Source organism: Loxodonta africana, chromosome 6 (genome assembly GCF_030014295.1).
Source record: "Loxodonta africana isolate mLoxAfr1 chromosome 6, mLoxAfr1.hap2, whole genome shotgun sequence".
In the NCBI taxonomy this organism is placed as follows: Eukaryota; Metazoa; Chordata; class Mammalia; order Proboscidea; family Elephantidae; genus Loxodonta; species Loxodonta africana.
The window spans coordinates 51657636-51729724 of record NC_087347.1 but is presented as its reverse complement, the minus strand read 5'-3'; the positions used below and the strand labels follow the sequence as shown (position 1 = coordinate 51729724).

Sequence of the window (72089 nt, the reverse complement as noted above, 5' to 3'; positions counted from 1 at the left end):
CAAATGACTAGGCTTGTAGCTACTAATTGAAGGGTTGGCAGTTCGAATCTACCCAGAGGCACCTCCGAAGAAAGTCCTGGTAATCTACTGCCAAAAGATCACAGCCACCTAAAACCCGACGGAGCACAGTTTTACTCTGACGCACATGGGGTCTCCACGAATCAGCTCGATGGGGGCAACTTTTTTTTTTTTTTTGTAGTTTCGTCTCAGTTAAAATGAGCTCTATATGTTGTAAATTTCAATAGCTACTATGATGTTGACCCTGTGTTTTGGAATTACTAGAAAAAAAAAAAAAAAGGAGATGATACGAGAAGAGAGGTAGTAGGAAAGAGAGAGGTGAAAAATACCAGTTGAAGCTCCTACCTTAACTCTTCCTAATGCTAGTTAAGTTATACAGGTGTTGATAACGGCTGTATGAGTCCTTGTTTAGTGTTTCTGAATAAAACGTAGCTCCAAATATCCAATAGGAGTATCTTTTACTCTACATTAAAATCTAAGAGTGAGTATGATTTTGTTGACATCACATAATAGAAAGAATGCATATTTGAAACTATAATTACAACACTGTATTTTACCCACTTTTAAATACTCAGTAATTTGAAGAGAGATGTTAACGGTTTCATCGAATTGGCTTTGGTTGATGGCAAATGAAAAAAAAGGCGAAAAAATCAAGTTACATTCACTGGGAGACTCTGCTATCCTAAAATATAGTAAGTTGGGGTTTGAAATAGACATACTTATGACACATTAAGAAAGGCTGCTGAAAATTAAGGATCCCTAAAGTGAATCTCACAATACTCTCTCTATCAACACTTTTTTTTTTTTTTAATAGACTTCATAAGAGCAGTTTTAGGTTTACAGACATCTTTTCTTCATTGGATCGCCTTTATTTGTTTGTCAAACATCAGTTGACTCTATTTGTGTGGGTCTATTTCTGGGCTCTCCATTTTGTTTTACTGATTTATTTTTCTACTCTTTCATCAATACCACACTGTCTTAAAGTTGAGTAGTGTCACTCATTCACCTTTGTTCTCCTCCAATATTGTGTTGATTGTTCTGGGCCTTTTGCCTTCCCTTATAAACTTTAGAATCAGTTTGGCAATATTCACAAAATAACTTTTTGGGGTTTTGATTAGGATTATTTTGAATCTATAGATCAAGTTGGGAAGAACTGTCATCTTAACAATGTTAAGTTTTCCTATCCATGAACATGTAATATCACTCCACTTATTTAAATCCTTGATATTTTTTCATTGGAATTTTGTCATTTTCCTCATATAGATACTATACATTTTATTAGATTTATACCTAAGTATTTCTTTCTTTCTTTTGAATCAATACTCATTTTAATCTTCATCACAATAGGGTTTTTGTAGAAATGTCTACTTTGCATGCCTTTTTTGAACATTAAGGCTAAAATAAAGGGATATTCACCGTAATCTGTAGTCTATTTGGTACCATGTAAAAAACATGAATTTTGAACTTCAGCAAGACTGAATTTTCATCTCTGCTACATAAATTGAAAAAAAAAAATTCATTAGCTATTTAACCTAGCTAGGTCCCAACTTAAGTGTTTGAAATAAATATCATAGAATTACCATGAATATCAACTGAGTTAACATATATAAATTACATATAATAGAGCCTATCACAGGGCAGACCTGTCAAACACAAATACTTTTTTCTTCTCTCCTCCATCTTCAATGCTTTTAACAAGATGACTATTATGTAGCAATATTTTTCCTGATATGTGTTTAAATTTAATTAGATACTCTTTATTGTATTTTCTATCCATGGATTAGATAAACAATAAAAATATCAATGTTGTCTATAAGGTAATTAAAAAATGGCCAGTAATTAAAAAATGATAGTTTCCTAATATGTCATCTTTAGAATCTCTTGAGAAAAGGTATGAATATAGTGTCATATGAATTTGTAAACGAGAAAAATTAATGAAAATGTATAGAATGAAGTCTCTCTTATTCAGTAATTGCTAACTGAAACCTGAATTCTCATATTTGGAATGACTTCTCTGCTTTTCTCTGTATCTGGAATAGCTACACTGGTGGTCACACTATTTCTCATTTTTTCAAAATATTCCTGTTTTTATAAAGAAGATCTCAATAATAAAATTATATAGAATAATTTAACTTTCCTTTTAGCTATTGCATTTTTTTTTTTGAGTGGAAGTAAAAGAAAGAAAAATATTCCAGTTTACCCAGGTACATGACATGTCTATGGGAAAGAATAAACCCATTACCTTTAACCCAGGGACATTAAAAAAAAAGAAAGAAAGAAAGAAACACAAAAAATGCAGCTTTAGGAAAAATCCTCCACATCCATCAGTCTCAAGTTGAATTGTCGAACTTGTTACAGATATGAAAAGCACTGCCAATATGCCAGCCACCTTAATACCATCCAAACTTCCTGCAGTCGCTGCATTTTCTTCTGTAAGAGATGTCAAGATTTCATCGAAAAGTCTTTTTATTTGGAAATTCTCCATACAGTTGTCTGGCTATTTTCACTCTCTGGTTTGCAACTTCTCCTATACCGGTTGTCATTTCTGTAACCTTTCCAACAGCAACTGTGCAGTCTTGGGACCAGAATGCAGAATATATCACTCAACAATCCTCCCACAAACCATCTGCTCCCAGAGACATCAACAACTGTTGGCATTGGAAGACTCTATACAAAATGAGAAATAAATTGTTCAAAATAATAAAGTAAAACTTTCTCAGGGATCTTAAGTGCAAGGAAAATAGGCAAATAATTATCTGATATACAAAGACTAGTATTATTTGAATCTAAAGAATTTATGTGTAGAAAATAAAATAAAACAAATTAAAAAAGGACCAAATCCTCCTCACTCTTCCATCCAGATATAGTCATACAAAGTTGCATATAAAATATTCAAATTAAGGTCTTAACTCTCTATAAAATAATGCAATATGCAAGATAACATCCCTATAAAATGTGAAAACATTCACAATATTGACTCTTTTAAACATGACTCTAAATATATATTTTGTTCTTTGCTCCTCAACTCTCCACTCCCAACCCTGAAGTTAACTTTATTCTTTGTCACAACTTCCTGAAAGTAATTTTAGTTAAAAGTAAATGAGCAAATAAACAACAACCAAAGAAAAGCAAAAACTCTCCCCCAAATTACAGCAGTAATGGCAAAATAGATTTTTTTTGCTTATTGTTTTAGTCTTCTTTGGCATTAAAAGGAAAAGATTAGCTTCCAGGCAAGTCCTAGAACTAGCAGCACAACTATGCACCAGGCCAAGTTCCAGAAAAAGTCTCTGTCCTTTTGTTATGAAACAACCTACTTCAACCATTGCACAAAAGCATAAATGGAACTTAATATCTTCTTGCCGCTTGATTTGGAAATCCTACTACCTTTGAGTAATGAATGATCACCAAAAATCCAGGGTTAATCCAACTCACTTTCATGAGTAACTGAATCATTTTGAAGAGATTTCATAAGAAATAAATACAAGGAAAGGACTAATTTTCACATCTCTTTATTATCAATTTAATTCCCTCATTAGATAAACTTTTATGAACTTTTTGAGTTGACAACATGATTTCTCATACATTTCAGATAAACCCCAAAATAAACTTATGAAATAATACTGTTGTCAGGTGCCATCTAGTTGGTTCCGACTCATAGCAACCCTATATACAACAGAACAAAACATTGCCCGGCCCTGCACCATCTTCACAGTCCCTGTTATGCTTGAGCCCATTGTTGCGGGAACTGTGTCAGTCCATCTCATTGAGGGTCTCCCTCCTTTTCACTGACTCTCTACTTTACCGAGTATGATGTCCTTCTCCAGGGACTGGTCCCTCCTGATAACATGTCCAAAGTGTGTAAGACAAAGGCCTCGCCTCTAAGGAGAGTTCTAGCTGTACTTCTTCCAGGACAGATTTGTTTGTTCTTTTTGGCAGTCCACGGCATATTCAGTTCTTCTCCAACACCATAATTCAAAGGCATCAATTTTTCTTCAGTCTACAGAAAATTTTTCTTCAGTCTACAGTCTATTAGGTGATTTAGAAGTATCAGGCGAATCATTCAAAATCTTGGGCCTTAAAGGAAGCAAAGGCAGAATTCAGAAGACATGCTTTACATTTCCAAAAACAGTTCAACTTCCACTCAGAAATTGTTGTGTGGCTTGATTTTTAAAAATAAAATGTGCCTTTATTTATTAATTTTATAAGATTACTTACCATTGTATCATCAGGGTACAAAAGTGACAAATGATTTAAATATTATATATATATATACATATATTTTAATATTGATATACAAAATGCCAAGATCTTCAAACTATAAGATCTTAAAATTCAGGAACTGTATTTAGTCCATAAAGATTACAGCTTAGGAAACCCTATGGGGCAATTCTACTCTGTCACTTGGGGTTGCTATAAGTCAAAAATTGTGTTGACGGCACCTAACAACAACAACATACAGGATAAAATAGCAAAATTATATTATGAAGTTTAATCCTTATTTAAAAACTGTTTCTAAAGATCCAAGTTGCCACACAATAATTTAATTCTGGAAAATAATTTTTAAAAATAATTAGCCATTATTTATAGCCAAAAATACCTTTCATATCCATTTTTTTTTTTTTAATGAATTCTTTTGTGCGTTTCATCTGGGTTTTCAGCCTGTTAAATTTCATGTCATTAATGCCTAATAGTTAATGTTTTGGTCTATTTAAGGCCTAAAGCTTAAAGGATTTGAATTTGATGATTAGCACGCCTGTAACAGTGCTTTGCCTTTCTTCGGATCTCAGGTCTGTGAACCAGAGTCAAAGCATGTTTTATCCTGTATGTATTATTCATCAGTTTCATACGCAGACAGAGTTTACACAGACTTGAAAGAACTTAATTTTTTTCTTTTTCTGAGGAAACATTCGTGCCCGATTGGACAAATTACCACAGCCAGTTAACTCTCAATTATGTGGGAAAACAATTTGTGTCATTCAAAACAGTGTGATTGTTGGTACGAATTATCTTTTTGTAAATGACGATTATGTCAAACTTTAGAGCTTCTGTCAGAGGGCTGAGTAATTATAAACCTCCCACACATCAGTAAACTTCTCTAAAATGATGTCAAACACTGGCCAGTCCATTTTGATATTTTAGACCATTGGTTCTTAACTACTGGGCAATTTTGTCCCCAGGTGATACACGGCAATGTTGGAAGACATTTTTGATTGTCACACTGGGGAGGCATGCTACTGGCATCTAGTGGATGGAGGCCAAGAATGCTGGTAAACACCCTACAATGCACAACAAAACTATCCAGCTCAAAATGCCAGTAGTGCTGGGGATGAGAAACCCTGGCTGAGACAGTATCATACATACAAATCTCTGTAACAACTGTAACAAAAAGCACATACACACAAACACACACACATAATGTTATATCTGGCTAGTCATGATCACAGAACCCTGGTGGCACAGTGGTTATGAGTTTTGCCGCTAACCAAAAGGTCAGCAGTTTGAATCCACTAGCCAGCCGCTCCCTGGAAACCCTATGGGGCAGTTCTACTCTGTCCTATAGGGTTGCTACAAGTTGGAATTGACGCCAGTAAAGAGTTTAATCATAATCTCAATCAAATTGTATTATATGTTAAAAAGCTGACTTAATTAGCTCAGGTTAATACCTCTCTACCTTTAAAATCTGATTGTTTTTAATTTAATCTGTCCTATTTATTTCAATAATACATGTGGTTCTAAATTTTAGGTTAGGTTTCTTCCTCTGTATTTTTCAGTGCATAGCCCGTTAGAGCGGAGAGGAGAGCAGATCCAAAAAGGCCTAGCTTTTGATTCAGATCATCTGAGTTTTAGGGAACTGCTCTACCACTGCTCTCTGCTTAAGCTGGTTTACATAGAAAGAGTGAGAGATACAGGTGAGTGGATGGATGGATGGATGCATGGATGGATGGATGGATGGATGGATGGATGGATGGATGGATGGATGGATGGACGGACAGATGGATGAAGTTCATAAGAGGTAGACTCTGCAACCAGACTCTTTAGGTACAAATACTGACTTCACTTCTCACTATCTGTGTGTTTTAATGACAAGTAACTAAATGTCCCTTGAGCAACTGTTTTTTCTAAATCTAAAATTAAGATTAATTTTCTAAATAGAAAATGAAGATATAATACAGTATTGCCTAATTCATTAGTATTGTCTTTAGGATTAAACACGCAAAGCCTTTAGAATGGTGCTTTACACAAATAAGAGTTCAAAAATGTTAACCTTACATATACATACTAATCCAGACATTTTCCCTCCAACAATAAAAACCAAAAAACCCATTGGCGTCAAATTGATTGCAACTCATAACGACTCTATAGGACAGAATAGAACTGCCCCATACAGTTTCCAAGGAGTGTCTGGTAGATTTCAACTGCTGACCTTTTGGTTAGCAGCCATAGCTCTTTACCTCTATGCCACCAAGGTTTCCCTCCAACAATGATGCTTTAAAAATACTGACAGGATTTTTTTTTTTTTTTTTACTTATAACTATTTCATATTTTCTGAAATGGTGGGAAGTCTGAAAATTACATGATAGTTTAAATAGCTTCAAATGATAAACAATCCTGCTGTTTATAAAATTAATCCAATTCTCAGTGCACTTTGGATCATAACTGGAAATAAATAGTAAAAATAAAATGAGTATATCCTGAGAAAATAGCTAGATTTACCAATTCTGCTTTTTCATTTATGTTTATTAAGGCCATTTGAAATGTAGGGTGAAAATAAAATATCTGCCTCATCAGAAAATAGCTGGATTGACCAATGCTGCTTTTTCATTTCTATCTATTAGTGTTTTCGTGTTACTGATCCGAATTGCCCAGGCTACAGTAATTTATTTTTCCAGGCTTATAAAGCGCTTTGGGTGGTTTTGATTGAAGTTACTCTTTTTTTCATCACCGTCATTGATCAAAGCTCTCCTACACTTTTCTTCTTCTCCACTGTGACTTAAAAATGTATCCTTGTCTTCAACTTCCTGCTTTAATCTTCTTATCCTAAAATGTCTTATCTCACCCTGTTTGTGCTTGCTTGCTCCAAAGAACTCTCACCTGAGGATTGACGCCTGTTATTCACTCCTAAATGATTAAATTCAGAAGGTACAAGACAGCTCGTTTTCAGAGAGGAAAACATCAAGAATTCTGCATTATGAAATATTAGATACTCAATTTTTAGCTCTTTAAAGAATATTAACATTTTAACTCAGCATCTTAAATTTATATAATAATATATCTATGTAAAAGTATGCCTGTTTAAAACATGTAATTGAATAAATCATGGTGCAAATAGTTCACTAAATCTTTCTGTTTGCCTTATTATCAAGTTTGATTTTTAATACGAAGAATACTAGGATTATGCAGCGAAGATTCAGAATTTTTCCCTTTTAAACTTAAATAACGTATCCTCCAATCATGCTGGCAAAATTAGTTCAAGTATAAAAATGTCAGTTATCTGGAGAATTGCCTTCTAATATTCTCAGCCCCTAAAATGGGAATAACACAAAAACCAAACCCGCTGCCATCAAGTTGATCCCGACTCATAGCGACCTTATGGAAGAGAGTAGAGTTGCCCCATAGGGTTTCCGAGGCTATAAATCTTTACATGCAGACTGCCACATCTTTCTCCCATGGAGCAGCTTGTAGGTTCAAACTGCCAACCTTCCAGTTAGCAGCCAAATACTTAACCGTTGCACTACGAGGTCTCAACTTCAAATAGAATGGTTGTGGGTAGAAGAGTCTGTGGTAGCCCAAAGAGAGAGTTTCAGCAGTGAGAAATGGAAAATCTATCCTACATGAATTAACAATCTCACAATTATTTTTTTTTGAGGTTGTATTAACCAGTTTTCAAAATAATACCTGAAATGAAATAGAATAGTATTTCTTAAATGCTTGGATTTGCAGGGAAATAACCATACATAAGGAAGATAATAAAGAAAATGAACAAGGGAATATGAGGCAAATTACTTTTTTGAAATATATCAATACCAAAACCATAAGTTTTTCAGAAAACTTTCTTATACAGAACTTTCTATATTCTATGCCAGGTATCTGAAGAGGTTTTACAATCCTTTCTTGAAATACCATTTGCTGTGCTTTGTGAAATAAGAAACTGGGCTTGATAATGTCTAATATTAGACAAGTTTGTATATTAATATATGATATAAATTGAGGTCTGCAAAAGGTGGAAAATATTTTGCTTCATTAGTGTGAACTCTTATAATTATTTTTAATAACCTTTTCTTGGCTGTTGGGCTATACAATTGCCCACCCACTTTTCTGCCTCTCAGTTTCATTGGGGGGAAACTGCTTTCCCACTTACAGCCCATGCTGCTGCAAAGCAGGGGGTGTTACGACTGTTTGAAGCCAAAAAAACAGATGTGTGCTGCAATATACTGTTTCTACAGGGTGTTATATGAGGTGTGTGCATTTTTGGTAGGAGAAAGACAAATTTTGAAAAAAAATCTTGGGACATGGTATGTCCCTTTGGGCTTTAAGGGATGTTTGGGGTAGAATTAGTGGAACAATATATGTCCTTCGGGACTCGGAGGGAGCAAAAAAAAAAAAAAAAAGTCCATACTATCTACGAGAAATTCAACAACACTCAATGATTCAGCATGCTTCCATTAACAAAAATGCATGGTACCAAAAAAAATTCAAAGCAAATAATAATTGGGTCTTAAAAGGGTTTTAATCACAATAGAGTAGATATGTATTGTTAACCTTTTTTTTTTTTTCTGACTGCTACAACTTTGATATCTGTCTTATACTCTCAAGCAATAGCTAACATAAGATCCGGAATTAATTTAAATGCTTTAAATATATGTCTGAAACAGACCAGCTTGGTACCTTTGCATTTGAAAAAAACTGGAGTCTGCAAATGGAACATCTTTTTTTCTTCATCACCCTTTTGCTGTCACTTCCGTGTAATTAGCTAAAGTGAACATGGGATGGGAAACAGAGATCAAGATTCTGCTTCCTTCTCCAGCGTTAACACCTGAATTGGACTTAGGTGAGTAAACAGCCTGTGGGAGCATTTGTTCCTCCCCTCTCCGATGCATACATTATTTGGAAAATAACACTATTCTTTCTCAAACCTAATATTTTGAGCATCTTTAAATGCTCTTTAAAAACTCCTTTGGGTTTTTGAGATAGTAAATAAACCAGAGCAGTATGAAATAAACAGAACTCAACCTGACCTAGCCTATGCTTGATTCATGAGTTTTTCAGTGGAGCATTTAATACATTTTGGTAATGTTTTAATTTGCATATTTTGTATGTAGACCAACCACCTCAAATTCGTGACAGGTTCAACTTGGTCAAAAATTCTGAGAAGATGCAGCAGAGGCTCGTAAAATATTTCTGGGAGTGCTTGAAAGATCAGTCAAAGCTTCAGATAGCTTTTGGGAAAATACCAGTTAGTTATGACTCTCATTGTTTTTTAGTTGCTTATCAGGTCAAACAAAATTTATAAATGAGAAAACTTTTGTACTGGAGGGCAAATTAAAAATTGAGTCTGTGATATATAAACCAGGTATGATTTTTTTTCCTGTATTTTCCTCAGCAGTATCAGCAATAAATGGCCAGTGACACATGCAGATAATGATTTCTGCTGTGTTATTGAATCGATAATGCAAAAGTTTTGCAATGTGTGGTTTCCAGATCCAATCACATGAATGTAAGGTATTGTAAGGTTTAAAACATTTAATCGATGATCATTTGACCTATTTTATGCTAAGGTCGTGAAAGGTTATGAGCTTTATGAGGCCAATATAGACCAAAATAAGAACAGTAACAAGTATCTCTGTGCTAGCCATGCTGGGAAATATCATTGCCCTCAAAAAATAGCCTTTGGTTAGCAGCCGTAGCACTTAACCACTATATACCAGGGTTTCCATTAAGCCCATAACATATATAAATGTATGTGTAAGAAACCTAGACTTTAAACAGTTTCTGGCTGCAGGAACTTAGTTTTGCTATTTCTTAGCAATTTTAATTGACAAGATCCACATAAGTCGACAAATTAGTCACCTTAAATAAATATTAATGACCTGAATTTTGCAGTTGGAAGTGATCAGCTATAAGACAGATGACCTGGAAGATAGGAGGAAGACTTGTATATAGAAGATGTTTACTGACATAATTTTCATATAAGGAGAAGGTTTGTATTTACATAAAAATAAAGTTTCTTGAAGTTGATAGAATATATTCATGGAAATGAAAAACACCTGGACATAATTTCCTTCTTAAGTTCAGTTCATTATAATCTGAATCAAGTAGAGTGTAGCAAAATATCTCCTTCCTGCGTGCCATAAGGAAACCCTGGTGGCATAGTGGTTAAGAGCTACATCTGCTAACCAAGAGGTCATCAGTTCAAATCCACCAGGCACTCCTTAGCAACTCAATGGGGCAGTTCTACTCTGTCCTATAGGATCGCTATGAGTCAGAATCAACTCCATGGCATTGGGTTTTGGCAACGAGCACGCCATAAATAAGAAAGATAAGCAAAATAGGATTGAGGTTTTGACACCTAAAATTATGACTACTACTAGGGTTTCAAAAAAAGTTTATTTGCTTGTTTATACTTTATCCAGATTCTATTGTTAGTTTGTTTGTGAGAGGGATGCTATGCAAAAAAGACTACTCTACCATTGTCAGAGGGTGAGCCCCCTCCATGAGGTATTTGCAGTTCTCTGTAATAGGTTACGAGCTGAACAGAGAACAGATGTGCCATTTTTAGGGCCACCAACAATTTAAAAAGGAGCCTGATGGCCCAGCGGTTAAGTGCTCGGCATGGGCTGTAAGTGGGAAAGCAGCTTCCCAATGAAACTGAGAGGCAGAAAAGTGTCTCCATTTTTTTCTCCAACTTCTTTTTCTTCAACTTATTTCTTATGGTTTTCATCTATGCTTCTAAACTGTTCAAAAAAAAACTGTGTTGCCATGAGTCAATTCCAACTCATAGTGACCCTGCAGGACAGAGTAGAACTGCCTCATAGGGCTTCTAAGGCTGCAAATCTTTACGGAAACAGACTTCCTCATCTTTTTCCCATGGAGCAGCTGGTGAATTTGAGCCACTGACCTTTTGGTTAGCAGTCGAGCACTTAACCGCTGGGCCATCAGGCTCCTTTTTAAATTGTTGGTGGCCCTAAAAATGGCACATCTGTTCTCTGTTCAGCTCGTAACCTATTACAGAGAACTGCAAATACCTCATGGAGGGGGCTCACCCTCTGACAATGGTAGAGTAGTCTTTTTTGCATAGCATCCCTCTCACAAACAAACTAACAATAGAATCTGGATAAAGTATAAACAAGCAAATAAACTTTTTTTGAAACCCTAGTAGTAGTCATAATTTTAGGTGTCAAAACCTCAATCCTATTTTGCTTATCTTTCTTATTTATGGCGTGCTCGTTGCCAAAACCCAATGCCATGGAGTTGATTCTGACTCATAGCGATCCTATAGGACAGAGTAGAACTGCCCCATTGAGTTGCTAAGGAGTGCCTGGTGGATTTGAACTGATGACCTCTTGGTTAGCAGATGTAGCTCTTAACTACTATGCCACCAGGGTTTCCTTATGGCACGCAGGAAGGAGATATTTTGCTACACTCTACTTGATTCAGATTATAATGAACTGAACTTAAGAAGGAAATTATGTCCAGGTGTTTTTCATTTCCATGAATATATTCTATCAACTTCAAGAAACTTTATTTTTATGTAAATACAAACCTTCTCCTTATATGAAAATTATGTCAGTAAACATCTTCTATATACAAGTCTTCCTCCTATCTTCCAGGTCATCTGTCTTATAGCTGATCACTTCCAACTGCAAAATTCAGGTCATTAATATTTATTTAAGGTGACTAATTTGTCGACTTATGTGGATCTTGTCAATTAAAATTGCTAAGAAATAGCAAAACTAAGTTCCTGCAGCCAGAAACTGTTTACTCTAAAGTCTAGGTTTCTTACACATACATTTATATATGTTATGGGCTTAATGGAAACCCTGGTGTATAGTGGTTAAGTGCTACGGCTGCTAACCAAAGGGTTGGCAGTTTGAATCCGCCTGGCGCTCCTTGGTAACTCTATGGGGGCAGTTCTATTCTGTTCTGTAGGGTCGCTATGAGCTGGAATCGACTCGAAGGCACTGGGTTTGGGTTTTTTTTTTTTTTTTTTTTTTATGGGCTTAATGCATTTTATTATACTGACCAACTTAATAGTAAATATAAGACTTGTAATGGAAATTTTGCTTACAGTTGTTATAATAAGAATTCAATTTCATGCATATAATAGTTATCTTCTGTTTTTTCAGTCAGTGTTTTATCTTCTGGGGTTCTTAAATTCTTGCTAGTATACTACTAAAAGTATTATTAGAATGAAGAAATAAAATACTAAAGCTTCTATTTATACTTATTTTTTTACCAATAATGAATAAATGAATTAAGCTTTACAAATATTTAATATATGGATTAACATTGAAGCCCTTAGTCAAAGTTCACATGCCAGATGAAATAGAGTCAAAATAAGCTGAAAAGGTTATAACTGATGAATGATTCATACGGACACAGATAGTAACCACATTTGGTGTTGATCAAAGTTTGGAAGAAGCTAGGCATTTAAAAGCAGTTTTAACTTTTAAAAAATTGAGTTTGTTTTCATTTTATTTCTTTATTTTGCCTCACTTAATCCACTTCTTCAGAGTTTAGAGTCCTAATTTCTGTATACCAACATAAAAATCTGCATTACCATTTCTGTTTCTGGAAATAGGGTGAAAACCAGAGAAATCTGCAGAGCATATGATTAGTGCTGAAGCACAATTAATTGGATGGCTAGTGGATTGGGACTTAGTCATTTCAGGAATTAAATCCTTGTGGAGCGCAGCTGCCAAAAAAGTCATATATTTCACAGATTAGACAATGTTTAATTAATAGATTAAAGTAAGCCAAGCAAATCATAAGCAGACTTATATTTTGACTGATCAAATATAATGTATGGCAGGAAACTTATTGTGCTTATTTAACATGGAGTCACTCAATTTCAGGCTAAAAAACATTTAGTGTTCTTTGCCATAAATCATTCCATTTAGGTCACCATCAATTTGAGTTTACATACACTATTTATTTAGCTCATAATATAATGCTTTTTAGAATACATAACAGAGGCCATTGTTATGCGCAAAAATATTCTATTATTTTCCTTGGAACATTTATTCAAAACTTCTTTATAAACAGAAAATACAGAAATTATATTTATAAATATTTGACAAAGAGCATGTACAATATTATGTTCCTCTCCTGTCCTAGCTAATAACTGATGCATTTTTTACCAGTAGTTTTATAGTTCCTTATATTTGCATTCTATTTATTAGGATGCATTGAGAAGACGTCAGGATAAGAATTGCACTTTAGAAAGAAACATGTATACATGTATGCTGTGTTGGCATCAACTCTTTATACTAGTCAGATCGTCCACAGTGAGTCTGTTCTATCACTGGCACTGCAGGATGGTGAATAAGCAAAATCTCCAAAAAGCCTTAGAAAGGGAGGGTTAGTGTTTAAAGCCATAGTGTCTACACCATAATGAATATTTCACCATCCTTCTTCCTCATCATCCTCCCCCCTCATCTTTAGCCAGCACTTCTACAGGTTTATGTTTCTTTCTAAAAATGTTACTAAATATGCATCATGATGGATGAGTTCCCAGGTACCTTGCACTTACCAGGACATGGTCGGTATAATAGCCTGCCTGATTTTTTTTTTTTTTTAATGAAGCATGGAAGCACCAAGGTATCCCTCCATGAATCCCCTGAGTTTCAGACATGCCCTTCCCTGTCTTGCCTAGCTTCTTATAATGATTATGGTCTACAATCACCATCCCACAACAGTAACTATTTATTTATTTATTGTCTGGTTGTCTATTGGTATGAAGAACCCAAAATGACCAGGTAAAAATTGTACCTTTAAGCTCATTGGAATTATACTGATGCCCTGATGGAAGTGCACCCTCGCTACAGACCAGGACTTCTAATCCTATACAGCCCAAAATTCTGGGAACAAGAATCACATATTCCCCAAGTAGGTCCTTGGCTAGACCATGAGAAGTCCCACTCCTACTCCCATTCCTTGTTTCCTGGACTCATGTAATCTACTGCTTAAGGAAATGTTGTTGCTAGGTGTCATCTAGTTGGTTTTGACTCACATCTACCCTATGTACAACAGAAGGAAACTCTGCCCAGTTCTGTGCCATTCTCACAATCGTTGTTATGCTTGAGCCCATTTTTGCAGACACTGTCTCAATTCATCTCATCGAGGGTCTTCCTCTATTTTGCTGACCCTCTACTTTACCAAGAATGATGCCCTTCTCCAGGGACTGGTCCCTGTCCTGAAAATATGTACAAAATATGTGAGATGAAGTCTTGCCATCCTTGCTTCTAAGGAGCATTCTGGCTATACTCCTTCCAAGACAGATTTGTTCATTCTTTTGACAGTCCACAGTATATTCAATATTCTTCGCCAACACCATAATTCAAAGGCATCAATTCTTCTTCAGTCTTCTTTATTTATTGTCTAGCTTTTGCATGCATATGAGGCGATTGAAAACACCCTGGATTGGGTCAGGCAAACCTTAGTCTTCAAGGTGACATCTTTGCTTTTTAACACTTTAAAAGGGTCCTTTTCAGTAGATTTGCTCAATGCAAGGTGTTGTTTGTTTTCATGACTGCTGCTTCCACGGGCATTAACTGTGAATCCAAGTAAAATGAAATCCTTGACAACTTCAATCTTTTCTGTGTTTATCATGGTGTTGCTTATTGGTCCAATTTGTCATAGTGTGGTCGCTTGGATATTGCTGTAATGCTGGAAGCTATGCCACTGGTATTTGAAATACCAGCAATGTCACTCATGGTGGACAGGTTTCAGAGCTTCCAGACTAAGACAGACTAGCAAGTAGGACCTGGCAGTCTACTTCTGAAAAAATTATCCAGTGAAAAATGTATGACTAGCAGCAAAATATTTTCTGATATAGTGACCCTCAGGTCGAAGGCACTCAAAATACAAGAGGGGAAGAGCTGCCTAATCAAAGTAGAGTCGACCTGAATGACATGGATGAAGTCAAGCTCAAGGAAATAGCCCTGTATATTAGCCATTGGTTCAAAGTACATTAACATGTCTGGAGTAACAGCATCCCAACATTGCTGATAGTATTTTTAAACTAGCACCTGCGCTATGATTCTAAGAAAATACTTCAGCGTTCCTTCAGGACAAAATCTACTAAATGATGCCATATATTGTAGAATCCATGGGTCCCATGATCATGTGCTCATTGTCAAACTTCCTTTGCTTTATTTAAATGCGTTCCCTGACCCAAGAAAATGCTATACAGGAACATATGTCAGTCAATCAGTAACTCAGATAATCCTTGAATAAAGATGCTTAAAAAGACACTGTGAACAGAGATAATAAATCTATATCCAGAATACAAATCTCAGGGATAATAAGTCACTCCTCTCTCCACGGTAACAGGGACTTATGCAAACTCCTTTCTTCTAAATGGATGTTTGGTCTCTGTGATGGTTAATTTTACACGTCAATATGGCTAGGCTATGGTTCTCAGTGGTTTGGCCAGATACTGGACACTTTGCTCTTCCATAATGTAATATAATGTAACATAATGTAATGTAATGCAATATAATGTAATAGAATATTGTTATTACGGTTAGGTGCTGTTATGGATTGAATTGTGTCCCCCAAAAATATGTGTATCAATGTGGCTAGGCCATGATTCCCAGTATTGAATGATTGTCCATTTTATCAGCCAATGTGATTTTCCTATGTGTTGTAAATCCTATCTCTATGATGTTAATGAGATGAAATTTGTGGCAGTTATGTTAATGAGTTGACTCAATCTACAGGATCTCTTTTGAGATATAAAAGAGGGAAGCGAGCAGAGAGACATGGGGACCTGATACTACCAAGAAAGTAGCACCAGGTGCAGAGTGTGTCCCTTGAATCCAAGGTTTCTGTGCCGAGAAGCTCCTAATCCAATGGAAGATTGATGAGAAGGACTTTCCTCCATAGCAAACAAAGAAAGTCTTCCCCTGGAGTTCATGCCCTGAATTTGGACTCTAGCTTACTACACTGTAAGAAAATAAATTTCTCTTTGTTAAAGCCATCCATTTGTGGTATTTTTGTTATAGTAGCACTAGATAACTAAGACAGGTGCTATCCAGTTGGTTCTGGCCTATAGTGACCCTATGTAAACAGAACAAAACACTTCCTGGTCCTGCACCATCTTCACAATCCTTGCTATACTTGAGGCCATTGTTACGGTCACTATGTCAATTAGTTTCATTGAGGGTCTCCCTCTATTTCACTGACCCTCTACTTTAGCAAGCATGATGTCCTTCTCCAGGGACTGATCTCTCCTAATAACCTGTCCAAAGTACATGAGACAAAATATCACCATCCTCCCTTCTATTGAGCATTCTGGCTGTACTTCTTCACGGACATATTTGTTCATTTTTCTGACAGGTAATGGAGTATTCAATATTATTCATGAACGCCACAAGTCAAAGTCATCAATTCTTCTTTGGTCTTCTTTATTCATTGTCCAGCTTTCCCATGCATATGAGGCAATTGAAAATACCACAACCAGGGTCAGACATACCTTAGTCCTCAAAGCAATATCTTTGCTTTTAGCACTTGAAAGAGGCATTTTGTAGCAGATTTGTCCAAAGCAATACATCCTTTAACTTCTTGACTATTGCTACCATGAGCTTTGATTGTGAATCCAAGTAAAATTAAATCCTTGACAACTTCAATCTTTTCTCTGCTTATCATGATGTTACTTATTAGTCCAGTTGTGAAGATTTTTGTTATCTTTAAGTTGAGATGTAATCCATAATGAAGGCTGTGGTCTTTGATCTTCATCAGTAAGTGCTTCAAGTCTTCTTTCAGCAAGCAGGGTTGTGTCATCTGCGTATCACAGGTTATTAATAAGTCTTCCTCAGTCCTGATGCAGTTTTCTTCATATAGTCCAGCTTCTCAGGTTATTTTTTCAGCATATGTTGTTGTTAGGTGCCATAGAGTCAGTTCCGATTCATAGCGACCCTATGCACAACAGAAGGAAACACTGCCCGGTCCTGCAGCATCCCCACAATCGTTGCTATGCTTAAGCTTATTGTTGCAGCCACTGTGTTAATCCACCTCATTGAGGGTCTTCCTCTTTTCCACTGACCCTGTACTTTTCCAAGCATGATGTCCCTCTCCAGGGACATGATGTCCCTCTCCAGGAAGAAGGACCCGGCAGTCTACTTCTGAAAAGCATTAGCCAGTGAAAACCTTTCAGCATATAGATTGAATAAATATGGTGAAAGGATATGGCCCTGACTCACACCTTTCTTGAGTATAAACCATGCAGTAACCCCTTGTTCTGTTCTGACAACTGCCTCTTGGTCTAAATACAGGTTCCTCACAAGCATAATTAAGTGTTCCAGAATTCCCATTCTTCCCAAAGTTCTCCATAATTTGTTATGATCCACACAGTCGAATGTTTTAGCATAGTCAGTAAAACACAGGTAAACATCTTTCTTATATCCTCTGCTTTCTGCCATGAACCATATGACATCAGCAAAGATATTCCTCTTTCCATGTCCTCTTCTTGATCCAGCTTGAATATCTGCAAGTTCACTGTAGATGTACTGCTGCAAATTCTTTTGAATTATCTTTAGCAAAATTTTACTTGCATGTTATAGTAATGATATTGTTTGACAATTTCCTCATTCTGTTGGATCACCTTTCTTTGGAATAGGTACAAATATGGATCCCTTCCAGTCAGTTGCCCAGGTAGCTGTCTTCTAAATTTCTTGGTGTAGATGAGTGAGCACCTCCAGCGCTGCATAAGCTTGTTGAAACAGATCAATTGGTATTCCGTAAATTCCTGGAGTCCTGTTTTCACCAATGCATTCAGTGCAGCTTGGAGTTCTTCCTTCAGTACCACTCCTTCTTCATCATATGCTACTCCCTGAAATGTTTGCATGTCAGCCAATTCTTTTTAGTACAGTGACTGCGTTTTCCTTTCATCTTCTTTTGACGCTCCCTGCGTCATTTAATATTTTCACAGTAGAGTCATTCACTATCGCAACTTGAGGCTTCAATTTTTATTTCAGTTCTTTCAGCTTGGGAAACGTGGAACATATCTTTCCTTTTGGTTTTCTAACTCCAGTTCTTTTCACATGTCATTATGATACTTTACTTTCTCTTCTCTATCCACACTTTGAAATCTTCTGTTCCATTCTTTTACTTCATCATTTCTTCCTTTAGGTTTAGCTACTCTGTGTTCAAAATAACTTTCTGACCACAAAAAGACAAACAACCCAATTATAAAATGGGCAAAGGATATGAACAGGCACTTCACTAAAGAAGACATTCAGGTGACTTACAGATACATGAGGAAATGCTCTTGATCATTAGCCATCAGAGAAATGCAAATCAAAACTATAATGGGATTCCATCTCACTCCAACAAGGTTGGCATTAATCCAAAAAACACAAAATAATCAATGCTGGAGAGGTTATGAAGAGACTAGAACACTTATACACTGCTGGTGGGAATGTAAAATGGTATAACGACTTTGGAAATCAATTTGGCACTTCCTTAAAAAGCTAGAAATAGAACTACCATATGATCCAGAATCCCACTCCTTGGAATATATCCTAGAGAAATAAGAGCCTTTATGAGAACAGATATATATGCACACCCATGTTCATGGCAGCACTGTTTACAACAGCAAAAAGTTGGAGGGAACCAAGGTGCCCATCAATGGATGAATGGATAAATAAACCGTGGTATATTCCACAATGGAATACTACACATCAATAAAGAACAATGTTGAATCCATGAAACATTTCATAACATGGAGAAATCTGGAAGACACTAGCTGAGTGAAATCGGTCAATTGCAAAAGGACAACTATTGTATAAGACCACTATTATAAGAACTGGAGAAACAGTTTAAGCAGAGAAGAAAATACTCTTTGACGGTTAAGAGAGGGGGGAGGGAAAGGAGAATTCACTAATTAGATAGTAGATAATTTCATTTTAGGTGAAGAGAAAGACAATACACAATACAGGAGAGGTCAACACCAATGGACTAAACCAAAAACAAAGAAGTTTCCTTAATAAACTGAACACTTCAAAGGCCACTGTAGCAGGGGCGGGGGCTTGCGGACCATGGTGTCAGAGGACATCTAAGTCAATTAGCATAATAAAATCTATTAAGAAAACATTCTGCATCCCACTTTGGAGAGTGGCGTCTGTGGTCTTAAATGCTAGCAAGCGGCCATCTAAGATGCATCAATTGGTCTCAACCCACCTGGAACAAGGAAGAATGAAGAACACCAAAGACACAAAATAATTATGAGCCTAAGAGACAAAAAGGACCACATAAACCAGAGACTGCATCAGCCTGAGACCAGAAGAGCTAGATGGTACCTGGCCACAACTGATGACTGCCCTGACAGGAAACTACAAAGAAACCCTGAGGGAGCAGGAGAGCAGTGGGATGCAGACCCCAAATTCTCATAAAAAGACCAGACTTATGGTCAGATTGGGACTGGAGGGACCCCGGAGGCCATGGACCCCAGACCTTCTGTTACCATAGGGCAGAAACCACTCCCAAAGCCAACTCTTCAGACAGGGATTAGACTGGAATAGGGGATGGAAAATGAGACTGGTGAAGAACAAGCTTCTTGGATCAAGTTGACAACATAAGACTATGTTGGCATCTCCTGTCTGGAGGGAAGATGAGAGGGCAGGGGTGGCCAGAAGCTACCCGAATGGACACAAGGAGAGAGAGTAGGGGGAAGTACTGTGCTATCTCATCAGAAGGAGAGCAATTAGGAGTGTATAGCAAGGCGTATGTAAATTTTTGTATGAGAGACTCATCTGATTTGTAAATTTTCACTGAAAGGACAGTAAAAATTAATTAAAAAGAAACAAAAATAAAAAACAAAATAACTTTCTGGGTCTCTTCTGACAACCATTTTGGTCTTTTCTTTCTTTCCTGCGTTCCTAATGATCTTTTGCTTTCTTCATGTATGATGTCCTTGGTGTCATTCCACAACTACAACTAGTCTTTGGTCATTAGTATTCAATGTGTCAAATCTATTCTTGAGATGATCTCTAAATTTGGGTGGAATATACTCAAGTTCATCCTTTGGCTCTAGTGGATTTGTTCTAATTTTCTTCAACTTCAACTTGAACTTGCTTAAGAGCAACTGACCGTCAGTTCCACAGTCAGCCTCTGGCCTTGTTCTAGCTGATGATATTGAGCTTTTGCATCATCCCTTTCAACAGATGTAGTCAATTTAGTTCCTGTGTATTCCATCTAGTGAGGTCCATGTGTATAGTCGCCCCTTGTGTTTTTGAAAAAAGGTATTTGCAATGAAGAAGTCATTGGTCTTGCAAAAGTCTATCATGCCATCTCTGGTGTCGTTTCTAACACCAAAGTCATATTTTCCAACTTTTTTGTTTCCAGCTTTCACATTCTAATATTCAATAATTATCTGTGCATCTTGATTGCATGTTTGATATGCAATCAAGAAGTTGGTAAAAATCATCAGTTGCATCACCCTTGACCTTGCGGGTGGTTGGTAAGTAAATCTGAATAATAGTCATATTAACTGGTCTTCCTCATGGGCGTATGAATATTATCCTATCACTGACATCAGGATTGATCTTGAAATGTTCTTTTCCGTGATGAACACGTCATTACTCTTCAATTTGCCATTCCCAGCTTAGTAGACCATATGATTGTCTGATTCAAAATATCAGTCCATTTCATCTCACTAATGCCTAGCATATCAGTGTTTATGCATTCCGTTTCATTTTTGATGATTTCCAATTTTCCTAGATTCCTACTTCGCACATTCCACATTCTAATTATTAATGGATGTTCGTAGCTGTTTCTTCTCATTATGAGTTATGCCAACTCAGCAAATGAAGACCAAAAGCTTTATTCCATTCAAATCATTAAGGTCAACTCTACTTTGAGGAGGTAGCTCTTCCCAAGTTGTATTCTGAGTGCCTTCCAAACCAAGGGGCTCATCTTCCCACACTATATCAGACAATGTTCCTCTGCTATTCATAAGGTTTCCACTGGTCAACTTCTTTCAGAGACAGACTGCCAGGTCCTTCTTCCTAGTCTGTCTTACCCTAGAAGCTCCACTGAAACCTGTCTACCAAGAGTGACCCTGATGGCATTTGAACTACTGATGGAAAAACTTCCAATATGACAGCAACACACAAGCCACCACAGTGCAACAAACTGACAGACACATACTTGACTGTGTGGATCATAATAAATTATGGATAACATTACAAAGAATGGAATTCTACACCACTACTCATAGGGACTCTATAGAACTGTAGGACTCAGAGTAGAACTGCCCCATAGGTTTTCCAAGCACAGCCTGGTGAATTCATTCAAACTGCTGACCTCAAGGTTAGCAGCTGAGCTCTTAACCACTGCACCACCAGGACCCCACTCAGTATGGATTACACCGTGAGAAAAAGAAAACAAAAATCCTCACAACTAGACCTGTAAACAACATCATGATAAACAGAGAAAATATTGACGTTTTCAAGGATTTCATTGTACTTGGATCTACAATCAACACCCATTGAAGGAGCAGTCAAAAAAATCAGACTAGGTATCGCATTGGGCAAAACTGCAAAAAACCTCTTCAAAGTGGTAAAAGCAAAGATGTCACTTTGAGGACTAAGGTTCATCTGACCCAAACCATGGTATTTTCAATTGTATGCATGTGAAAGTTGGACAGTGAATAAGGAAGACCAAAGAATTGATGTCTTTGAATTATAGTGTTGATGAAGAATACTGAATATACCATGGACTGCTAGAAGAATCAACAAATCTGTCTCAGAAGAAGTACAGCCAGAATGCACCTTAGAAAGGATGATGGCAAGACTTTGTCTCACATATTTTAGACATGTTCTCAGAAGGGACCAGTTCCTGGAGAAGGACATCATGCTTGGTAAAGTAGAAGGTCATTGAAAAAGAGAAAGACTTTCAGTGAGGTGAATTGACACAGTGGCTGCAACAATGCACTCAAACATAGCAATGATTGTGAGGATGGAGCAGGACAGGGCAGTGTTTTCTTCTGTTTTAGGCAGGGATGCTGTGAGTTGGAACCAACTCTTTGGCACCTAACAATAATAACAACAAAAGATGTTAAATGCATAAGTAAATAAATGACACAAACCAGCAAGTGAAGTTGAAAAATATGAAAATAAAAAGCTAAAATGTAAAAATTAGAACCAAAGAGAAAGTTTGGAGAGACAATCTAATGATGCAAAGCTGGAAAGTGGGAAGCTAAAGGTTTTAATGCGGTAAAGGAAAAGCTTGAGAAACAGAAAATATTTGAAAACAGATAAATCTCATAACAAGTTGATACTCTGAAATAAGCACTCTGAAATAAGCATATTTATCATTAAATCAGGAAAAGAGATAAAAGGAGACATGATAAATGGAGCCTTAGTGGCACCGTGGTTAAAGCACTTGGCTGCTAATTGAAAGGTTGGTGGTTGGAACCCACGAGCCACTCCATGGGAGAAAGACGTAGCACTCTGCTTCCATAAAGATTACAGCCTTAGAAAACCTATGGGGCAGTTCTACTCTGTTCTATAGGGTCACCATGAGTCAAAATCAAATTGATGGCAGTAATTTTTTTTTTTTTTTTTTTTGTGAGTAGATGGCAAAAAAAAAAAAATCTATGTAGAAACAAACCACATTTTCTAGTGACATTCATGTATGTAATACAATTACTCAAGACTGTGGCCCTGGCATATGAAACCCTTCATGGCTAGAAATCTCTGAACAGGGGGTTATTTTTACTTTTTTTTTCTTCCTTTTTTTTTTTTTTCCTTCTCTTCCTTTGTTTTATATCTGTTTCTCAAATACCTGGAAATGAGCTAAACTTTCCAAAAAGTCCTTTGTCCCTACACCTCAGATAAAATTGAAGGGTGGCAAGAGTGGTGGGTGACTGTGTCCAAAGAATTTATGCATTTCCCCATATTGTTCAAATAAAAAGCAGACTGAAAAAATAAAGAAAAAGAACTTTGATATATGCATGTATACTTAAAAGTTTAGGTCTGGCATTTCTTGAAAATAAGATTACATAAAGGAATTAGGTGGCTATATATAACGTTCAATCACAAATGCCATATGCCAACTTGGAGATAAGAATTAATTATAGAAACATTAAAAGAAGACAGACTTTTAGGTGAATGATATAATTATTCCAAAGGGAAATATATTAATACATATTCCATTCAATTGAAAATGGTTAAATAGAGACATGCTTTTCATTTTAAATAATCTGATTCACTGTTTTCAGAAACTTTTTTGGTCTTTACATTTACCCTGTACCACCTTCCACTTGTTTTAATAAACTTGTAGAAAGGCAAAAAGTTTACATAAAACAAGTTTCTCCTTCTCAGAGCTTCTTCATCAATACAGTTACTTTTCCTCAGCAAACACTTTCAAATCAGAATACCCCCAGAGGCAAAGCCCTAAAAAAGGCAAATGGGAATCAGGGTATCTCTTATGCATCTAAATACTTTAATAATTTATTAACTTAGAATGTTTTATCCTTTCCCTCCTAAAATAATACAGCATTTTTTTGGAGGAAAGGGAGAACCAAATCTTTTATATAACATAAAAATAATATTTGAAATAATTTCCAAGTAGCAGTTCAGTTTTACAGTGAATATTTGAAATGTTTAAATTATTCATTTGCGCAAATTTCAAAGATATATTAATATTATCATTTGACAAATTAAATTCTTCATGTCATTTTCAAGTATTCTTTTTATTAAAATATTATTTTCAGAAGAGAGTAGCAGGGGTCTGGGAATCATGGTTTTGGGGGTCATTTAGGTCAATTGGCATAACAAAGTTTATTAAGAAAATGTTCTGCATCCCACTTTGGTGAGTGGCATCTGGGGTCTTAAAAACTAGCAAGCGGCCATCTGAGATCCATCAATTGCTTCCAACCCTCCTGGACAAAAGGAGAATGAAGAACACCAAAAACAGAAGGAAAACACAAGCCCAAGAGACAAAAGGGCCACATAAACCAGAGACTCCATCAGCCTGAGACCAAAAGAACTAGGTGGTGCCTGGCTACCACCAATGACTTCCCTGACAGGGAACACAACAAAGAGTCCCTGAAGGAGCTGGAGAAAAGTGGGGTGCAGTACTCAAGTTCATGTAAAAAGACCAGACTTAATGGTCTGACTCAGACTAGAGGAACTGTGGAAGACATGGTCCCCAGGCTCTCTGCTAACCCAGAACTAAAACTATTCCCAAAGCCAACTTTTCAGACAAAGATTAGATTGGACTATAAAACATAAAATAATACTGGTGAAGAGAGTGCTTCTTAGTTCAAGTAGATATGTAAGACTAAATGGGCAGCTCCCTGTCTAGAGGCGAGATGAGAAGGCAGAAAGAGATAGGGGCTGGTTGAATGGGCACGGGAAATCCGGGGTGGAAAGGGAGAGTGTGTTGTCACATTATAGGGATTAAAACTGGGGTCACGTAATAATATGTGTATAAATTTTTGTATGAGAAACTAACTTGAGCTGTAAACTTTCATCTAAAGCACAGTAAAAAATAAAATAAAAATATTATTTTCAGTATTTGGAGTAGCACTTATGACTGAGGATAGCTTGTTTGAGAAATAAACAACATTAGGATCTTGAAAGTGAAAATACTTAGGATGTTTCTACATACAAGAAATTTCTTAGTTGTAGTTAAGCTAATTTGGCCATAAACAAAAGAAACACATGTAAAAATTCATTTTCAAAGTGAATGTACTTTGATATTAAACTCACTTAAAAGAACTATACATTTTTATAAACATCTTACACTTACTTCGCTATATACGTAGCGAATTTTTCCTTTCTAACTCAGACGTATTACAATCTTATGACAAAGAATTTGTTAAGTAACAAAGTTGTGTAACTTTAGAGTTATAAGGAATACTCTTGTGTTCATATAAATAAGTTGCCTTTTTTAATAGAAGAAAATAGAAGTTAAGTAGTTAGTCAAAGTCTACAAAACTAGTCAATAGCAGAACAAGAATCAAATATCTAGATGGGTTATCTCTCCCTGTGAAGGGTGAAAATTTCTAGTTCACGAATATATATTCTCCACTAAAATTTTTGAGTAGCCACAAAGAAATTCTATTTATGACTTACTTTTAGGAAAATATGGTGATATTTCTTCATGATCTGATAAAACAATACATTTAAAAGGAAAGAGAATTACTTTGCATCTCTTGTTGGCAGTGTCCTAGGTACTTCCAGTGGGAAGCAGTAAGAATTTCATTGATTACATTTTAATACAATGATTTAATTTATTAAGCACACAGGCACACACACACACAAGAACATATAATGTGTATAAACTACATTAGGATGTTAAGATCTGATTTGTATAAAAATCAACTATTATGGATTCATGGAAAAAACAGAAAATAAAAAGGATGAGTACTAAAATTGTTGAATATTGATTATAGAATAATGTATACTTTTAAGTTTCTTTCCCTTTTTCTTAAACTCAACTGTTTTCTAATTTTTCTACAGTAAATGTATAATTTGTCTAATAAAGCTTTTTATTTAAAAGTAAAAATTACAAAAATACAAAACCATATTTCTAAGTATGTGTAACTACTAATTTGTGAAAGCAAATTGAAATTATATGTCTTTTCAAAAGTAAAGCATGGCTGTTGTTGTGTGTTTTCAAGTCAATTCTTACTCATAGTGACCCTATAGGACAGGTAGAACTGCTCCGTTGGGTTTCCTAGGCTGCTACCTTTAAGGGAATAGATTGCCAGGTCTTTTCTCCTGCTGAATGACTAGAGGGATGGAACTATCAACCTTTTGTTTAGCTGTAAAGTGCTTATTAACTTTGCACAAGCAGGGCTCCTTAAAGCATGGAAACATATTATAATTAAAATAATATAAGAAAAATAGTAAAGAATTATTTAAAAATATCTAGTTTTCAACTCATTAGTGTTCAGTTTGCCAAACCCTAAACAATATCAAAGCACGGTAGTTCATTCTGAAATGCTTTGTTTCTTAGTCTTTTCATAATTCTTTGCTAGCTACTAGATGTTTAAAAATTGGAGTAGATTAAAAAAAAAAAAATCCTGCCATTTGGTAAGTGGAAAAAATTCATCACTTGATTGTAATTTCCATTTATTTAGGACCTTTCCAACTCCAGCTGCTTTTAAAATCAGTTTAAAAAATTCCTTGAATAGGAAAGTAGCTAGACTTGTGGAAATAAACAATGTTACATTTTTCTCTCTCAAAGTCTAGAGAAACCCTTCTTGCTACTGTTTTTTAGTTTTATTCTAAAAGAATCATTGTCCATTAATAAAGTGGCCTAAATCCAATTTAAAACCAAACTAAAACTAAAAACCTAACCCATTGCCATCGAGTTGATTATGGCATTTAGGAGGGAAAAAAAAATGTTAGTGGAAAAAACAATATCACCAAGAGTTGTCAGGAAAAAATGAAGGAGAGGACCTCATATGAAGGTTAAAGTTTATAACAAAATAGTATCTACACAAAGGGCACAAGGGGAGGGCAAGATATTACATGATTAATCATATAAAAAAAATCATATAGATAATATAAATCACCTCTTTTCTCCCTCAAATGTCTGCTCAGGTGAGCTTCTCATTTGTCATGATGCTCAAAGTAAAAAATAAAACAAGATGATAAAGTTTAGTCATAATTACTGGTTTTACTTGATTCCAGTGGTTATGCAGAATGAATTAACATTGCATTATGGAACAAACACAGAGTCAATCTGACTTTGGACAAGTTAATTAGCCTCTCTGAGCCACAGTTATGGGAACTGTAAAATGAGAGTGGACAAAAAAAAAAATCCGCTCTGAAGGCTTGTTATTGGAATACATGTTTTAGCCTTCCTCAATAGACGCTGCTCTCCATTTTGTCAGTCCTATTTAAAATTTTAGTCTCATAGTAGTTTTTACACCTTTAATAAATATGGTCCTTAATGTATGGTCTTCCTCTCTTTTCTCCCTAGATTCCTTGATGTGGGATAGGAGTTCGTACATTTTATTTCTTGGCTCTAGTTATCTGTATTACTCTTGACAGATCCATATCGGTTATTCAAACAGCCTTGCCAAATATACTGGAAAACAGGAATTTATTGAAAATTCCTTGACAATTATTGTTGCTGTTGTTGTTAGGTGCTGTTAAGTCCGTTCTGACTCATAGCAACCCTATGTCCAATAGAAGGAAACACGTCTGGTCCTGTGCCATCCTCACAATCATTGTTATGATGGAGCCCATTGTTGTAGCCACTGTGTCAAGCCATCTCGTTGCAGGTTGGCAATTATTAATTCAGTCAAATCCAATCCTCCTAACACTTTGATTCACATTTGAGCAATTCTGTCCTGCTTGGAGCAAAGGATTGCTCAGAGGAAGCGTGTGCTTAGGCTTCTGCATGAAACATATTCAGAGACCAAAACCGATGGTTGCCTTCTGAAAGCTACTGAAAGGTGACATTTACAATTGGGATTTTCTTTTCATTTTAATTTATAGCTTTTCTGCTTTGGGGTATTTGATCCTGAAGGAGAGACACGTGAATGGTCCCAAGCTCCTGCCTTGAGAATAAAGTGGAGGTGAGGAGGGGCGCTCAACAGTTCTGTAATCAACCTAGTTTAGAGAGAAGGGAGAGACGGTGTGATAAAAAAAAAGGCAGTGCCCTGAATGTCCGCATCTTAGCTCTTTGTAAGTGTGTTATTCATTAGCTGCACAGCAAGGATCAAACGAAAGACATTTAGAGATGCTTTTTAAAGAAAGGGGGCAATAAGGCCGTAAAACAAGGCAAATTAATGTGGGGAAAATATTATGCTAAATACTTTCTCAGGGTAGAAAAGCAAATTGAAATAAATGGATACAATAAAAAATATATATATAAGAAAATGTGATTTTATATAATTCCAAAATAAGGTTGTAAGCAGGCATGGTGTTTCCACTCTCATTATCATAAACCTACTATGGTCATAAAGTGAAACACAATAAGCCTTATTATTATTGTCCTTTTAGCAATGAATTTTACAATATTATGGGGTTTTTTGGGAGGGCAATCTTCCTAATTATATGGATGGGATGAATATTTATGCTTCTCTGCTATTATCCAGGTAGAAGGAAATACTAGAGCATTCCCTGCTTAGTTTCAAAGTTAGCTGTGAGCTTACTGCCTTTCTACCTCAAACCTATACAGAATATACTGATGTAGAAAAATAAGTACCTTCTCCTAAGGAACACAGAGATTTCTTAGGTAAGAAGGGAATTTAGATTAATGAGGCAATAAGAACTGGTTTAGAGTATAGAAAACAGTTCCCTGTGGGCATTATATGCCTCATTGTGTAGTTTATATATGGCTTTATTTTGAGGAAAAATATAATTTACCATAGAATCATTTTCTACACTACCTGTTATTGTCATCTATAGATCGCTGGTAGGCTGTCATTGTGTGTTTTTTTTACTCCAATAAATGAACTTAATATGAATATGATTCTTTCTTCCTCTGGTTTAGTCTTAAATCAAGAGAAACAAATACATACATAGTCAAGGAAAAAAAAATTACTAGATATATGAGCTTTTAAAATTCTAGTCCATCCTAAGCTTAAAATGTTACTCTAAATAAAAGTCAGAATTCTAGATAAGATTATGAACATTTAAGAAACAAAAGTTTTCCTAGAAAATAGCTGTATAACCATGCTTTCCCATTCTAAGATTTTTTTTGAAATTATTTTCTTCTTAAACTTAAATAAGTAATCCCTGGGTGTCACATATTCTTCTATTCATTGTCTACGTGGAAACTTCTATCCATCCTTTAAAACCCTCCTCAAACATTTATGCATTGTTTCTTCCATGAGACTTTAATTACCCTTCCAGAAAGCTGATCACCCTCTTCTCTGTTCATTTCTATGCCTTGCACAACACGGTATTACTACACTAATATATATTTTTCTAATTATTTTTTTCTTGACAATTTCCTACTCTACAGTGAGTTACAGCACAGCAGTGCATTTTTTATATTTATGACCTCAGAAGCAAGTAAAGAATTTGCTAGATAGCATGTACCCAATAACTGTTATTTTCACTGTTGAAAATAATAATGAATCAGATTGTTTATAAAGTAGTAATGAGATTCATTTTAATGTATAGTAGTAAACTGTCTTTAAAGAATTTGAAATATATAAACCAAAATATTCTAAGAAATAAATATCAGTATCATGAGAAATAACCTTATATGATCTCCAGAGGACTAGTTTGATATAAAATATTTATTTGCATATGTAAGCTCTCATTTCCTTTAAGCTTTTAATATGTACTCTTCTCCTTTTCAAAAAAATATTGGTGAATCCTTGAGATAGAGTTTATAGCTAATGGAGTTGTTGTTAGCTGTCGTTGCGATGATGCCAACTCATGGTGACCCCATGTGTACAGAGTAAAACAGTTCCATAGGGTTTTCAAGGCTGCGACCTTTCAGAAGCAGATCACCATGCCTGACTTCTGAGGTGCCCCTGGGTTGGTTCAAACTGCCAACCTTTCAGCCAGCAGTCCAACACTTAACCATCTGTGACACTCAGGGACTCACATCTAATGATGGAACCCAGATACGAGGCCACATCTGACTTTTCCAATATGGCAGGGTTCATATTCTTTAGGGCTATGTCTAGTCAACAGATACATTTTGATTGGTTCACGGAGAGTTTAAAAGTGTTTTGAATTAGTTGCTAGGACTTGAACATGGAAACATTTTTCATGCAAATCTGGATGTCTTACATCTCTTGAGTTATAACAAGATTTGGCTAGAGTAAATCCAATTTCCTGCATTCCAACAATTATCTGGAACTGTCACATTTAAATGGGTACATGTTCATTGGTTTCTCATAGCCCCTGCCTGCTTCATTTTCCCTCATTCCTAATCCTGTCTTGCCCTTGTTTTGTCTTTGAATTGCAACAACTTAAAGATTGCTTTGAGTCTTTTGATAACATAAGGCACTCTTATAAACATGAACAATTACTTACATTAAAAAAAAAAAAAAAAAAAAACCTGTTGATTCTGACTCAAAGCGAACCTATAGGATAGAATAGAACTGCCCCATAGGGTTTCCAAGGAACAGATGGTGAGTTCAAACTGCCGACATTTTGGTTGGTAGTCAAGTTCTTAACCACCACACCACCAGGCTCCAATTATATATGAAGGTTAAATTTTATAATTCAAGGTTAGTATGTCTTATACAACATCAGACTTTAAGGTTAAACTGTTAGTTCTGAAGAGATGACAGCTGACAAAATCAGAAAGAACATCATTTCCATAGGTGGTAGAATGACTATCATCTTGGACTTTGAAATATATAAATGGTTTCAAAGAAAAATTTCACTGCAGTATGAGAGAAGGCAGTGAAATAGATCTTTATAGATAAATTTCTCAGAAAGTCTCCAAAAAAAACTTGCAATGGCCCTAAATCTTCAAAAATGGCTGCTTGAAAATATCTCTAACAATTGCTCCTGAAAAGTTCATACAGTCCCATGCCTACTGGAGGTAGTCCCTTGCTTTCTGATTTGTCATAATAAAAATAAATTAATATAGGTTTAGAACTTTATACTGAACATTCTGTTGCTCTAACATATGAAAGATGACTCTGTAAGGCAGATTATCTAATCGCCCAAAAAAGAAATTAAAAAAAAAAAAATCACTGGTTTTAGATTGGAATTTCAGAAGAGTAGTGGGCCTACATGGACTCAAAAGTCTAAATAATTTCATCTAGTATGATTAACTTAAACCAAAAGCTTATTAAAGACAATGTTGTCATATTTAAAAGATGAGCATTTGCAAAACATTTACAACACTAAATATTGGTGAAGATGTGGAGGAACAGGAAATTTCTTCATTGCTGGTGGGAATGCAAAATTGTATATCCACTTTGGAAGACATCTGGCAGTTTCTTACAAAGCTAAACATAGGCTTATCATATGATCCAGCAATCACGTGTCTAAGTATTTATACAAATGAGATGAAAACAAACGTCTACACAAAAACCTGCACAAATGTTTATACCAGCTTTATTCATAAATGCCAAAACTTGGAAGCAATTATGATGTCTTTCAATAGGTGAATGGATAAACAAACTGTGGTGCAGTCATACAATGAAGTATTATTCAGTGATAAAAAGAAATGAGATCTCAAGCCAAAAAAACACATGAAGGAAGCTTAAATGATATTGCTAAGTCAAAGAAGCCAGTCTGAAAAAAATTACAAGGTAATATACTGTATAATTTCAATTACATGACATTTTGGAAAAGACGAAACTACACAGACAGTTACAATGTCAGTGATTTCCAAGAGTTCAGAGGGGTAGGATGAATAAATGGAATACAGGGCATTTTTAGATCAGGAAATAATTCTTTATTATACTGTAATGTTGGACACATGATAGGGTGCATTTGTCAAAACACATAGGACTGTACAACGCAAATTGTGACTCTCATTGTAAACTATGGACTTCAGATAATAATAATGTATCAAAATATTGGTTCATCAGTAGTAACAAATGTACCACACTAATGCAATGAAAGACCTATAGATCACAACAATCCTATTATGGGGATGCAGCAGGACCTGGCAAAATTTTGTTTCATTATATATGGGGTCACCATGAGCCGGGAGTCAATTCCACATCAGCTGACAACACCAGCAATAATAGGAGAGAGAGTATGCAGGTAGGAGAGGAGTATACAGTAACTCTCTGTACTTTCTACACAATTTTTCCCTAACCCTAAAACCACTTTGAAAAAATACAGTCTGCTTAAGAATAGAATAAAACAATTTTTGTTCTTTGGAAGACATTGTTAAGAGAATAAAAAGTCTGGAACCAACTGGGGAAAAAACATTTGCAATACGTGTATCCCCAAAAGAAATTGGATCCAGAATATATTTAAGAACACCTATAACTCAATAATAAGAAGATAAAAAATCTAATTTAAAAAATGAAGACTATATTTGAACCCATCACACGTCTGTCAGTTTGTCGTACTACAGGGACTTGTGTGTTGCTGTGATACTGAGAGCTATGTCACCGGCATTCAAATACCAGCAGGGTCACCCATGGTAGAAAAGTCTCAGCAGAGCTTCCAGATTAAGACAGACTAGAAAGAAGGACCTGGAAGTCTACTTCTGAAAAAAAGTTGGCAGTGAAAGCCTTATGAATAGTAGCAGAACCTTGTCTGATATAGGGCTGGAAGATGAGCCCTTTATGTTGGAAGGCACTCAAAATATGGCTGAGTAAGAGCTCCCTCCTCAAAGCAGAGTTGACCTAAATGACATAGATGCAGTCAAGCTTTCTGGACCTATGTTTGCTGATATGGCACAACTCAAAATGAGAAGAAACAGCTGCAAATATCTATTAATAATAGGAATGTAGAATGTGAGAAGTATGAATCTAGGAAAATTGGATATCCTCAAAAATGAAATGGAGGATATAAACATTGATATTCCAGGCATTAGTGAGCTGAAATGGACTGATACTGACCATTTTGAATCAAACAACATATGGACTACTATGTTGGGAATGACAAATTGAAGAGGAATGGTGTTGCATTCGTCGTCAAAAAGAACATTTCAAGATCTGTCCTGAAGTACAATGCTGTCAGTGATAGGATAATATACATACACTTATGAGAAAGACCAATTAATACAAATATTATTCAAATTTACACGCCAAACACTAAGGCCCAGAATGAAGAAATCAAAGATTTTTACCAACTCCTGCAGCCTGAAATTGATCAAGCATGCAATCAAGGTGCACTGACAATTACTGGTGATTGGAATGTGAAAGTTAGAAACAAAGAAGAAGGATTAGTAGTTGGAAAACATGGGGTCTTGGTGACAGAAATGATGTCAAAGATCGCATGATAGAATTTTGCAAGACCAATGACTTCTTCATGGCAGATACCTTTTTTCTACATAAATTGTGACTATACATGTGGACCTACCCAACGGAATACACAGGAAAAAAAAAATAGACCACATCTGTGGAAAGAGACAATGAAAAAGCTCAATATCATCAGTCAGAACAAGGCCAGGGGTTGATTGTGGAACAGACCATCAATTCTCTTATGCAAGTTCAATTTGAAGCTGAAGAAAATTAGAACAAGTCCAGGAGAGACAAAGCATGGCCTTGAGTATATCCCACCTGAATTTAGAGACCATCTGAAGAATAGATTTGACACATTGAACACTAATGACCAAAGGCCAGAGAAGTTGTGGAATGATATCAAGGACATTATACTTGAAGAAAGCAAGAGGTCATTAAAAAGGCAGGAAAGAAAGAAAAAAACAAAAACGGATATCATAAGAGACTCTGAAACTTGCTTTTGAAAGTCAAGTAGCTAAAGCAAACATAAGAAATCATGAAGTAAAAGAGCTGAACAGAAGATTTCAAAGGGTGGCTTGAGAAGACAAAGTATGAAAACGACATGTACAAAGACATGAAGTTAGAAAGCCAAAATGGAAGAACATGCTCGCCATTTCTCAAGCTGAAAGAACTGAAGAAAAAAATTGAAGCCTCAAGAAGCAATAGTGAAGGATACTATGAGCAAAATATTGAAAGACTCAGGAAGCATCAAAAGAAAACGGAAAGAATAACAGTCACTGTACCAAAAAGAACCTGGTGATGTTCAATCAGTTCAGGAAGTAGCATATGATCAAGAACCAATGGTACTGAAGGAAAAAGTCCAAGCTGCACTGAAAGCATTGACGAAAAGCAAGGTTCCAGGAATTGAAACAACCAGATGCTGTTTCAACAACCAGATGCAGTGCTGGAAGTGCTCGTTTGTCTATGCCAAGAAATTTGGAAGACAGCTTACCTGGCCAACCAACTGAAAGAGATCCATATTTATGCCTATTCCAAAGAAAGGTGATCCAACCAAAAACATAAATAATCAAATAATATTATTAATATCACACACAAGTAAAATTTTTTGAAGATCATTCAAAAGCAGTTGCAGTAGCACATCAACAGGAAACTGCCAGAAACACAAGCCGGATTCAGAAGAGGACCTGGAACAAGGGATATCACTGCTGATGTCAGATGAATCCTGGCTGAAAGCACAGAAGACCAGAAAGTTGTTCACCTGGGTTTTACTGACTATGCAAAGGCATTCAACTATGAGGATCATAACAAACTATGGATACCATTGTGACGAATGGGAATTCCAGAACACTTAATTGTGCTTATGAGGAACCTGTACACAGATTAAGACGTAGTTGTTGGAACAGAACAAGGGAATACTGCGTGATTTAAACTTAGGAAAGGTGTGCATGAGAGTTGAACCCTTTCACTATACCTATTCAAAATGTATGCTGAGCAAATAATCCAAGAAACTGGACTATATGAAGCAGAACAGGATGTCAGGATTGGAGGAAGATTCAACAACCTGCATTATGCTGATGACACAACCTTGCATGCTGAAAGTGAAGAGGACTTGAAGCACATACTGATGAAGATCAAAGACCACAGCCTTTAGTATGGATTACACCTCAACATGAGAAAACAAAAATCTTCACATCTGGACCAATAAGCAACATCATGATAAATGGATAAAAGATTGAAGTTGTCAAGCATTTCATTTTACTTGAATCCGCAATGAATGCCCATGGAAGCAGCAGTCAAAAAATCAAAGGACACATCATTTTGGGCAAATCTGCTGCAAATGACCTCATTAAAGTGTTAAAAAGCAAAGATACCACTTTAAGAACCAAGGTACGCCTGACCCAAGCTGTGGTGTTTTCAATTGCCTTATATGCATATGAAAGCTGGGCAATGGTTAAGGAAGACCAAAGAAGAATTGACACCTTTGAACTGTGGTGTTGCTGAAGAATATTGAATATACCATGAACTGCCAAAAGAACAAACAAATCTGCCTTGGAAGAAGTACAGCCAGAATCTTCTTAGACGCAAGGATGGACACGTTGTCAGGAGGGGTCAGTCCGTGGAGAAGGATATCATGCTTGCTAAAGTAGAGAGTCAATGAAAAAGAGGAAGACACAGTGTCTAGAATAATGGGCTCAAGCTTAACAAGGACCATGTGGATGGCACAGGACTGGACAGTGTTTTATTCTTTTGTACACAGGGTCGCTATGAGTAGGAACTGGCTCAAGGACACCTAATAACAAACAACAACAGCCACATATTTGAACAGACACTTCAAATACATATGGCAAATAAGAACATAAAAAATATATAAAAAGATGTTCAATATCATTAATCATTAGAGAAATGCAAATTAAAAACATCAGCTATCTATCGGGATGGCTAAAATTAAAAGACTGCCCATACTAAGTGTAGGCAAGAATATGGAGGAACCAGAACTTTCACATGGTGCTGATAAAAGTACAGCTTCTTTGGGAAAGAGGCAGTTTCTTATAAAAACACACACATACTGCATGATCCAGCTATTCCGTTCCTAGACATTTACCGTAGAAAAATGGAAGTACATATCTGTAGAAAGACATGTATGTGATTTCCTAAAGCAGTCCTATTTGTTATAGGCAAAAAAAATGGAAGTAAATCAAATGTCCACCAATAGGTAAATGAATAAACAAAATATGATATATCCATGCAATAGAATATTAAAAAAAAAAAAAAAAGAATATTACTCAGAAATAAAGAGGAAAATATTACTGACTCACAAACCAACGTGGATGAATATCACAATCATTAAGGGGAATAAAAGAAGTCAGACCCCTCTCCAAGAAAGAATTCATATTGTATGATTCCATTTATACAAAATTGTGAAAAATGCAAACTTCTCTATAATGACTTTAAGCTCATTTGTGGTTCCTTGGGACGTGTATGGGAGGGAAGGATGGAATATAAGTGTGCACAAGGAAAATTTGGGGTAATAGAAATATTCATTATGTGATTGTGGCTATTATGAATAATTATGCCAATATGCATCAAATTGTATGCTTTAAATGTGTGTACAATTTAAAATAGGCCACTTATACCTCAATAATGCTGTACAAAAAAAGAGTTGAGCATTAGAAGTAAATTATGATTCTATTATTTCCATGTAAAAATCAGATTTTCTTATTTGATTCTTTTATCATATTTAAATGTAACAAAACCTGTTCAAAATTAACATGAACTTATTTCAGGGTATCTAGGGCTCTCTCTGAGAGGAGGTAAAAACATTTTTTTATGCAGAGAGGGAGTATAGGGAGGTGATTAGTTTTAGTGTGGAGAATAAATAACTCGGTTTGAATTATGAATCTGCCATTTACAAATGGTGTGACCTTGGGTTGGTTATTTAACCTTTCTACACTTCAGCTTCTTTATCTGTAAAGTGAGCATAATAGTACTGTCAAACTCCTTGAACATAAAGATTAGATGAGCTAATGCATGCAAAATACTGTGGTTAATATAGGCACATGAAGTACTAAATAATTTTTAGCTGGCATTATTTTTTCAAAAGAGTTTAATAAGCTTAGATGATTCCAAATAGAATGATAGTTACCATAGATGATGCCCATAAAATCTCTCTGCATTTTCATTGCATTTTGAATTTTTAATAAGTTCACTTCTGGGTAATGTGTAAATAATCTACAAAATGCAGCAGAGTAGGTATTTAATCAAAACGTAAGTAAAATTGCTAATGATTTATTTGTTCTAATTGTCTATTTCTCAGATAATATATTTACTTTATAATAAATAGCTTTATTCAAATATATCCAAAATTATAGAGAATACTTTAAAGTCTTAATTCCTGGAATTAAAAGCTGAGTAAAATCTCTTACTCATCTCATCCAGATACAGAACACTGACGGGGTCAGAAGTCGGGTAATAGACTTAGGGAGGAGAAAGGTGGATAAAATTACATTTTTCAGATTATTCCCTTCTGATATAGAGGTAAATTGTAAAAGGATGCTATGGACACCCTATGTAATACACATGCTACCTAATATAATAAATGCCAATGTATTAATAATAAGATAGGTCTTTATAAGAATCTGGATAAGAACATTTAATAAACTTTTTTGATTATTTGATTTACTATCTCATGTAAATAGATGTTACAGTTTATACATATTAGTATGATTTCAAAGTATCTCAGGATAAATGTTATGGACAGATAATTAATTTTGTTGATGTTATTCTCCCTTGTAATTTTGTTTATATCTTGATATTACAGGAATATTTAAATTTCATGATAGTGATTACACTTACAAATAGTTGAATCCTGAATATTTTTAGTAAAATAAAAATCTTTGACTGATCTTCTTTCTGCAAGTAAAATGACGTCTATTGGTTATTTCTGCCCTGATGATTACCAAAAATAAATTTGAAATAACTATTACTGACCCAGCATGATGAAGACGACTAAAAAAACTGCATTACAGTGTATATTACAGTATGCAGGAAAAGATGGGACAGTTAGTTGTGATCAAGTAGGGTTTTCTAGAGAATGAGCTTATTTCAGTAGCCTATAAAAGCAATCCACTGAATACAATAAATAGGCTAAATCCTATGAAAATCTTGGAACCTGTTATTCCTTTCCAGAAAATGACAGACACATTTTACAGAAAAATTGGTACTGAAAATAAGTAATCAGAGATATCTTCCTATAATACGGCTTAATTATTGTTTTTGTTCAAAAAGCGTTTTGGGTATGCATGTGTGAGTGTGAGTATGTACGTGTGTGTGTATCTAGTACAAGCCAAACACAATTCTAAGATGTTGGATATTCAGTGGTAAATTACATACAATCCCTGCTCTCAAGGAGCATACACTGAATGAGGCAGGTAAATACTGTGTCAAGCTCAGCCCAGTGTAATAAATCCTGGATGAATGCTTTGAGAAGAGTCACTGTGGAGTGCCATGTAACAGCAGCAGAGGGAACACACCCAGTCTCAGAATGTCAGAAAAGTGGCTCAGAGTTAGCCAGGTGTTGAAAAAGACAAAAAGTTTAGCTACAGGGAACAGGATACATCACGGTCAGAGAGTTTAAAGGATGGTAGTGGCAAAAGAACAAATAGTAGAGTTAGGGAGGAGAAATGTGGACAGATTTGAGGGATATTTGTTCTTTGAATAATGACTTACAAGAATGAGCATAGGTTGAAGAAAGATGTCCAGCTTTCTTATTCACGCATCCATGGGGATAAGAATAACAATGACAGAGATAAGAAATACTGGTGTTTGAATTTCACGGTCTCATGGAATCCAGACTTTTTGGAGCCACGGAGGCTGGCTGAACCCCTGAAACTCTAGCCCTAAGATAATCTTTAAACCTCAAACAAACAAACAAAAAAAAAAAAAACAGGAAATAACAAATGTTGGAGAGGCTACAGGGAGATTGGAACACTTAAGCACTGCTAGTGGGAATGCAAAATGATACAACCATTTTGGAAAATGATATGGCATTTCCTTAGAAAACTAGAAATAGAAATACCATATAACCCAGCAATCCCACTCCTAGGAATATATCCTAGAGAAATAAGAGTCATCACATGAATAGACATGAATCTGCCAACCATCTTCCAACATGGATGAATCCGGAGGGCATTATGTGGAGTGAAATAAGTCAATCGCAAAAGGACACATATTACTGTAAAATCTGTGAAAAGGTTTACACATAAAAGAAACAATCTTTGCTGGTTACAAGGGAGAGGAGGGGTGGGGATTGGAAAACACTAAATAGACAATAGATAAGTGGTAACTTTGGTGCAGGGTAAGACAGTGCACAATTCTTGGGAAGCCAGCACAACTTGTACAAGGCAAGGTCATGTAAGCTCCATAGATACATCCAAATTCCCTGAGGGACCAAATTGTTGGGTTAAGGGCTGTGGAGCCCATGGTCTCAGGGAACATCTAGCTGAATTGGCATAACATAATTTATAAAGAAAATGTTCTACATTCTACTTTGGTGAATATCCTCTGGGGTCTTAAAAGCCTGTGTGCGGACATCTAAGATACTTCACTGGTCCGAAGATACAAGGCAAAGATTAGTCCAAAGGACTAATGGACCACAACTACTATGGCATCCACCAGACTGAGTCTGTTACAATGAGATGGTACCCGGCTACCACCACTGACTGCTCTGACAGGGATCACAATAGACAGTCCCTGACAGAACTAGAGAAAAATATAGAACAAAACTCTAACTCACACATACACAAAAAAGACCAGACTTACTGGCCTGACAGAGACTGAATAAACCCCAAGAGTATGAGTGTGTGTGTATATATATATATATATATATATATACATATATATACACTCTGAAGTTTTCTTAAAACCAAATGATAGTTTAGCTTAATTAGTAAAGAATGTCTGCCTTGAGCATTGTGGTCTTTTAAGATCCATCTATATGGGGTCAAGCTGACAACAGCAACTCGAAAGATTACATACCAAACTTAGGAAGCAGTAAGCTTATGTTAGTGGGGGAGGGACAACTCAAAAATAGGTGAGAATGGTTGCACAATTCAAAGAATGTAATCAATGTCCCTGAATTGTACCTGTAGAAATTTTTGAATCCATGTATGTTCTGCTGTATATATTTTTAGCAACAAAAAGGCCAAAAAAAAATATATATATTATTTTTAAAAAAAGAAACACTGGTGTTTTAGTAGGTTTGTGAAGGTCATGTCTGACACAACTGAAGGATGACAACAGTAAGTACAGGTTGACAGGTTGAGTGAATAAAGACACCCTCTATGGTAATCACATTTCCTTCTGTACTTAGTGTATTACTGAGCTGCTTTGGGCCTCTGATCATGCTGTCAAATAACAAACATCTCTAACTTAAGGTACTTTACAACTCTAAGATTCTCTGAGATAGAAAGTATACTTCTAAGATGGCATGGCAGAGTAATAGAAAGAGTTTTGAAATATTTGTCTGAAAACCTCAATTCTAGTCGGAAATCTAACATAGATTATTAATGTTAAAAGAAGCCCTTGTGGCACAGTGATTAAGCGGTAGCCTGCTAACTCAAATGTCAATGGTTCGAACCCACCAGTCTCTCATAGGAGAAAAATGTGGCAGTCTGCTTCTGTAAAGATTACAGCCTTGGAAACCCAATGGACCAAGTTAGTAAATTGCTGTATGCCTCAATTTACTCATCTGTAAAATGTAGGAATTGAGTTTGATAGTATTTAAAAATCTCACCAAGACTAAAGATACTTGATAACATGTATGTTTAAAAAAAAAAAAAAAATTTTTTTTTTTCAATGAACTCAAGGCAGTGGTTGCCTTTTTTATTGGAAATGTTCCTAAGTTATCATTTATATGTTAAACTGTTTTTCACTCCTTTTACTCAGTGTAGACAAACAGATGCTTGATAAAATTCAAAGGAACGAAGGACTGGACCATATGTGAATTTTAATATCACCTTCTTCAACAGCTCTTTAATGTGTGTTCAATGAGTTTTTACTTGAAGTTATTATGGGGAAATCATAAAATATAGATTAATGGTTGCATTTGTATGCTTTTGATGTGTTGTTTAATGAGGTATGTTCTGTTTTATATCTTACATCAAAGGGACATCTGCTAGAAACCTTCTTATCATACACATCAAGTGATTTTTGCACTAATAAGCATAATCATCTGAATAATAGTATATGGTATCTCTTTTTTATACCAATGAACTTACCTTATAAATTTTTGGCTCCTACTTTTTTTCATTTGAATAAAAAATGTATTCTGGGCTTTTTTTTTTTCTTATTTTGAATTTTAAATTACATTTTTTTTAGTTGGACAGGCTCTCCATGAAATAAACTTAAGTGATCTATAAGATTAGAAAAACAGTTACAGGACACAAACATTTAACATCTCTGCAGGTCACAGAATATAGTTCAGGAAATTACCATAATGGTGTTACCTGCATCATTAATATAGTTTCTATAGGCGTTATCAGTCACTTTGGGTTTAGGATGCAATTTCCAGTCACTGTAAAGAAATGAAGTGTTTATCATATTCTAAACTTAAAATAAGACATCAATTAAAGCTAAATAACAGGCTAAACACAACAGCACTGTATAGATTACCAGATTCCCTGAAGTTGAACTTCTCTGTTACCACCATAGTATCCTTCGACCTATACACGTATCATTTAAAATTATATTTCCTTTCATTAGAATATAATAACACGTGTGAACATTTTCTGTATCCATAAAATAAGTCACTGTGTCATAGTCATAGCATTTAAAACTGCATTCTGAGCACTGTTAATATAGAATACAGAAGGTAGGCATTCATAGATGTAAAATCATAAAATAAAATTAAATAGAAGAAAAATGACCAACATGACACAATTTGCCATATTATTATTATTTTTTATATATGCATAGGTTTTAATAGAAACCAATGAGAAACATGGTTGTGTGACTTCTTAATTTCTATTAGTAAGCATGATAGAATGTAGTTACTAACAAACATATTAGAAAATACTGACATTTATGTACAAAATTTGAGTAATTTCTCAAGGTGGGTGAACTGCTCACTAGCATGGCAATTATCACATTGTCTCTGTCATTCCACATGCAAAAATCCAACCAGAAGTATTTAATGAGTTTTTCACTTGAAAATGACAATAAGATATCATTTGGTTTTAGTATGTGAGATAAAGGGTTGTATTTAAAGAATGAAATATACAAAAAGTGCTTCTAAAAATATTTTATTTTTAAACCTATTTTGAAATGTTATGTTAATTGGCGTTTTTAAAACTACACTATACAATAAATTAATGAAAGTATTAAACAGGAGGTTTTCCAGAAAATGGCAATCAAATTAGTAACTGTAGTGGTATGAAAAAATAAAATAAAAAGTAACTGTGTCCCATAAGAGCTTCACTTCCTTCAACTTGTTTTTTGACCTTATTTCTGACCTTATTCAAACCATAGTCTTTTTGGAACTCATTTTCCTTTTCCTTAATATGAAAGAAATTGAGTGAAAAGAATTCTAAGTTCATTCCATTTTTAAATAACATATTTCACTGTTCATTCACAGGCACAACATTTTTAAAAACACATTTGTGATGCTTAATTTTCTGTGTTAACTTGGCTAAGCTACGGTGCCCAGTTGTTTGGTAAAACACTAGTCTAATTGCTATTATAAAGTAATTATATATAATTAAGTCAGTTGGCTTCAAGTAAAGTGGATTACCTTCTATAATGTGAGTGGAGCACAGTCAATCTCTAGAGTGTGTTCTGCCTCCAGACTATAAACACACATTTTCCAGAACACTCTTACCCTTTACTATTTACTCTTTACTCTTCTTGTCTACAGACCTACGTATTTTGGAACACAAGAGACAGTAATCTTCAGCCTGACATCTGTCCTAAGAATTTTGGACTTGCCAGTCCACCGCATTCAAGTAAGCCAATTCCTTGAAGGATATCAATCTCCTTCATACACAGGGGACATATAGGACATATACATATATAGGAGCCCGGGTGGTGCAGTGGTTAAGAGTTAGGCTGCTAACCAAAAGGTCAGCAGTTTGAATCCACCAGTCCTTCCTTGGAAATCCTACAGGGCAGTTCTACAGGGCAGTTCTACTTTGTCCTATAGGGTCACTATAAGTCAAAATTGACTTAACGGCAATGGGTACAGGTAGTACAGTATATACAGATGTGTGTGTTTGTGTATACACACATCCATATAGATACATAGGTATAGATATAGATGATATAGACATAGATACACAAATAGGAAACCCTGGTGTTGTAGTGGTTAAAAGCTATGGCTGCTAACCAAAAGGTCAGCAGTACGAATCCACAAGGTGCTTCTTGGAAACCCTAAGGGCAGTTCTACTGTATCTTATAGAGTCACTTTGAGTTGGAATCTACTCGATGGCAACAGGGTTTTTTGTTTGTACACACACACACACATATATATATATATATATATATATATATATATATATATATATATATAGCTCCCAGTGGCTCTGGTTCTCCAGAGAATGCTAACAGAAAGTTCAAATACTATAATAGCAATTTTGAAGATATAAGCTAAAATATTAAAGAAATAAGTTTTAAAAAGTTTAAAATACATTAATTCACAGGTACAGCAATCTTAATGTATCAATTCAAAACTTTTCCTGTGTTTTCAAGTTTTTACATAGCCTGTTCTGTACTAGTAACACTTCTAGATAAAATTACGTGCTATTACAAATTTATTTATTGCTTTTAATTACAACACAAATGTATTCTTCACCTTTAATCTATAAGTGCTGTTAGGTTATGAGAGAGTTCTATCAATTGCCTGTTATGCCCCGCATTATTTTAACTTTGTTGATCATTTCTGTATCTGAGCATTTCAGATAAATTACTAAATCTCAGCTGACATTTGAATTAAAATGTCTCCATGTCTCATTCCTACATATTTTTGGAAAAGGTTTTGAGAATCCAGGGGATAACAGTTTAATCTTACTTCTGTTTGACCTTGGCTACCTCAGTTCAGAAGAATACACAACATGTCATCGATCTCAATTCCTAAATTCTATGCCCTTTATCTTATTTCTTATATAATAGATTGGTTTTTATACTTAGAGATTTGAAAAATGACTTGAATGGAAGAGAAAAATTGGGTCTTAAGACTAAGGTTGGGACAAAAATTTTACTTTTAAGCAAAATGAAAATGTCCTCCTAAATCTAAAGGAGAAACTTGCTAAATTCATATACTGAAGGTATTTTTGCTAAAGCAGAAGGTAAAAATAAATAAATAAAAAGTAACAAAACAACTTTTTTTTTTTTTTAGTAATGGAGAATTAAAATTGAAATAGGCCACTAAGTCAGGAATCAAATAACATCAGCGTAGAGCTGGATTGAGGCCAATGATACCCAAATTTATCAATAGGTGTATGTCTATTCTCATGTTTTAAAGGCACTTTCACTTTCAGATGTTGAATAAAATGCTCATTTTAAAAATCACCTGTAATCTTGTAATCCCTGTGAAATATTCTTGGTAAAATTAATCAGACTTGAATCAAAACAACCATCACACCTAACTATAGAAAATGCATGGATAGAGGGAAATCTTTTTTAAAAATTAAGTGTATACAGTTGGAAAAATTGATAATTTGATAAACCATATAGGATGGTTTATCCAGTTTGTCAATAAAAAGAAAAAAAATGGAAGAAGGAAAGGCAACCATTAGGTTAAGACACAATTAAAGGACAAATCAAAAAATGCAATGTGTGAATCTTATTTGGATCCTGATTCAAATAAACCAAGCAAAAAAAAAAAAAACACATCAATGAGGGGAAATTGAACATTCACTAGATACTTAATAATATCACAAAATTATCTTGATTTTTTTAGGGGGGAAAATCTGCAAGCCTGATCTATTTCATTGGTCACTAATTCAGGACGTCTCATCTAATGGTGCATTGGCAGAGTATACAAAGAAAAACTTTTGTTGAATTTGTTCTTTTTTTTTAATTCACTAATATTTTAATACATAGAATAAAAGTAAAAAGAAATCATAAGTACATAATTTTAAAAAAAAATTATATGATGTCCAAGAGGCATGACAAAGTGTTTCAGAACATGTTAATTTATTCAAATTTGTATGCTACATCAAAATAATTTCTATTTGTTCTCAGACCTTGTTCTTTATGGTGAAAGTCAAAGGTTTAAATTTATACACTCATCTCTCTTTTTGGATTCCAACATAGTCCTAACTGAAATTTGACATATATGCCTATTAGATGAATTTATTCTTTTTCCATGCTTCATTAACAATGCACTTTACTATACTACAATGATAATGCTCACAATAAAAGTCTCTTATGCAATGTGGATTACATTGAAACATGATTGATTATCTCAAATGTAATATAGAATTCTTATTATAAAATTTCATATGCTGAAGTTGAGTCTGCGTCTAGAATTTAAATATGTATTGAAGGAAGTAAAAATTTTCAGTACAGAAAAAGAACAAAATTTTGAGGAACTACAGTACTCTTTTACTTGACTATGTGTCAATTAGGGATAGCTATGTCATTTTAGGACTTTTAGTTAAAACATTTATTTTTAGGAATTATTTATTGTTATAGATTATAAATGATGTATGTTTGTAAATTTTTCAAGAGCACACATTTTTCTACATTATTAGATGTCACTCTACCAGGGTTTCTTAACTAACACACGCTTTATAAAATTACCATCTTTTGGAAAGTTATATGGTGGCTATGAATGCAAATGTACCTTATTATTTCTTGTAAATGAGTCCAAAATTTCAGAATCTAAAAATTGAAAAAAAAAAATCTAAAAAGCCTAGAAATGTAAAAGACTCCTCCCTGTGGAAGTCACAGATTATTTTTCCTCTATTTGTGAGGGGAAGAATGTAATTTTCTTAGTTAACTCTTTGAAAGGTCAGGCTTTTAAAAACACCTTTCACAAGGTAGTAGTTCAGTTGTGGACTGTAAATTGATAGATTGGGGACTTCCAACCAACTACTCCTACCCTAAAGAATTTGAATATCTGGAGAGATACCAGGAATGCTCATTTCAACAGACTCCCGTAGGTGAGTCTGATGTATAAGGGTCACCCACCAGAAAATTTGGCTTTAAGTTTCCTTTTTGCATCAGAATCACCTGGGAACTTTTGCAAAATGCAGGTGACTATTCCCAACTCCATGAATTTAAATTCTCCATTTCAGTGGGGATGTGGTTCATATTTTTAGAGCCCCATAAACATATTAATGTGTAGTCATGTTTGAGAACCACTGCTCTGATGTAGGACTTCTCAAACTTTAACATGCAGACAAACCACTCAAGGATCTTGAAAAACTGTAGATTCTGATTCATTAGGTCTGAAGTGGAGCCTGAGATTATGCATTTCTAACAAGCTCCCAGGTAATATTCATGATACTGGTCCATACACCACACTTTGAGTAGCAACGAAGTATATTGTCCTTTAATGGTGAATTATGTTTGCCATAGCCAGATATATCACAAATGAGGTAGTTAAGAAAAGGTTGAAACTAGTGACTGTTTTTGGAACAAGTGTTGAAAACACATATCTAGTCAGATGGTATTTTAACAAAATCCAGTTTAGCTGCCAAAGATAGTACCTGATGCTTATGATGAAAAGTGAATTATACTCCAGGAATATACTCATCACTAAGGGTCAAGCAAATGGTAAATGCACTGTAGTGGGAAGAAATGATGAGGTTAATTTTGTAATTATTAAGTTTGCAATGATAGCAAATAAATAATATTTGAATTCATTTTTAAAAGCATAAGAAAGCTTTTTATCACTTTTTTTTTAAGACTGGAAAGTCCATTTTAATGTTATGCATTTAAGAGAGAAACTAGGTATTAAAGAAATTAACACTGAACAGTTGGAAAATATTGACTTAGTAGCAGGGAGGCTGTTATCCTTGCTATTACCCTGAACATTTCAATTTCAGAAAGTTGTATGACTTTCGAATCTCCTCCACGTAAGACATTCTGCCTGACATACGGATTTATTCCTGGCTTTCCATCAGTTTCTAATTAATAGCACCACTGTGTGCTACATGATGTGAGAACTGAAAATCTCTAAACAGTACCACAGGAACACCACATTGCACTTCTACTTGAAAAAACACCTGATCAGTTACCCAGCTGTTTTCTCCAGATGTTGTCTGTAAACTCAAAGGTCATTGTTGAACTAAAACTGAGATTAATTTGACTTAAAGGTATTGCTCACTACAAACCTGAGTACAACTACGAAAATCAAGTTTTTAAATATCCCCAAGTTTACACAATGAAACCTGTAGAATTTATCAAATGCACATGCTTCTAAAAGTACTTTTCCCCACTTTTTAAAAAACTAAATACAAATCTATCTTTTTTCATATATGTTATAAATAAACTGAAATGACACATTTTGTTTTTAAGAAAAAGCCTGGTCTTTCCATTGGATTAACTCTCCAAAAGTATAGGAACATATTATTAGCACAAAGTAATGACAGAATTCAGTTTAATGTGAAAACATCAACAAATGGTGAATGCTTTTGTAATGAGAAATAAAATACACTGTCAGTGCAATCTCTTCTTAATGCTGATCTGGGGAGCAAAATGGTAAGACTCACCCTAAACAACCTTGCTTGCTGAAAGTGAAGAGGACTTGAAACACTTACTGATGAAGAACAAAGACTGCAGCCTTTAGTATGGATTACACCTCAACACAAAAACAAAAATCCTCACAACTGGATCAATAAGCAACATCATGATAAACAGAGAAAAGATAGATTGAAGTTGTCAAGGATTTCATTTTACTTGGATCCACAATCAACACCCATGGAACCAGCAGTCAGGAAATCTTTTTTTTTTTTTTTTTTATTGCATTAGGCAAATCTGCTGCAAAAGACCTTTTTTAGGTGTTGAAGGGCCGATATGTCACTTTGAGAACTAAGGTGAGCCTGACTCAAGCCATGGTATTTTCGATCGTCTCACATGTATGCAAGAGCTGGACAATGAATAAGGAAGACCGAAGAAGAATTGATGCCTTTGAATTACAGTATTGGCAAAGAATATTGAATATACCACGGACCACCAGAAGAACAAACAAACATGCCTTGGAAGAAGTACAGCCAGAATGCTCCTTAGAAGAGTGGATGGTGAGACTTCATCTCACATACTTTGGACGTTGTCAGGAACGACCAGTCCCTGGAGAAGGACATCATACTTAGTAAAGTAGAAGGTCACTGAAAAAGAGAAAGACCTTCAAGGAGATGGACTGACACTGTGGCTGCAACAATAAGCTCAAACATAACAATTGTGAGGATGGCATAGGACAGGGAACCAAGCAGTGTTCCGTTATGTTGTACACAGGATCACTTTGAATTGGAACTGACTCAACAGCACCTAATAACAACAACAACCGCCTAAAAATAGTTTATGTTGGGGTGTGTGTGTGTGTATTTTTTACTGTATAGTGTTTTTGTATAATAACACAACTTTATTACATTGACTGAGACCATGTTGTAATGAGATGTTATTAGAGTCACATAGACATTAAAATTTGTCCTTTATAAAGCATGTTATGGCATTTAATTATAAATATGCTTTTTCATGATAAAATCAGAATGCAAGCACTAGTCCTGCAATAACTCTGCAATTGAACATCTAAAAGCAGATCAAATATGTCTGCGATCTTATAATTTTTGTTTTCTATAGGTTCAATATTTTAAATTGAGATTAAATACTTGGACTACTACTTGGGCTGACTTTCTAAACCTGGAAACATTATTTATTTTCATTAACCGTATATTTCAATTATTTCCTTACTGAAATACAACCAAATCAAGATATCAAGAAAGACTATAGCAAAAACATTTTTTCATGAACATTTATTTATCCTATGTGTATATGGCATTAAAAAAACAAACCAGTTGCTGTCAAGTCAATTTCGACTCATAGAAATCCTATAGGACAGAGTAGAACTGTCCCATAGAGTATCTAAGAAGCAGCTAGTGGATTCGGAGTGCCAACCTTTTGGTTAGCAGCCATAGCTCTTAACCACTGTGCCACCAGGGCTCCTTATATGACATTGGGTATATACTATTCTCTAAACAGTGGCCCTCCATATATCTGCAATGTGATATATTTATAACAATACGTATTTTGTGATGCATGTTCCCTATGAGCAGAGCTTATCTGGGATCAAAAAATACTTGTCCCTTGCCTTCAAAAATTACCAAAAAAGTGAAAAGGCAAGCTACTTACTGGGAGAATTTCTTCAGAAACCATATATCTGACTAGAATTTAATAACCAACATATATATAAAACTTTAACAACTTAACACCAAAAAAAAAAAAAATCATAAAATGGGCAAAGTACATGAATAGACATTTCACCAAAGGGAACATTCAAATAGCCACCAAACACATGAAAAGATGTTCAGCATCATTAGCCATCAGAGAGGTACAAATCAGAAAAAAATGAGACACAATTGTACTCCCATTAGGATGGCTAAGATTAAAAAAAAACAGAAAATAACTAATATTGGTGAGGATGTGGGGGAATTGGAACCTTTATCCATTGCTAGTGGGAATGAAAAATGTTACAGCCATTGTGGAAAACTATGTGGTGACAATTCCTCAAAAAAATAAAAACAGAGTTACTGTATGACCAAGCAATTCTCCTCCTAGGTACATACTCAAAAGACTTAAAAGCGGAGACTCAAAAAGAAACTTGTATACCAATGTTCATTGCATCAGTATTCACAATAGCCAAAAGGTGGAAACAACGTAAATGCCCATCAACAGATGAATGGATAAACAAAATGTGGTACACACATACAGCAGAATACCACTTAGCCAGTAGAAGAAATGAAGTCTTGATACATGCTACAGTATGGATGGATCTTGAAGACATTATGGTAAGCGAAATAAGCAAATCACAAAAGGATAAATATTTTATGACCTTACTTACATAAAAAGATTTTAAAAAAGGCAAATGTGCAGAGACCAAACTTTATTAGTGGTTACCAGTAGAGGGAAGGAGGGAGAAAATAGGGGTTAACAATGATAGAAAAATTGCATTCATTAAGGGTAGGGTTGCACAGCTGGTTATGTAAATTCTGTCAATAAATTGTACACCTGTAAAAAGTCAAATTGGCAAAAGATATGTGATAGATATATTTACAACAATGCCAAAAAAAAAAAAAAAAAAAAGAGTAGCTGCTGAAGTCATCTTAAAACCAAACAATAGCTTAACTAGTAAAACAGGCCTGCCTTGAACATTATGCTCTTTTAAGAACTATCTATATAGATTAAATTGACAGTAACAACCAGAAAGATTAGATAGGAAACTTAGGGGGCAGATAGTTTATGTTAATAAGAGACGAACAACTCAGAAAAGGAGAGTGAGAATGTTTGCACACCTTGAAGAATGTAATCAATGTCACTAAATTGTACATGTACAAAGTGTTGAATTGATGTATATTCCCAACAACAAAATAGAAGCAAACTTTAGGCAAAATGATAATAATCAGCCCCAAATGGCTGAGGATACCATCAAAAGCTATACAGGAATGAAATGTATAAATAGCAATTTCCTAAAGATTGCTTTCTGAGATAAATGTGTGACTCCTTGGCTGCTAATTAAAAGCTTGGACATTCGAGTCTACCCAGAGGCATCTGGAAGAAAGGCCTCATGATCTACTTCCTAAAAACTCAGCCATTGAAAACCCTGTGAAGCAGTCATCCAAGGTACAACAATGGATGTCGATTCACAGGGAGCAATAAAGGAAGAAGGAGAATCTATAATAGGAGGAGGAAATGGGATGTATGGCTAATTGCCTCCATGAACAACTGCCTGCCTTGTCACAGAACCAGAAGAACTGATGGTGCCCAGCTACCATTACTGAACATTTTAATAAAACATCTGTAGAAGAATCCTGATTGAAAGCGGGAAAAAGAAGAACAGAATTTCACATTCTCATGGTCTCCAGACTTTCTGGAGCCATGGAGCATGGGGGAATTCCTGGAACTATTGCCCTGAAATAATCTTTAAAATTTAAACCAAAAAGATCCCCTGAACTCTTCCTAAAACCAAACAATATATACTATTAGCTTAACTAGTAAACGGTACCTACATTTAGCATCATGTTCTTTAGGTTTCTATCCATATGGGGTCAAATTGACAACAAAAACTCAAAAGATTAGGTATGAAACAGGGGGTAGTGAGTTTATATTAAGGAAGGAACAACTTGGAAAAGGAGGGTGAGAATGGTTGCATAACTCGAAGAACGTAACCAGTGTCACTGAATTGTACATATAGAAATTGTTGAATTGGTATATATTGTACGGTATATATTCTCAACAACAACAAAAAATAAAATAAATTATAAAAAAGGAAAGAAAGAAAACCCTATAGAGCACAGTTCTACTCTGACACACTTGTAGTCACCATAAGTCAGAGGCAACTTGACGGTAACTGGTTGGGTGGATTGGTTCAGCCTGCTCAGACAGAACGTTTTCTTCAGCCTACGTAATAGAAGAAATGCCTCATGATTTTCAAAATACCACATTCATTACTACTTTCAGGTACATATATTCAGAGGGCAACATTGGTGCGAATACTGTGCCAACTTCACGTGGGGTCTCATTGCTCAGGGAGTGAAACGTGCAGATTTTGGTTTGAATGTTCATAAGCAGTGTCCCAGGATGGTCCCAAATGACTGTAAGCCAAACTTGAAACATGCCAAAAGGTGTCCAGCTATGACCTTAAAATGTTCATAAAAGCACATATCATTAAGCTGCCCATGGTGGTAAACATGTGCATCAGGGAAATTGAATCCAGAGGTCTTAATTCTTGAAGGACTATACCAAGTATCAGGATTTAGTGACCTAATTAAAGGTGTCAAGATGGCTTTTGATGGGAAAATTGTGAATCCCGATGGGCAACTGGAAACCCTTCGTGAACACTGAAATTGATGCCATCTGCTCACTGTGAAACTCTCTGCTATCTTATGTATACCTAAAAGGACTGGCCCTTCATGAAAAGGAGCATCTCATGAATGCAGAAAACCTTGGAATTGTTTTTGGTCCAACCCCTATGAGATCTCCAAAACTAGACACAATGGCTACATTGAATGATATATGATACTAGAGACTGGTGGTGGAGCTGCTATCAAAAACGAAGACATTTTATTTTAAATTTTTATTTGAGGGAAAAAAAGAAATATTTTACAGAGGAAGGAATGCTTTATACTAACTTAATTGGCTCTTTTAGCTAAATTATTTCCTGGTTAGAGGTTTGGGCATACAGCCAGATTAAAATGATGGAACTTTTTGTTGTTTTTGTAGTGCCACTCAGCTGTCTCTTTAAAACAGTGAACACATGCTTGCCAGTTCTAGTAATCCTTGTTGTTTATCATGTTAAGAAAAACTCAAGCTATTGCATGATTAGCCCCTTATTTGGCAAGGGAACCCCATGCAAACAAAACAAAAAATCTGCACAGCCTCTTCATCCTGGGTAGTCTGTGGTTGTAATTTTGTGATTCAACATATTTGACAGAGTAAACCTGTTGTGACTTAACAAAAAAAAAAAAAAATACTATTGTGTATTAAATGATTTGGATGGAATGAATGATATTTTGTTCCCAGCTTGAGAATAATAACAATAACAAAATAGTACTAGAACTGACAACAACAACAACAAAAAACCTTTATTGAGTCTCTGCTATCGTCCAGGCACTGTGTTAAGTACAATAAATTTGTTATTTAACTATTGTCTTAGTTATCTAGTGCTGCTATAACAGGAATACCACTAGTGGATGGCTTTAACAAAAAGAAATATATTTTCTCGCAGTCTAGTAGGCTAGAAGTCCAAATTCAGGGTGTCAGCTCCAGCGGAAGCCTTTCTCTCTCTGTTGGCTCTGAAGGAAGGTCTTTGTCAGCAATCTTCCCCTATACTAGGAGCTTCTCTGCTTCTACAAAGGACACACTATGCTCCCAGTGCTTCTTTCTTGGTTGTATGAGGTCCTCCTGTTTCTCTGCTTGCTTATCTCTTGTAAGATAAAAGGAGATACAGGCCACAGGCCAGGGAAACTCTGGATCAGGGATGTGACCTGTGTGTGTTACATTCCACCCTAACCATCTTTAACATAATCTAATCTTGCCTCATTAATCCCAGGCAGAGATTAGGATTTACAGCACGTAGGAGAATTACATCAATCATAAAATAGAGGACAACCACACAATACTGGGAATCATGGCCTACCCAAGTTGATACTTATTTTGGGGGGACACAATTTAATCCATTTCAACTATCATAACCCTATGAGATGGATAATCTTGTCATTGTCACTTTATGTATGAGGGGACATGACAAGTGGCTCACCACAAATAAATGGAACAGCCAGGTCTCAAATCTTAATCTGATTTCAAAGCCTACCATCTTAACCAATCGATATTTGGCAACCAGAAAGCAGTACAATTTAAGACACAGAAAATAGATAAATTTAGCTGAATATAATTACTCTGAGTGAGATAATTCTCTAGTCAAAAGAAATGATCTTAAGAGAAAAATGATGGCTAAAAATCATGTTGAATGGAATCTACGGAATCACAGGGCTGGCAAGTAATTTTTTTTTTTTAATTAATATAGCAGGCAGTTTGTAACCACTATCATCTCCTCTAAAAACAAAATATTTAGAAAAGATGTTATATCCTAACACAGGATAAAAATCTCTCTGTATCAGAAATAGAATACAGAACTTACATATTTGAGCAGTGACTTACAAAGTAAGGCTACAAGGCCCCAAAACAAGCAGTAGGGACCAGCAAAGCATTAGGATACTGCTTACATTCTCATCAATGAACATAGAAAAACTACTGACTGCTGACATAGGGTTTTCTTGGTGGGGAGCATTAATTGTGAACCTGAGAACTAGATTGATGCCTCCATGATGCTAAAGGGATTATAAGTGTAATATCTTCATGAAGTGAATGTCTTTGCTGCTAATATAAGGCCTGCCTCTGACACCTGGATCTTTCTGGCTGAGATAATCATGGAACTACAGAACAGAAGAAGGGGCAGTAAAAGGATGAGAGAAAATAAAAACTTCCTTAAGAGATGAGCTCTCAAGCCCCATTCATTCTGTATATAAAGATACCTAACAGCAGTTAATTCATTCAATAAACCTGAAAAATGGAAGAATTTACACCCAAGGATATAGAAATAATAGAGCAATCTAACAATGTTTTAAAAGCACAGCTAAAATCATCAAAGAAGTAGAGTAGATAAGTGTATACAAAAACAAAATCCATAAGACAAATGAGAAGTCTCAATAACCAAGGATCAAGTACAGGTGAATATGACAAGGAACCAATGGGAAATCTAGAAAATGAAAAACATAATCCTTATAAAAATTATAGTAATATTTTATTTTATTTACAAAATAAAATAAAAATCCCTTCTGAATAAATAAGGATAAAGAGTAGTTTGGCCAAATGCAAAGACTGAATTAAAGATTAGATATTAGAGCATACAGCCTTGATGTGAAATGAAAGGTTAGTAAATGGCTTTTTACAAGAATAGAAAGCATGTTTTTTGGTATCAAGTTGAAGAGCAAATCTGTCATATTGAGGTAGAGGCAGAGAGAAGGCCAAAGCCACATCGCTTCCTTAAAAATAGTCTGTTTACTTTGTAAAACTGCTGTAAATTGGTTCTGTGATATACCAGATTATTTTAGTAGCAGAAACTGCAATGTCTTTTTTATTTTGACAAGATATTTATGCTGAACTCTCAAAATAATCAAATACTTAGGCTGCCAATTATGGATGTGCATGCTATATATCGTGGTCTAGGAAAAAATTCTTAACTCAGAATTTTTCAGCTTTTCCTGCAAAAGATAGTCAATTAAAACACTCATTTCTTCCTTCATACTTTCTACCAGGCTGACACGAAAGCAGAATCAACTATAAGCCGCCGGTTTCTGCTCAGGCATCTATTAAGTAAGGGGATTATTAATGAGAAACACCCAGTTTCTCTATGAGATGTTTTTTGTAAAATAACACAGAATACAGAATTCTTTTAAAAACTGTAATGTATGTCACCTGTGTGCAGCCACAACTAAAAGACCCCTAATTGCTCTCTGGTGGTTATGATAATCTTCCTGGTATGAAAATGCTCCAGGAATATCTGTGAAAATAAATCTCCTAGGCCAGAGTATACCCTCACATTCTGTCAGTCCTTATTTTTCACAACCATTATATCAGGATTTCTGATTCTATCAGCTTGACAAAACCACTGCTGCCGATTCCCCCTAGTAAGTGCCTTTATAAACAGATTTGTCTCCTTGTCTTCTGAATGTCTTTATTCCCTGCAGGAATGCTTTTATATTTATTCCCAGAGCATTTGTCCTCTGTTTCTCTCCTCTTGACTGCTACCATCCCTATCTTCACCTCCTCTGCTTCATCAGTTCCTGATTCCATGTTTTTCAAGTCTCACAGACGCTGCAGACACAAGCAGCATCCACTGACTAGGTGGACTTCCACTGGCGGTGAGCACACCAATATACATCGAATAATGTGTGAGGTGCTCAGACTATGGAGGAGATTGTACAGCATTCATTCAAGATTTCCAGTTGGTATATACAACCAAATGCAAAGGTAACTGAAGACGTGGGCTACCTGGATGAAGGAAATTACAAAGTCAACTAAACATAACTTTTCAGTAAAATTTACCCAAAGCCCCACCTCAAATTTGGTAGTGATGCATCTGATTAAATTATTGTCTGCTATTTCTTGGCCCATGTGTTTTTTAAATATGCAATTTGCAGGGCTCGGAAGAAAACTGTCTGATATTTCGAAGCTATTTTTGGCCGCTTCCTGTGGCCTTCAAATAAGTTAGCTTCAGTGAGTTAATATTCTATCGAAGTTAGTTTGTGTATTAGCAGAAAGTAAATAGCAAGACAAGTATTCTGCCTATGGCCAAGACCATACAGAGTCAATCAGGTATTCTGCCAATTGCGTGTACCTAAATATCAAATTTACAGTAAAATTAAGGGAAGAGGCGATGATCAAGGAGCTAGAAAAAATAAACACACTGATGGCCACATCTTTTCAAAGTACCTGTTTAGAAGTGTTAGTAATGGAGATGCAGTGTAAGTGAACAGATTGTTCAGGTTTATAGGCATATCTCACTGTTTCCTTTAGTTTCAGCAAAAAAGTGTATAGAAAATCCATTAACACATGGTTATGGAGGTGGAAAGAGACAGAATTTTCAAGATTCTAGTCTAAATTCAAAGTTAAAACCAGACTTGATTTCAAATCTTTGTTATTTCCTAAAGGGCATCTAGGATGAAACAAGCAGGCAAACGGTTGTTTTTAGTCGCCATTGAGCTGGTTCTGATTCATAGAGACCCTGTGTACAACAGAATGAAGCATTGCCTAGTCCTACACCATCCTAACAATAATTACTATGTTTGAACCTATTGTTGTAGCCATTGTGTCAATACATCTTGTCAAGGGTGTGCTTCTTTTTCGATAACCCTCTGCTTCAATAAGTATAATGTTCTCCAGAGACTGGTTCCTCCTGATAACATGTCCAAAGTACATGAGAAAAAGTCTCCCAATCCTCTCTTCCAAGGAGCACACTGGCTGTATTTCTTCCAAGACAGACTTGTTCATTTTTCTGGCAATCCTTGGTATTTTCAATATTCTTTGCCAACACCGTAATTCAAAGGCATCAATTCTTCTCTAGTCTTCCTTATTCATTGCTCAGCTTTCTCATGCATATGAGGCATTTGAAAATATCACTGCTTCGGTCAGGCACATTTTAGTCCTCAGAGTGATGCCTTAACTTCTTAACTCTTTAAAGAGGCATTTTGCAGCAGATTGGTCCAATGCAATAAGTCATATGATTTCTTTACTGCTGCTTCTATGGGCATTGATTGTGGATCCAAGTAAAATGAAATCTTTGACAACATCAATATTTTCTCCATTTACCATGTCATTGTTTATTGCTCCAGTCGTGAGGATTTTTGTTTACCTTATGTTGATATACAATACATATTGAAGGCAGTGGTCTTTGATCTTCATCCGTAAGTACTTTAAGCCCTCTTTGCTTTCTGAAACCAAGGTTGTGTCATTCACATATTGCAGGTTGTTAATAAGTCTTCCACCAATTCTGATCCCTTGTTCTTCTTCATATATTCCAGCTTCTCAGATTGTTTGCCCAGCATTCAGATTGAGTAAACATGGTGAAAGATACAACCCTGACACACTCCTTTCTTGATTTAAAACCAGGCAGTATCCCCTTGCTCTTGTCAAACAATTGCCTCTTGGTCTGAGTACAGGTTCCGTACGAGCACGATTAGATGTTATGCAATGTTATCCATAATTTGTTATGATCCACACAGTCAAATACCTTTGCACAGTCAATAAAACACAGGTAAACCTCTTTCTGGTATTCTCTGCTTTCAGCCAAGATCCATCTGACATCGGCATTCATATCACTTGTTCTACATCCTCTTCTGAATCTAGCTTGAACTTCTGGAAGTTCTCTGTGGATGTACTGCTGCAGCCACTTTTGAAAGGTCTTCAGGAAAATTTCACTTGTGTCTGATATTAATGATATCATTCAGTTATTTCTGTATTCTGTTGAATCACGTTTGTTTGGAATGGGCACAAGCATGAATCTCTTCCAGTCAGTTGGCCAGGTAACTGTCTCCCAAATTTATTGGCATAGACAAGTGAACACCTCAGCACTGCATACATTTGTTGAAACATCTCATTGGTATTCTATTGATTCCTGGAGCCTTGTTTTAAAAAAAAAAAAAAAAATTTTTTTTTTTTTTCAGTGCGGCTTGACTTCTTCCATCAGTACCATTGGTTATTGATCATACGCTACCTCCTGAAATGGTTGAACATCGACCAATTCTTTTTGGTACAGTGACTCTGTGTATTCAATGTCTTCAGTGCAGCTTGACCTCTTCCATCAGTACCATTAGTTATTGATCATATGCTACCTCCTGAAATGGTTGAACATTGACCAATTCTTTTTGGTACAGCGACTGTGTATTCCTTTCATCTGCTTTTGATGTTTCCTGAGTCGTTCAATATTTTGCCCACAGAATCCTTTAAATTGCAACTTCAGATTCAAATTTTTTCTTCCGTTCTTTCAGCTTGAGAAATGCCTAGCATGTTCTTCCTCTTTGGTTTTCTAATTACAGGTCTTTTAGCATTTCATTATAATATTTTACTTTGTCTTTTCAAGCTGCCCTTTGAAATCTTCTGTTCAGCCATGCAGAAACGGCTTGGGGGCAGTGTCTAACCTCCTCCACCCTCAAGAGGGGGAAGGAGAATCAAGATCAACAGCCCAAGGCTGATTCCTATAAGGCAGGGGTCAGACATGCCTCCTCTATCCACCACCTTTACCAATTCTGACACCAACCGCACATTATTTCTCTCCTGTGTTCAATAATTCATTTCAATGGCCACACAGAACTCACAACCATACTCACAATTTTGGGATTTATTATGGAAGTTACACTTACAGTTCAATCTCAGGAACACTCAAGAGACTTCTTCCATCAGGGTAGCCTCTCCCCAGCTGTACTCGAAGGCAAGCCTCTGTACCCGACCCTCAGTCCTCTGCCCAGAGGCAACAGCTTTCTCTCTTGTGGGCCAGAAAGCCCACTGTGCAGTCTCCTAATGCCTGGTCTCTGCTGTTTGGTCTCTCCTGCTGCTTGTTTCCTTCATTATTTCTTCCATTCACTTTAGCTACTCTCCACTCAAGAGAAAGTTTCAGAATCTCTTCTGACATCCATTTTGGTCTTTTCTTTCTTTCCTGTCTTTTTAATGACCTATTGCTTTCTTCATGCATGATATACTTGACTTCATACCACAACTCATCTGGTCTTCACTGGTTAGACTCAATGCATCAGAACTATTCTTGAGATGGTATTTAAATTCAGGTGGGATATACTCAAAGTCATATCTGTCTCTCGTGAACTTGTTTTAATTTTCTTCACCTTCAGCTTGAACTTCCATATGAGCAGTTGATGATCTCTGTTCAGCATAGACCCCCAGCCTTGTTCAGACAGATGACATTGAGCTTTTTTTATCTTCTTTTTCCACAAATGTAATAGATTTGATTCCTGTGTTTTCCATCCAGTGAGGTCCACGTGTATAGTCACCCTTTATGGTGCTGAAAAAGTATTTGCACTGAATAGGTTGTTGGTCTTGCAAAATTCTATCATGCGATCTCCAGCATCATTTCTATCGCCACAGCCATATGTTGCAATTACCAATTCTTTTTCTTTGTTTCCAGCTTTCACATTCCAATCACCAGTAATTATCAATACGTCTTGATTCCATGTTTCATCAACTTCAGAGTGCAGAAGTTGGTAAAAATCTTCAATTTCCTCATCTTTGGCATTAGTGGTTGGTGTGGAAATTTGAATAATAGTCATATTAACTGGTCTTCCTTGTAAGCTTGTGGATGTTATCACTGACAGCATTGCACTTCAGGACAGATCTGTAAATGTTCTTTTTGATGATGAACACAAGGATATTCCTCTTCAATTTGTCATTTAGACTATATGACTGTCTAATTCAAAATGACCAATACCAGTCCATTTCAGCTCAACAATGCCTAGGATATCCATCTTTATGTGTCCCATTTCTTTTCTGACAACTTCCAATTTTCTTAGATTCATAGTTCCTACATTCCACATTCTGATTATTAATGGATGTTTGCAGCTTGTTTCTTCACATTTTAAGTCACACCAACTCAGCAAATGAAGGTTCTGAAAGCTTGACTCCATCCACGTCATTAAGGTCTACTCTACTTTGAGGAGGCAGCTCTTCCCCAGTTGTATTTTGAGTGCCTCCAAACCTGAGGGGCCCGTCTTCCAGCACTATGTCAGTCAATGTCCTGATGCTATTCATAACGTTTTCACTGACCAGTTTTTTCAGAAATATACTTCCAGGTCCTTCTTCCTAGTCTGTCTTAGCCTGGAAGCTCTGCTGAAACCTGTCCACCAAGCGTGACCCTACTGGTGTTTGAAATACTGGTGGCACAGCTTCCAGTATCACAGCAACATGCAAACCACGGCAGTAAGAAACACTGACAGACATATAGTGGCAACTAGCTCCGGTTTAAAACGAGTTTTTGTTTTCTTCTTTTTTCCCCAAGACAAATCTAAAGTCTATAAATAAAGACTTCTCACAGTTCCAACTCTAAGTGTATACCAGGATTTCCATACTCACACCAACAGAATGTGGATGTCTACAGTGGTTCAACTCCTAAAATGAAATTCCTTACCCCTCTCAGCTCTGGGCATGGGAGTGAGGAGAAGGGAAATATCAAATAAATAGGATATGAGAATATACTTCAGTCAAATTAGCAGATCAGGGAATTTACTACAGTTTTAGGGAGACAAATCTTTCATATCCCTGTCCAGTTTCTACAGTATATGTACCCATAGTCCACCTTATGTTTGTCTCCTTATTTTCTAAGTGGGAGCTTTTCTGGTGGTTTTCTTGTTTGCTTATCAAATTATAAGTACATTGAATTTTGAATATTTAGACCATATGCTTCAGTATTAAAAAGAGTCAAACCCAAAAATAATTAAGATAAATGAAATCCAGGAGAAAACTCAGAGATACAACTGAAGATAATAGAAAAAATATGACACTGAGTTTTCTTTCACTTTGAATGAAATTTGGTTTTTAAGAGATATAATTGCATTATATTTGGTCAGAGCATTGTTAATATGGCAGGGATGGTGGAAAAATAGGCAAATGTGCTGCTACCCAAATAATAGACATGATTCTGTAGGAAAAAGAAGCCATATTATTATTTCTGTTGTTTGTGTAAGCTAACAAATCTAACTTTTTGCCTTAAGTTAATTTGACTTTTATTGCCATTGAAAAAGCCATGAATGGCACAAGAAATAGAATTCTTGGTGGTAAAAAATTTCTTACATGCTTCCTACTGACCTCATCCTCCTCATTCCTTTCTCTAATTTCTAGTCTTCTTTAGTATTCATTTCTTGTATGGTATTACTTCAGGTTTTTTTTCCCCTAGATTTCTCCCAAAGGATCACTCACATAAAGCTGTTATATAAAGAAGAGTCAGAAGCACTTAATGCTATTATTTCCCTCCAAGCACTGCTTAGGCGCAATCCATAAATTTTGAAATGAGGCATTTTCATTTAGTTTATTTGTTGTTTCGTTCTTAGTTAACGTCAGGTAGGCCCCTGAATCATGGCGAATACATACACAGCGGAGCAAAGTGCTGCCTGTTCCTGTACCATTTCCATGATCAGTTGGGTATTGGACCATTATGATCCATAGGTTTTTCATTGACTGATTTGTGTAAGTAGATCACCAGGCCCTTCTTCCTATCTGTCTTAGTCTGGAAGCTCTGCTGAGACCTGTTCAGAATTAAAGAAACAAGGAGGCCTCCACTGACCTATGGGTGGTGGCAGTGCACAAGGTGCATTGGCCAGAAATTAACTTGGGTCTGCTGCATAACCTGTTGCTCTTGAATAGATTCCAACTAATAGTGACCCTGTAAGACAGAGTAGAACTGCCCCATAGAGTTTTCAAGGAGCGGCTGGTGGATTCAAACTGCCAAACTTTTGGTTAGCAGCCAAGCTCTTAACCACTGTGCCTAAGGTTCTGGGCTTCCTGCATTTAAAAAAAAATAATAATAATAGAAAGTGAATATTCTGCCTCTGTACACCACTTCATGTTTATTACATGCCTATATATTAATGAGGAAGCCCTGGTAGCCAAGTGGTTAAGAGCTACGCCGGCTAACCAAAAGGTCAGAAGTTTGTATCCACCAGGTGCTCCTTGGAAACTCTATGGGGAAGTTCTACTCTGTCCTATAGGGCCATTCTGAGTTGGAATTGACTCATCAGAAACATGTTTGTTTCTCTCTTTTTTTTTTAGTTTATATATCGATTCCGACTCATTTGGTTTTGTTTATATTAATGAACTATTTAAAGGCATTTAATTACTAGCAAAAATTAACTGAAACATGGTGAAATTCTGATTCCTATAATAATAAGCTTTAGGAATGTAGAATACTCAAATTTAAACAATGTCTCTATACTCCTTCCAAAGAATACAAACAAGGACGTAAGACATTTCACCTCAGATCAGCTACTTCTATTTTATATGTTGTGGTTTGGAATTTTAGTGCCACCTATAGTCACCCAATGCTGTCTATATCCGGGCCCTGGTGGTGCAGTGGCTAAGCATTTGACTGCTAACCAAAAGCTCAGCAGTTTGAATCCACCAGCAGCTCCATGTAAATCCTTTGGGGGCAATTCTACTCTAACCTATAGGGTCACTATGAGTCAGAATTGACCGGACATCAATGGGTTTGGTTTTTTTGGTAATGCTATCTACATCCTAATCCCGAAAACCTGTGAATATGTTACCTTACATGACAAAAGGAGCACTGCAGGATGTAATTAAATTAAGGATTTTAAGATGGGTATATTATCCTGGCTTATCTGGATGGACCCAATATAATCACAAAGGTGATTATAAGTGAGAAAGGGAGGCAGGAGAGTGAGAAAAGGCTACGTGAGCAACAGAAGCAGAGGTGTAAGTGATGCGATTGCTGCAAGGATGGCATGAGTCAGGGAGTGCAGGAGGTATCTAAAACAAACAAAAATCAAGAAAATTCTCCCCTACAGCCACCAGATGGAGCACAGCCATTCTGACACCTCGTTTTTAGCCCACTATAGCCATTTCAGGTAGAGCCATTTCAGATTTCTGACCTCAAGAATTTTAAGATAATTTTTTTGTTTTAATCAACTAAATTTATAGTAATTTGTTAAAGCAGCAATAGGAAACTAATTGTTATTGTTGTTAAGCGCCATCAAGTCCGTTCTGACTCATAGTGACACGAAGCACCCTGCCAGGTCCTATGCCATCGTCACAATCTTGCTATATTGTTGAAGCCACTGTGTCAATCCATCTCATTGAGGGTCTGCCTCTTTTTCACTGACCGTCTACTTTACCAAACATGATGTCCTTCTCCAGTTACTGGTCCCTTCTAATAAAAAAAAACACGGCCAAAATACGTGAGCTAAGCCTCACCATCCTCACTTCTAAGGAGCATTCTGACTGTCCTTCTAAGACAAATTTGTTCATTCTTCCAGCAGTCCATGGTATATTCAATATTCTTCACCAGCACCATAATTCAAATGCATCAATTCTTCAGTTTTCCTATATAAGTCAGTTGAAAATATCACAGCTTAGTCTTCAAAGTGACATCTTTGTTTTTTAACACTTTAAAGAGGCCTTTTGCAGCAGATTTGCCCAATGCAATGTGTCATTTGATTTCTTGACTGCTGCTTCCATGGCTGTTGACTGTGGATCCACGTAAAATGAAAACCTTGACAACTTCAATATTTTCTCTTTATCATGATGTTGCTTATTGGTCCAGTTATGAGGATTTTTGTTTTCTTTATGTTGAGGTGTAATCCATACTGAAGGCTGTGGTCTTTGATGTTCATCAGTAAGTACTTCAAGCCTTCTTCACTTTCAGCAAGGAAGTTTGTGTCATTTGCATATCAGAGATTGTGAATGAGTCTTCCTCCAATCTTGATGCCTCCTTCTTCATATAGTACAGCTTCTCAGATTATTTGTTGACACATGTCTTGCCTGATTTTAAACCATGCAGTGTCTCCTTATTCCATTTGAAAGATTGCCTCTTGGTTTACGTACAGGTCCTGCATGAGCACGATTCAGTGTTCTGGAATTCCCATTCTTCACAATGTTATCCATAATTTGTTATGATCCACACAGTCAAATGCCTTTGCATAGTCAATAAAACACAGACAAACATCTTTCTGGTACTCTATGCTTTCAGCCAAGACCCACCTGATGTAGCAATGACATCCCTCATTCCACACCATCTTTTTAACCTGGCTTGTGTTTCTGGCAGTTCCCTATGAATGTACTGTTGCAACCATTTTTGAATTATCTTCAGCAAAATTTTACTTGGCATGTGATATCAATGATATTGTTTGATAATTTCTGCATTCTTTGGATCACCTTTGTCTTGTATGGGTACAAATATGGCACTCTACCTGTCCTTTAATCTGTAAACCAGTCCCCATCCCCATTTCACAGTCACTGTTTTTACTTCTGTCAATTTACTGTTCATGATTTCTGATTTATTCCATCACAACTGTTTCTTGCTTCACACTTTAGCCTTTTTGGTTCAATTTCATTTGTCATAAAGAATATCCTCATGAAGTTTTTCAGTGAAGACCTTTTGTGGTGTGTTCTGTATGTTATTGTGTAGAATTCTATTTATTATGCCTTAATCCCTAAGTGGAATATACTCAAGTTCATAATTCAGCTCTTATAGACTTGTTCTAATTTTCTTCAGTTTCAACTTGAAGTTGCATATGAGTAATTGACGGTTTGATCTGCAGTCAGCCCCTGGCCTTGTTCTGACTGATACTGAGTTTTTCTATCATCTCTTTCCACGGATGTAGTCGATTTGATTCCTATGTATTCCATCTGGCAAGACCCATGCGTATAGTCTCCATTTATGTTGATCAAAAAAAGGTATTTGCAAAGAAGAAGTCTTGGTCTTGCATAATTCAATCATGTGATCTCTAGCATCATTTCTATCACCAAGGCCTTATTTTCCAACTACCCATCCTTCTTCTTCATTTCCAAAGTTCACATTCCAATCACCAGTAATTATCAGTGCATCCTGAATGTGTGTTCGATCAATTTCAGACTGCTGAAGTTGGTAAAAACCTTCAATTTCTTCATCTTTGGCCTTAGTAGTTGGTCCATAAATTTGAATAATGGTCATATTAACAGGTCTTAATTGTAGGTATATGTATATTATCCTATCACTGACAGCATTGTACTTCAGGATAGATCTTGAAATGCTCTTTTTGATGATGAATGCAACACCATTCTTCTTCAAGTTGTAATTTCCAGCATAGTAGACCATATGATTGTCTGATTCAAAATGATGAATACTAGTCCATTTCAGCTCACTAATGCCTAGAATATTGATGTTTATGCGTTTCACTTCATTTTTCACGATTTCCAATTTTTCTAGATTCATACTTTGTACATTCCAGGTTCCTATTACTAATAGATGTTTGCAGCTGTTTCTTCTCATTTTGAGTCATACCACCTTAGGAAATAAAGTCCCAAAAGCGTGACTCCATTCACATCATTAAGGTTGTCTCTACTTTGAGGAGGAAGCTCTTCCCCAGTCATCTTTTGATTCCCTTCCAACCTGAGGGGCTCATCTTCTGGCACTGTATCAGTCAATGTTCCGTTGCTATTCATAAGGTTTTCACTGGCTAATTCTTTTCAGAATTAGACCGCCAGGTCCTTCTGGCTAGTCTGTCCTAGTCAGGAAGCTCAGCTGAAACCTGTCCACCATGTGTGACCCTGCTGGTATTTGAATACCGTCGGCATAGCTTACAGCATCACAGCAACACCCAAAACCCAGTGCCGTCGAGTCGATTCCGACAGCAACACACAAGCCCCCAAAGTACAACAAACTGACAGATGGGTGGAGATCTCCATAAATAAGTTTGAAGAATTAAAATACTTAGTGTACTTTGTCTCTTGTGTTAATTTGTGTCTTCTCTCATTTTTACCTTCGTCAATCTGGTCAGAAGTTAATCAATTTTAAAAAATCATCTTTTTTTTTTTTAATGGTGCCTATTTTTTTTATTTTATTTATTTCTGCATTAATTTTTATTGCTTCTTCTATTTAATTTTGGTTTAACTTGCTCTTCTTTTTCTATTTCCTAAAGGTGGAAGCTGAAGTCATTGATTTGAGACCTTTCATATTTGCTGATACATTTTATACTAATTACTGTTTATGGGTTGTTGTTTTTTTTGTATATTTTCCATGTCTCTACATAACTTTTTGAACATATGCAATGCCATTTTAATTGATTTAATTCCCTTATTTGATAAGTCTAATATATTTTTCCATTTCTGAGCCAGTTAAAAATTTATTGATTTTTCTCCCCATTGTTTGAATTTTCTTGCTTCTTTAGATGCCTAGTAATTTTTTAATAAATGGCAGACATTGTAAATTTTACCTTCTTTGATTCTGGACACTTTTTTTCCTATAAATATTTTTAATCTTTGTTGGAAACAGTTTGATGCTTTTGTATCTTGCTTTTATAATTTGTTAGGTAGAACTAGAAAAGTATTCACTCTAGAGCTAATAATTCTCCCAGACTGAGGTGAGACCTTCTGTGCATTGTTGTTGTTAGGTGACCTTGAGTCAGTTCTGACTCATAGAAATTCTGTGTACAACAGAACAAAATGTTGCCCAGTCTCACGTCATCATCACAATTGTTGCTATGTTTGAGCCCATTATTGCAGTCACTGTGTCGTTCCATCTTCTTGAGAGTCTTCATCTTTTTTTCTAACCCTCTGCTTTATCAAGCATGATGTCCTTCTACAGGAACTGCTACCTCCTGATAACATGTCCAGAATAAGTGAGACAAAATCTTGCCATCCTGGCTTGTAAGGAGCATTTTGGCTGTACTTCTTCCAGGACAAATGCATATGTTTTTTTGGTAGTCTATGGTATATTAGTATTCTTTGTCAACACCATAATTCAAATGCACCAATTCTTCTTCCATCTTCCTTATTCATTGTCCAGCTTTCACGTGCATAAAAGGCAATTGAAAATACCGTATCAGGTGTACCTTGTTCCTTAAAGTCACATCTTTGCTTTTTACATGTTAGAGAGGTCTTTTGCAGCAGATTTAGCCAATGCAATACATTGTTTGATTGCTTGACTGTTGCTTCCGTGGACACTGGTTGTGGATCCAAGTAAAATGAAATCCTTGACAACTTCAGTCTTTCCTCCATTTAACATGATGTTGTTTATTTGTCCAGTGGTGAGGAGTTTTGTTTTCTTTATGTTGAGATGTAATCCATGCCGAAGACTATAGTCTCTGATCATCATCAGTAAGTGCTTCAAGTCCTCTTCACTTTCAGCAAGTAAAGTTGCATCATCTGTACATCATAGATTATTAATAAGACTACCTCCAATCCTGTTTCCATATTCTCCTCCACATAGTTCAGCTTCTTAGGTTATTTGCTTAGCACACATATTGAGTAAGTATGATGAAAGAATACAACCCTGATGCATACCTTTTCTGATTTTATACCATGCAGTAGCCCATTGATCTGTTGGAATGACAGCCTCTTTGTCTATGCATAGGTTCCTCATGAGCATAATTAAGTGTTCTGGAATTCCCATTCTTTGCAATTTAATCCATATTTTGTTATGATCCACACAGTTAAATGCCTTTGCATAGTCAATAAAACACAGATAAACATCTTTCTGGTATTCTCTGCTTTCAGCCAAGATTCATCTGACATAAGCGTTGATGTTCCTCCTTCTACATCCTTTTTTGAGTCCAACTTGTGTTTCTGGCAGATCCCTGTGGATGTACTGCTGCAACCACTTTTGAATTATTTTCAGCAAAATTTTACCTGCATGTGATGTTAATGATATTGTTTGATAATTTACACATTCTATTGGATCACCCTTCTTTACAATGGACACAAATATTAATCTTTTCCAGTCAGTTGGCTAGGTAGTTATCTTCCATATTTTGTGACATAGACAAGTGAGCACTTCTAGAGTTTCATCCATTTGTTGAAACATCTCAATTGGTATTCCATCAATTCCTCGAGCCTTATTTTTCTCTAATTTTGTCAGTGCAGCTTGGACCTCTTCCTTCTGTACCATTGGTTCTTGATCATATGTTGCCTTCTGAAATGGTTGAAAGTCAACCAATTCTTTTTGGTTCAGTGGCCATAGTCTCAGCAGCTCTACAAGGCTCTTTCAGACAGGTAAATTAGGTCTTATTTATGAATTTGGATTTTGTTCTACATTTCTCTGCCACTCTGTCCAGGACCTCCGACCATGATCCCTGTCAGAGCCATTGGTAGTAGTAACCGGACACCATTTAGTTCTTCTGGCCTCAGGCTGGTGGAGGCTGTGGTTCATGTGGTCCGTTAGTTCTTCAGACTAATTGTTTCCTTGAGTCTTTGGTTTTTTTCACTCTTTTTTGCTCCAGATGTGAAGAGACCAATTGTTATAGCTCTCATGGCCACTCATAAGATTTTTTTTTTCTTTTGGATTATAATACTAAACATTTAATTGATTCTGTATGTCTCTAGATTCAATGGACAGTTATGCTAATCTGAACTGAGTTTAGATGATTTTGGCTAAGCTTGTTTACGTGTCTGACGTAAGCAGTCAGGTTGGCTGCCAGCTGGCCAGGATGAATGGGCTCTCCCCGACATGATCCCTCAGTCTCAAGCAAGGCTGGCACAAGTTTGTTATTTTATCAGTGGCAGGGTTTCAAGAGACTGAATTGATCAAAATCTTTTGAGACCTAAACTCAAGGCACACAGCCTCTTCTGCCTCATTCTGTTGACCAAAGCAAGTCACAAGCCATTCCAAATTCAAGGGGTGGGGAAATAGACGCTGCCTCTAAGGGAAGGAACTGAAAAGTAACACTGCATAGGGCACAGGTGAAAGGAGGGGAATAATAAGGATCATTTTCACATCCAATCTATTACATTCACTTAAACAGAATTTAGAAATGGGATGGAGCTGGGATCAGAGAAGATTGGATATGGGACTAAAGTTTTATCAAGAATCAATTTCTTTTTCTCTTCCTCTCTTCAGGTTTAATCTGTAATTTTTAGTCCAGCTTTTCCCACGTGTCCGGTTCTAAGGTTTCAAGTGTCTCTGTGCGTACATACTTACAGCCTCATGGCCATCTGTTGAGGATTGAATTATGTCCCCACAAAATACATGTTATAAATCCTAACTTCTATGCCTATGGTTTTTGAATTATCTTCAGCAAAATTTTACTTGCATGTGTTATTAATATTATCTGATAATATCCTCATTCTGTTGGATCACCTTTCTTTGGAATCAGCACAAATATGGATCTCTTCCAGTCAGTTGGCCAGGTAGCTGTCTTCCAAATTTCTTGGCATAGACAAGTGAGCACCTCCAGTGCTGCATCTGTTTTGTTTTGTTTTAATTTTTTTAGTTTTTATTGTGCTTTAAGTGAAGGTTTACAAATCAAGTCAGTCTCTCACACAAAAACTTATATACACCTTGCTACATACTCCCAACTGCTCTCCCTTCCTGCACTCTCTCTTTTCATGTCCATTTCACCAGCTTCTAACCCCCCTACCCTCTCATCTCCCCTCCAGGCAGGAGATGTCAACATAGTCTCAAGTGTTCACCTGATCCAAGAAGCTCACTCCTCACTAGCATCCCTCTCCATCCCATTGTCCAGTCCAATCCCTGTCTGAAGAGTTGGCTTTGGGAATGGTTCCTGTCATGGGCCAACAGAGGGTCTGGGGGCCATGACCACCGGGGTGCTTCTAGTCTCAGTCAGACTATTAAGTCTGGTCTTTTTACAAGAATTTGAGGTCTGCATCCCACTGCTCTCCTGCTCCCTCAGGGGTTCTCTGTTGTGTTCCCTGTCAGGGCAGTCATCGGTTGTAGCCGGGCACCATGTAGCTCTTTTCTGGTCTTAGGCTGATGTAGTCTCTGGTTCATGTGGCCCTTTCTGTCTCTTGGGCTCATAATCACCTTGTGTCCTTGGTGTTCTTCATTCTCCTTTGATCCAGGTGGGTCGAGACCAATTGATGCATCTTAGATGGCCACTTTCTAGCGTTTAAGACCCCAGACGCTATTATCCAAAGTGGGATGCAGAATGTTTTCTTAATAGATTTTCTTATGCCAATTGACTTAGATGTCCCCTGAAACCATAGTCCCCAACCCCCTGCCCCTGCTATGCTGGCCTTCAAAGCATTCAGTTTATTCAGGAAACTTCTTTGCTTTTGGTTTAGTCCAGTTGTGCTGACCTCACCTGTATTGTGTTGTCTTTCCGGTCACCTAAAGTAGTTCTTATCTACTATCTAATTAGTGGATACTCCTCTCCCACCTTCCCTCCCTCCCCTCTCTTGTAACCATCAAAGAATATTTTCTTCTCTGTTTAAACTATTTCTCAAGTTCTTATAGTAGTGGTCTTATACAATATTTGTCCTTTTGCAACTGACTAATTTCAATTAGCATAATGCCTTCCAGGTTCCTCCATGTTATGAAATGTTTCAGAGATTTATCACTATTCTAAATCGATGCATAGTATTCCATTGTGTGAATATGCCAAGTTTATTTATCCATTCATCCATTGATGGGGACCTTGGTTGCTTCCAACTTTTTGCTGTTGTAAACAGTGCTGCAATAAACATGGGTGTGCATATATCTGTTCACTTAAAGGCTCTTATTTCACTAGGATATATTCCAAGGAGTGGGATTGCTAGATCATATGGTAGTTCTATTTCCAGCTTTTTAAAGAAACACCAAATCGATTTCCAAAGTGGTTGTACCATTTAACATTCCCACCAGCAGTGTAGAAGTGCTCCAGTCTCTCCACAGCCTCTCCAACATTTATTATTTTGTGTTTTTTGGATTAATGCCAGCCTTGTTGGAGTGAGATGAAATCTCACTGTAGTTTTGATTTGCATTTCTCTAATGGCTAACGATCGTGAATATTTCCTCATGTATCTGTTAGCTACCTGAATGTCTTCTTTAGTGACGTGTCTGTTCATATCTTTTGCCCATTTTTTAATTGGGTTATTTGTCTTTTTGTAGTTGAGTTTTTGCAGTACCATGCAGATTTTAGAGATCAGGCGCTGATTGGAAATATCATAGCTAAAAAACTTCTTCCCAGTCTGTAGGTAATCTTTTTACTCTTTTGATGAAGTCTTTGGATGAGCATAGGTGTTTGATTTTTAGGAGCTCCCAGTTATCTAGTTTTTCTTCTGCATTGTTAGTAGTGTTTCGTATACTGTTTATGCCACGTATTAGGGCTCCTAATGTTGTCCCTATTTTTTCTTCCATAATCTTTATCGTTTGAGATTTTATATTTAGGTCTTTGATCCATTTTAAGTTAGTTTTTGTGCATGGAGTGAGCTATGGGTCTTGTTTCATTTTTTTGCAGATGGATATCCAGTTACACCACCACCATTTGTTAAAAAGACTGTCTTTTCCCCCATTTAACAGTTTTGGGGCTTTTGTCAAATATCAACTGCTCATATGTGGATGGATTTATGTCTGGATTCTCAATTCTGTTCCATTGGTCTATGTATCTGTTGTTGTACCAGTATCAGGCTTTTTTGACTACTGTGGAGGTATAATAGGTTCTAAGTTTAGGTAGAGTAAGTCCTCCCACTTTGTTCTTCTTTTTCAGTAACGCTTTACTTATCCAGGGCCTCTTTCCCTTCCATATGAAGTTGGTGATTTATTTCTCCATCTCATTAAAGAATGTCGTTGGAATTTGGATCAGAATTGAATTAAATCTATAGATTGCTTTTGGTAGAATAGACATTTTTATAATGTTAAGTCTTGGTATGTTTTTCCACTTATGTAGGTCTCTTTTGGTTTCTTGCAGAAGAGTTTTGTAGTTTTCTTTGCGTAAGTCTTTTATATCTCTGGTAAGACTTATTCCTAAGTATTTTATCTTCTCAGGGGCTACTGTAAATGGTATTGATTCACTCATAAGCTTTTAAGACTCCTGTGACTACTCACCAAGGTAGCATGTAGAACATTGTCTTTATAGACTATGTTATGCCAATTGTCGTGTATGATACCCAAGGCTATGGTCCGAACCCCTCAAGTTGAGTGATTCAATTCTGTGAGGTGTTTGGTTATGACTAAGAACCTTTCATAACTGTGCCCCCTGTGTGTTCTGCTGTCTACCACTGTCTGTATTCTTTTCATCTTTCTTGACGCTTCCTGTGTTATTAAATTTTTTGCCCATAGAATCCTTTATTATTGCAACTCGAGACTTGAATTTTTTCTTCAGTTCTTTCAGCTTGAGAAATGCTGAAAGAGTTCTTCCTTTTTGGTTTTCTAACTCCAGGTCTTTGCACATCTCACTATAATACTTTGTCTTCTCAAGCCACCCTTAGAAACCTTCTGTTCAGCTCCTTTATTTCATCATTTTTTCTGTTCACTTTAGCTATGCTACATTCAAGGGCAATTTTCAGAGTCTTTTCTGACATCTATTTTAGTCTTTTCTTCCTCACCTGTCTTTTTAATGACCTTTTGCTTTTTTCATGTATGATGCCCTTGATGTCACCCCAGAGCCCATCTGGTCCTTGGTCACTAGTGTTCGGTGTGTCAAATCTATTCTTGAGATGGTCTTTTAATTCAGGTGGGATATACTCAATGTTATACTTTTACTCTTGTGGACTTATTTTAATTTTCTTCAGCTTGAACTTGAACTTGCATATGAGCAATTGATGGTCTGTTCTATAGTTTGCCCCTGGCCTTGTTTTGACTGATGATATGGAGTTTCTCCATAGTCTCTTTTCACAA

The 72089-nt window shown here is 36.0% G+C and overlaps 1 pseudogene; it reads left to right on the top strand.

Annotated features, from left to right (window-relative positions):
* The first annotated feature begins 51196 nt into the window (after positions 1 to 51196).
* LOC104845491 (N-chimaerin-like) lies at positions 51197 to 52159 on the top strand (annotated as a pseudogene).
* Positions 52160 to 72089: the final 19930 nt, after the last annotated feature.